The sequence below is a fragment of the Cyprinus carpio genome, chromosome B13 (genome assembly GCF_018340385.1).
Source record: "Cyprinus carpio isolate SPL01 chromosome B13, ASM1834038v1, whole genome shotgun sequence".
Taxonomy (NCBI): Eukaryota; Metazoa; Chordata; class Actinopteri; order Cypriniformes; family Cyprinidae; genus Cyprinus; species Cyprinus carpio.
In genome coordinates this window covers 27122905-27184085 of record NC_056609.1, presented here as the reverse complement: position 1 = coordinate 27184085, position 61181 = coordinate 27122905, and the positions used below count along the sequence as shown (strand labels likewise).

The 61181-nt window shown below is 35.2% G+C and overlaps 2 protein-coding genes across 5 annotated transcripts; both read right to left on the bottom strand.

Moving 5' to 3' along the window:
* Positions 1-8320: 8320 nt before the first annotated feature.
* LOC109098417 (S100P-binding protein) lies at positions 8321-14841 on the bottom strand. Its single transcript, XM_042737508.1, has 5 exons — positions 14681-14841; positions 13462-14301; positions 11875-12016; positions 10758-10857; positions 8321-9217 (listed from the first exon to the last, which is right to left on the bottom strand). The coding sequence occupies exons 2-5, from the start codon at positions 14191-14193 to the stop codon at positions 9091-9093; spliced, it is 1101 nt and encodes a 366-aa protein (XP_042593442.1). The 5' UTR covers positions 14194-14301; positions 14681-14841; the 3' UTR covers positions 8321-9090.
* A 1157-nt stretch (positions 14842-15998) lies between these two features.
* On the bottom strand, positions 15999-60506 carry LOC109098248 (low density lipoprotein receptor adapter protein 1-B-like). 4 transcript variants are annotated; one of them, XM_042737505.1, is made up of 10 exons: positions 60226-60506; positions 36949-37091; positions 35228-35340; positions 27980-28094; positions 27735-27807; positions 25266-25361; positions 23247-23359; positions 22114-22148; positions 18601-18632; positions 15999-16782 (listed from the first exon to the last, which is right to left on the bottom strand). In XM_042737505.1, exons 1-10 carry the CDS (start codon positions 60308-60310, stop codon positions 16736-16738), a joined length of 852 nt encoding a protein of 283 aa, XP_042593439.1. In that variant the 5' UTR covers positions 60311-60506; the 3' UTR covers positions 15999-16735. The 4 variants fall into 4 exon arrangements, with proteins under 4 accessions (XP_042593439.1, XP_042593438.1, XP_042593440.1 ...); XM_042737504.1 differs by lacking the exon at positions 18601-18632 and having other exon boundaries at positions 60226-60505; XM_042737506.1 differs by lacking the exons at positions 18601-18632; positions 60226-60506 and adding an exon at positions 38221-38329.
* Positions 60507-61181: the final 675 nt, after the last annotated feature.

Here is a 61181-nt window from a genome sequence, read left to right as displayed (position 1 = left end):
CAGTAATGAGCTAAATTTTCAGAAGGTGCAATGATGCATGCCATCAGTGCATCAAACCACATTGGAAATCCTAAAAAAAAAAAAAATCTAATTATTAGGTTACTTTCAGAGGTCGCAGCCAGATGTTACCAAGAGAATGTCATTTATCAGATTAGACTAGTTTAAACGGATTTTCACACCATTGACCTGCAGTCATGTGAACCTCTTCTTTGACGGGTTTGTGCCCAGGAAACAACAAAAATTATCAGAAAGAGAGTGAGAGTGAGGCACACTTTCCTTACCGCTCAGCAAACAGCAGCCTTACTCATATGATGTTATATAGGCTACGTTCACACTGTCAGTTTTTGAGATTGACAACCGCATTTTCTTTACTGGTATGAGTCTTGAAATGTTGCGTTTACACAGCAACTTAGCTTCTCGGCCTGTATAAACGTGCATCGGGTGTCAAGTCTGTATTGCTTACCAGTAACCATAGCAACAGTGACCAAAGTAAAATCAAAAAATGGCGACGTCCATAAAACTGAAACTCTTATCACCGTCTGACACAACTGTCCAATCGAGCAGCGAGTTCATCCTTCAAATCTTCATTAACCAACAGCAGCTTTTATATTTGGTAGACAGCAAAGCATGAATCACGTGCAGAACACAAAACTAACAGGAGCGGCACTGGTGGAAAACTGACCCACTCCTTATTTTTAAATCCCCATTAAATCAAATCAGTCTCACTAGGCCTGTCGTTTTGATTCTCTAAGCAACGTGACATCAAATTGCATTGCAAACTGCATTGCTATGGTTTCTGACCTCAGTGGTTGTACACTGTCCTCCATTTTCTCCCCGCTCAAGCAGCTGTAACGTCAACAATGTCTTGTAAGCAATCACAGTGCTCTTTGTTTGGATATAAGACTGAAGAATCTTCACTTTCTCCCAACATCTGAGCCACTGAGGACGCAGCAGATTACTTCTATTTTTGAAGGTAATGCGCCTAAAAATCTACCGAAATACGTCTATCTGCACAAGTCATTTCAGTCCAGATTCCTTTGTGAATGTCATGTCGTTATAGTGCTTAGTGTTTTAACCATATTTGTGTGTGTTACAGGTCTGCAAGCACGTCGGGTCCCAACATGCTGAGTCCATTGGGGCCGGGCTCAGGCCATTTTTTTTTTACAGATCGGGTTTGGGTCAGACTCTGGCTAATTTAGCTTCACTCCTTTTATTATGCACATATACATGCAGAGCACACATAGGCTACTGTATTAAATATTGTTTTATTGATTAATACAATTATACAATGATTATACAATGAAATGTTGTATTATAAATAATTTTCATCGCTTGCACATAAAATCCATAAATTACGCTGAGCTCCCTCACTGTCTGGTCAGCTCTTCAAACTTGCTGCAGCGGTGCAAAGGTTTGAATATCAATTGAAATTGTGGGCATATTGTGGGAACTATGATTTAAAAGTAACTAAGTAGAATATTTTGCTTAATTTGTACTTAAGTACAAGTAAAAGTACAGCTTAAAATATACTCAAAGTACCCGAAAAATCTACTTAATTACAGTAACGTGAGTAGTTGTAATTCGTTACCTCGACCACTGCGTATTTTAAGTTGTTTCCAATGCAAGTGATCGCACTGGGGCCTCCATGACCTGCAAAGCGCGCTTTAGCTCCTCTCCGCACAAACGATTGGATATACGTCTAACAGTGCACATTTATATATGTTAAACATTTAAACTAGCATCGTGATTATATCTAGCTAGCAGCTGTTTTATATCTATAGATTTTATTTTAGGCAAGTCGTGATGATTTGAGAAGGCTAAATTGATCCAGTAAGCTATGATCAACTTACTGTCTGCCGCTGACCGCTTGGTCGTTATTTTAATAAACAAAAACTTACATTTAACAAAAAAAAAAAAATTGCTCCAAATGTTTTTCTTACTAACGAAATATAATCACCGTTACATACAAAACGGAACTATTTTAATAACTGAAACAGTAGTAAGCTGTTTTGGGAGAAGGGAAAAATAGACAGGCTCAGGTCTGACTCGGGCCAAGAAATCTGAAGAGCTGTCGGACAGCTGTCTCAGGCCAGGGCTGGGCTAGGGCCTATATTTGAGGCCCGTGCAGGGCTCTAGTGTGTGTACGTTTTCGAAATATTTTAATTGTTCAGCACCGCAGGTAAGATTAATTCGCTGTGTAACATTGCACTGTTTCATCCCACTTTCAGTCCATTTGGTTTCCCATATGTTCGGCTGAACACCGGTTCTCATGTTCTCAGTCATGTTGCTGTTTATTGCTGTATGGAAAGCAGAGATGTATATGCTATGCCCTCTTCTGGAGACAGGGCGGGAATATGCAGCTCAACTGCATTTAAAGTGATACACACCGAGACAGGCATGTCTTATTTAGACATGCCTCAAAAATGATATTGTCCTGAAGTTATAATAAATGATCTGGGTATTTTGTGCTAAAACTTTACAGACACATTCTGGGGACACCCAAGACCAATATTAAATCTTGTAAAAACAAGAGTGTTTCCCACAGACTGAAGGTCCTTGCACACCGAGTGAAATTTTTTCACATTTAAAAATAAATATGACCTCACATTGTGTCAATCACGTTTGCACTGCCTCAGAAACTTTCGTCTGTTATAAACAAATTTGGATCAGGTTCGATTTTCTGTTTTTACATCTGTTGCAAGCATTTTGATAGGAAATGATGACGAATACGAAAAAACACATACGAAAATTTTGGACTCTTTGGACTTGAAGTCTAAATATTTAAGTATTGTGTGCTGTGATGAACACCACTGCGAATACAAAAATCTAAATGGCTGTTTGAAACATTTAAATCCTGAAACAAAACATGCTTTGTTTACGGGGTTACAGGGTGTTGTGCATTTTACTCAGTTGATGGGAAATGTATTTCTAAAATGCATTCAAAAAATCAGAATAATTTGTAATACATAATTATACACAGTTTTTTGAAGTTCCAACAATATTGTGCATATTCATGATCATGATATATTGCATTACCAAATACCAGCACATGTCTTATGTACAGTCATGTTGTTAACATATTATTGTAGCACAGTTTGTGCTGAATACAGTGTAATCAGACTTTAGCCATTAATATGTTTTTAAGATACTGAAAAAAAAAAATGTCAAGCCATGTCAAAAGTTTTCCAGGGCCCCAAAACCCCCTCAGACTCCAGAGGGTTATTTATTATTGTTTCGGGTTAGGGGTGAAGGGGGAATAACATTTTCTTGTACATATATCCTGTTATTGTAAAAGTTGAATAAACAAATTAAGCAAAAAACAACAACAAAAATACTCAGTAAGAAAAGCATTTTTGCAACGTGAATGAATGAATGAATGAATGAATGAGGTATTTAAACTACATTTCTGCTTTAAAAAGACCAAAAGAGACTCTGGGTTTACCGAAGAAGAGCTGCTCCCAACCAGGATAGGTTCACAGAATAAGTTACCATGGTAACTGACTCTTAGTATACATTACTTCTCTATCAGTAAGAGGTGTGACCTACCCTGCTTTCTTGGGTTTGATATACCTCCTATTCTGAAACAGAAAAAGCAGAGTTTTCACTTTACCTCCTTTCTGAAATGGGCCTCTGGTCTCTGTGAATACAAGCACATTCAGAAAGGTGATTCACAAACGTTCACAAAATATAAAGTGAGGACTTCGTTGGACCTTTAACAATTGAGCATCAATAATAACTGGGCAGCAAATCAGCATACTTTAATGATTTCTAAAGGATCATGTGACACTGAAGACTAGAGTAATGATCCAGAACACAGAAGTAAATAACATTTTAAAATAATAATAATAATAATAATAATAATAATAATAATAATAATTCCTTACATTTATATATCATTTTTCTGGGCTCTCAAAGCGATTTACATAGAAGGGGGGAATCTCCTCAACCACCACCAGTGTGCAGCATCCACCTGGATGACTGCCTGTCTCCTGGAATCTCCTCCATGCTCTTGAGACTGTGCTAGGAGACACAGCAAACCGTCTGGCAATGGCACGTACTGATGTGCTATCCTGGAGGAGTTGGACTGCCTGTGCAACCTCTGTAGGGTCCAGGTATCACCTCATGTTACCAGTCATGACACTGACCCTAGCCAAATGCAAAACTAGAGAAAAACAGGCCAAAAAAATGAGTAGTGGCCTCCACCTGTAAAACCATTCCTGTTTTGGGTGTCGTCTCATCGTTAGTGCACCTGTTCTTATTTTCATTGACACCAAAGCAGCTGAAACTGATTAACAACCCCCTCTGCTACTTAACTGGCTAGATCAATATCGCAGGAGTTTAATTAACTTGATGCTATACTCTGATTAAAAAGTGTTCCTTTAATTAATTTTGAGCAGTGTATATTCAAACAGAAAACAGATCTTTTAAACTGCAATAATATTTCGCAATATTTCTGTTTCTGTATTTCTATCAAAAATAACATGGATAATTCCTTCATTTGTGCATCTTCAACACAGTACACAGTACATGTTGTATTTTACATAATAATTAAATGAATAGTTCACCCAAAACTTAAAATTTGCTGTTATTTACTCCTTTGCATAGTCTTTAACATCCTTTGCATAAAGGCTGGATTTACATAGCAGATTAATCTGACCAAGAACTACCCACATAGACAGGACTAACGTGTAAAGAGACCACTGTTCATTGTATTTTGTGTGTGTGTGTGTGTGTGTGTGTGTGTGTGTGTGTGTGTGTGCATGCGTGCGTGCGTGTGTGTTGTTTAGGGCCATTCTGATTGGAAATAAATTACAGCAATTGTTATAATAGACAGACGTATGAAATTATGCAGTAACATGATTAAAAGCTCAAGGACTGATAAAAAAAAGCTGCAAATCACGTTTATCACAATCTTCTGACAAAAGTGAAGCTTCGTTTTAAAGTGATTAGAAGTGTCCACATGTAAACAACACACTCAATTTGGTACTCCCAACTTCACTTCTTTTTTTCTGGCCCCACACACGTTCTCAGGAATTTCCAGACATGAAAATTAGGCTTGTGATAGTTTACAGCTGTTAAACTGTCTGCTGCCTTTTCCAAAGAGATCAGGGAGGTCCATGCCACAATTATTTCTCGATACAACAAAGCCAAGATTCTTGCAAAACATGAGTGGTGCAGTTCCCAGTGGGACAAATTTCCCTTTTTAACTTAATGCTTTATTATGGCTCATCACAAAATTTCATCACATATACGTTTTTAAGTCCCCTTGTATTGTGAGGCTGTCAGCTATCACGCAGTTTAGTAAAATAGAGAAGGACTCTAAAGGTACATTATGTAACATTGACAGCTAGTGGCTGAAATGGGTGCTGTAGTCGAAGTTTGCAATACTGGAGAGAGTTGTTTCTCCCGCCACCTCCTCAGAAGCTCACGCGTTGCAAAATTGAAAACAGGCAACAGGAATGAACGCAACTGACCATGAAAGGCAACGAGCCTTACAACTGTAATTTGATGAGGTGAAATATCCACTCTTTGATATGTTTCTAGTCATAGTCCAAAGCTTTTTAGTTCTCTGACCCAGATCGTTTTGCTAGCCTCCACGGCTGCAGTATGCTGTTTCCAGCCAACTGGCAACCTGGTGTTAATAAAGGTGCAAATTGATTCAGTTCATGCTTGTTTATTGCATTCTTAATCGAAGCAAGGCGATTAAGAATAGCTACTTAAGAAGCATATTTGATTTCTGGTCTGTGGTGAGACCAGAGTAGGATGAATGTTGATTACGGAGTCAAAGTCTGAATTTCTGGAATGAGAAATGTGATTTCTATGAGATTAAGGTGTCCAGGTATGTGGCTGCTCTGAGGAGGAATTGTTGTTGAGCGGAGATTAAGTGAGCCTGCACATGAATTGCATAATAACTGCCGAACATGCTCTCCCTTGTTTATAATTTGGACTACTGCTGCATAGTCCGTGTAGATGAGTATTGATTTGTACCATTTGTACCCCCAAAAGATAGCTGCTATGACTATGGGATATATTTTGTAATGCGTTGGAGACTGCGCTTGACTGTGGATTGAGGGAACTGAACTCCAGAGGCCGTTCAGGGGCAACCCAGCGCCCACCGTAATAACCGCTGAAGCATATTGAGGGTGCTACATCAGTTGGATGTAGCTGGGTTGAGTGATTTAGTCATTATGGAAAAGGAAATGCCGTTCCATTATGAGAGGTGTTGTTGCCGGAAGCACATTTTCATTGCATGCTTATCTAACGTGACTCTGTCGTGGAGAGAAGGGATGGTTGCTGCTTTCAACAGAATATCTGACATGAAGGATTTCCCTTGAGGAATTATTCGGATGGCATAGTTGAGGCAGCCTAGAAGTCCTTGTAGCTGACGCTTTGTACATCTATCTAACTCAGGGGGAGTACGAGGCCCTGGGGTTTCTGCTCTGATAATGGAACACAGAGTTCAGTGAAAACATCGATTAGTGTGAAGTCCTGATCATGGTGGTACAGATGAAGGTGCAATGATTGGAAGTCGTCGAGGAGGTGAAGGATGTAAAGGAGTCTGTGGGGTGTTGGTAAGAATCCAGCGTAGCTTCAGAAAGAGAGTCGAATATCCTAGGGCCACATCGCCTGGTGGATGAAAAGTTATTGGGGACTGGCTACAAATTGTATGTAGACAACTTCGACACCAGCTTCTCTTCATTCAGTGGAAGGGCACAAGAGAGGTATTGATGTGCTCCTCATTCCATTCAGTGAATGAAGGTCAGACTGTCCAGAGGAGGGTGAAGAAGGGAGATGGAGAATGGACCATAGTGACCATTCCAATTCCTTCAGTAGTTTCAGACTATAACAAGTGAATAGAATTTTTTTTTTCAGTGGGTCATGCAGAAATTGTGCAGATGTATTTGTTTTTTTTGTATTAACTGTTTGCTCTCTACACAGGAACATGGGAAGAGTTGATATGTCAGATGCCCTCATTGGGTACTACTCTGTGCTGAGAAAAACAAGAAAGTGGCTCCGCTCCCTTTTCTTCCACTTTGTAGACATTGCAGTGGTCAGTGCTTTCATTATCCACCAGCAATTCCAAATAACATCTTATTTAGACTTCATGCTGTAAGGGTAAAACCTCCTTTGGATTATATTTTTCCATAAAAGAATATATATTATAGTCCTTTTTAATTATAATAAATTGAAATTGCTATAACTTTTTTTTTTTTACTTTTTCAACTCCAGACAGTTGCATCATAAACATCCAAGTGTTTTCTTAAAACCAAGACCATAATTAAGCTTATATGTAAAGGCATTCTATAATTACAACTATTTGAAGATGGATATCAACTTTTCAAGTCTGAACTCAAAAAGGGGGGTGACAGTTAAGGGGTTAAATTTCCCACTGACAAATAATGTGTATAACACTGCTTATTGACACAATTAATATAATGGCTCGTTATCTCCTCACTTCTTTGCTTGCCAACTTAAATGTTATTTTTCTGCGGCCACGAACCGTCTCGCTGTGATACTGTGAGTGAGTTGTGGGGGATGATCAGATCAGGTTCGATTTTCAGTGTTTTCGCATCCATATAGTAAGCATTTTGATAGGAAAGGGTGACAAATACGGAAAAAAAAAGTAGGAAAAAAAAATGCATACAAAAATCTCGAACTCTGTGTGCAAGGACATTTAGGAAACAACAAAGATCCCTTTCAAGGATGTCTGCAAACTTCGCATTTAAATCACATATTTGGGAACCTTCTAACATCACTGTTAAAATCCAAGTATCACTGTACCTTAACAGTAGGTTTTCTTGTTTTAAATGTTACTTGCAAAATGTTAATAAAAACAAACAAACAAACCAAACTTCTATCTAATGGCTGGTGCAGTGACACAATGACTTTATCAATCAGTGATTGAGCTTTCATTTAGAAGAGGGACATATTCCGCCATGTTGCACGTTGCAGTTTCTCCCAATCATTTTTTTCCCGAGCCAGGATAATCCAGATGACAAAATTAGACATTTCTGCAGAGACGGGGGACAGTCTAAAAACTCCCCCCTTTATTTTTGACTCGTCATGAAAGTTCATCATATCTATGTGCTTTTGTGTGGTCAAGAAAAAGAGGCCCAGGCTGTGCAAAAATGTGCACTTTGGTTCAGATGTTATCTGGCCAAAACATAAGATGAACTTCTGATCGTAATGTAAACCATTGGAAACTTTATAACATAATAACAGACTTTGCATACATATATACACACACACACAATACTTGGATTTATAAAATAACCAGCGGCTATGGAAAAAATAAATAACATGACCAGAGAGAGACAAATACAGTAAATTGTTTAATTTAAATGTATAAAGTTTATAAAACTGCTTTAAGTAAGCAAATGTAACAAATGAACAAAACCAATCAAAAGGACACAACATACATGCTCTTCCTGAGAGTAACAATGATGTTCAACAGAATATTTTTCTACTCACAAAATATAAAATCTGTTACCAATGTCCCTTTATATGCATTTAATGCTAAAAATGTAACTGTAATTAGTTTACAAAATAGCTAAAGAAACACTGCAACGTTTGTCCTCAACAAAGCAAACTGTACTATGTAACAATGTATAACTAAGAAAGAAAATGACTAACAAATCAAATATACAGTAAATTGGGCAAATTTGTCTGGCGATTGAAACAAACTATACAGCAGCTGTAAAGGTGAATAAGTGCTGGTTGGGGTAAAGGACTAAACTCTACTGAGAATATTAATCATGCAAAATTACACACAAATAAATATCAAACCACACATCTATTTACATCTTTAAATTCTACAAGCACCAAAAGGCAAATATACTATACATCGTCTATTTATATATAGATCTCTTTTTACATCACACCCAACACCACTAGGATGAAACATGCAGTACAAACACACACGGTGAAATCAAAAAAAAAAAAAAAAAAACACACACAAACCAGATTAGATTTCTCAGCGAGCAACTAACCAGCAGCACGAATCAATGATCCTCACCTTTATACCGATGACAGAGAAAAGATATGAAACGACAAACATACAGAACAATGAAAGTAAAAATAATAAATAAATCAGAGCACTGGGCTCCTGTGGAAAATATCTGGCACTTTAGCAAAGCGTCGATAGGAAAGATGGTATCTTTTTTGCCACTCGTCAAGGGAGACTAACTGACATCTGGGATGGGACTGAAGATAATTCCTACAAACACAAGGAGAACAGGAAGAAACAAAAATGACTGAAGGAAGACTGCGGAACTGGGAAATCATCACTCAACAGAAAACCCACTTTCAAAGTTAATGATACATCACTTCCAATAAACTAATAAAAAATCACAACCCAAACAAAAAGATACAATTACAACCACAACAAAAATTACACAATTTAGCTATTTGGCTATTTTCAGATGTTATCTATTTGGCCAAAAAGAAAGATGCAATTTTGATAGCTTGTAATGTAAATCATTGGGATTTTTATAACATTATAACAGACTACTTACAAAAAGTACATGTAAATTGCAAAATGCACTTTATATCTCCAAATAATGTCTAAGTTGATATTTAAATGCTTAGTGTTATGACCAAAGCTCTGTACTTTCAAAAACAATGCAATGCAACGACGATTGAGAGATGAATAAATAAATATTCTTCAAAAGCCTAATGATCATATTTGATACTCACATTTAAACATGGTTTAAAAAAAAAAAAAAAAAAAAAAAAAAAAGTATATATGGATAATCAAGTACACCTAATTTCGTTCAGTCCAGTAAGTGTTCATCTTGAAACATTAAAATATAAATTACGTTTATAAAAATAATTATAGATTTCACAGCATGAAGACATGTGGTTACAACCTGAAGGGGGACATTTTACACAAATTATACTAACAGACCTCTAATGTGCTAAAAAGGTTAAACTATCAATTAGACGACAGAAGCATGCAGTAGATTGTGTACAACAGGTAGACTATTCACAGTTATGAGCATCTGGTCTCCTTGATGGGATCTTACAGTGTTACACATCTTTAGCGGAGTCCGAAGGCTCCCTCTAGAGGAGGGACTCCATTAATAGACATAAATCAGGTCACTTTTACATTTACAGTACTGGTCAAAAGTTTGGAATCATAAGGATTTTTAAAAATGTTTTTGAAAGAAGTCTCTTATTTTACCAAGGCCTCATTTATTTGACCAAAACACAATAAAACAGTAATATAATTTATTCCTGTAGTGCAGATGAATTTTCAGCATCATTGCTATAGTTTTCAGTGCCACATGATCCTTCAGAAATCATTCTAATATGCTGATTTGCTGCTCAAGAAACATTTTTAATAAGTTTAATATGTTTCACGTATTACATAAATGGTTCAGTTACTGGAGATCAGTTTGCAGGTATGATGGTTAGAGAGCCAGACTTAATAATATGAAACGATGACCAACATAAAACTAAATCAAGAAGCTAAACAATACTACTTTAAGATTTTATGTTAAAATACTACTCAAACCAAGTCACATAACAGTCAATTTTCATGTGACTTCAAATCTATATTGGGTAATTACCTGCTTATATTATTTACCCCCTCATAAAACATCCAGACACATTATGATAACGATAACTGGGTGAAAAAAATTGCCATACAAATAATGTCACAGTGCAAACGATTCTTAATGAGTCTAAAAACAGGCTTCATTTTCTTAGCATTTTTTCTTTAAATTGGGGGTTAAATGTGTTCTTGATGAGTTTACCTCCGTGTGAGGTCTGAGGGGTGTTGCCAGTGGGGCCCGGTCCTTCCAGTTTGATGACTGGCCACGGTGTTCATCAAAGTATGGAGCTCAGTGATGACACCTGCCAACACAGACATCACATCAACCAACAATTTCCCGCATGTCACACTCATGCAAAATTTCCTAACTGATGCTATAATGTTTGTCGAAACACCAAGATGTAGATGGGCTTAGTTTGTTTCTTCACGGGAACAATAGCATTGCATCACTTGCTCACCAGTGGATGCTCTGCAGTGAATGGGTGCCGTCAGAATAAGAGTAAAAACAGCTGATAAAAACATCACAATAATCCACACGTGACTCCAGTCCATCATTTAACATCTTGTGTAGCAAGAAGCGGTGTGTTTATAAGAAACAAATCCATCAGGACGTTTTAACGACTCACATTAAAATCTAAACATTTGTTTTAGACTGCTTTGGTTGTAAACAGTGCTTGATCTGAATCAGGTATTTCTCTCCTGTTTCAGACAAAATGTACTTTTTCACTGGAGAAAGCAATACTGTGGACAGAGGACTCATATTAGCTGGATTCAATGGTTTGAAATTAAAACGCCTTGATGGATTTGTCTCTAACAAACACACAGCTTTGCAATCCACTAGACATTAACTGATGGACTGGAGTAATGTGTGGATTATTGTGATGTTTTTATGAGCTGTTTGGACTCTCATTCTGACGGCACCCATTCACTTCAGAGGATCCACTGGTGAGCAAGTGATGGAATGATAAATTTCTCCAAATCTGTTCTTGATGAAGAAACAAACTCGTCTACATCTTAGATGACCTGAGGATGAGTCAATGTTCAGCAAATTCACATTTTTAGGTGAACTATTCCTTTAAAATGTAGACTAAACTATAAGTGGTCATTGGTAGATTTACTTGAAGCATGAACACTATGACTACCTAAACGTGATCTGCTTAGGCATCATGGCCAGTTCGGCAACATGGAATCAACCAATCACAAGAGTTATTTTTCCCCAACCAGTGGCAGACAGAGGGAATCTTCTTTTTACAGGTTTGGCACAAACAAAATACACACCTTGAACGAAACCGAAATCAGTGTTTTGTAAAGTGCAGTACCGTTCGCTGCTCCTTTCTCTTTCATATGTCTTTTTACGGACTCGACATACGTCTTCTTCCGTCTCTCCCACTCCTTTTCACAAAACACCGCAGGTTTGCTGGTGGTCTTGGTGTTGTCTGGAACAACCACCTTGGACTTCACCTGCTCAGTGGGCAAAGAGTGACCAAATGCACACGCTGAATGTGTTACAACAAGCTACAGGGAGTCTTTACCAGGTCAAGAAAATATGATCATATTAGCCCAATCCTACAGTCTCTGCACTGGCTACCTATTAAGTTCTGTATCAGTTACAAAATATTATTACTTACAAGGCCCCTAATGGGTTAGCTCCTGCGTACCTAAATTAGTCTTCAACCACGCTACAATCCATCACGCTCCCTAAGGTCACAAAACTCTGGACTTTTGATAGTACCTAGGATAGCAAAGTCCACTAAAGGAGGTAGAGCTTTTTCGCATTTGGCTCCCAAACTCTGGAATAGCCTTCCTGATAATGTTCGGGGTTCAGACACACTCTCTCTGTTTAAATCTAGATTAAAAACACACACCTTTTGGCCCAAGTATTCAAATAATGCATCTCATAATTTCGGACTGCAGTTATATCTGATCAAATGCGCATTATTAGTCTTTAGCTTGGGTTAAACTAATTAATTTTACTTGGCTGGAACAGCAGCTACGCTAATTATGTCTCTATTTGTTTCTCTGTTTAAGCTCCAGTCTGGATCCAGAAATCCTGAGAAGAGATGCCAACCCAGAGACAACATACAGAACTACCACATTTTGCTATAAGTTTGATTGCATAATTGCTGTTAATAGTGTTAATCGTTTGTTTGTTTACGTCTTTTATTGATTTTTCTGAACATTTCTGCCGTATGCACATAAACTGACAGTCACCACTGATAAGCTACTACTAAATATTGTAGAAACTTAATTTTCTGTAAAGTTGCTTTGCAATGATTTGTATCATAAAAAGCACTATACAAATAAATAAACTTGAATTACATTAGGGCCAGATGCAGAAATCATGGAGAGAATCATGGAATCCAGTAATAAAAAGGTAATTTGCAGCATAACAAAATGGTATACTACACCATTTAATTTGATAAAAACAATCTGTCATTTGTCAAACACGTTAATATCTAAGAACAACTATTTTTCTATGATGGTTTTTGCAATTAACTGAGCTTTATGAACACATCTTTATGAATTAAATACATTCACCAGAAGTAAAAAACTAAAGGTAGGCTAAACAAAATAAAATGTTAACTTGTTTCCAGGTTTTGGCCTACAAAAATACGTCACCTGCAGCACTCTTTACCAGTTTAAATTTGGTCTGTTTCCCACATGAGGACATCGTATGGCTTTATAAGAATATAGAATATATATATTTATTTTTTGTTTCCCCACCATATTGGACCTTGAAAGATGTTGCCAATATGAATGGGCACTGAAAAAGCTTCAAGTGTCCTGCTTTTGAATTCCATCATGGACAAAATACCGATGAACAGATATAAAACAACATCAGGAAGAGTAAATGATTAGAGAAACTAGTAAAAATATCACATGTACATAAAAGATGGAGCTCAAACCTGGACCTGGAGCGGCAGTGTGCTCTCAAAGCTCTCTGCGGTGGTTTCTTCATTTCCCAGAGTCACCTCAGGCTCCGCCTGTTGACTGACAGACACTCCTTTTTCCTCTTTCACTGGGACAACAGTTTCTGGGGGCGCGATGTGGGATTTTGATTCACGGATTGGGATAAGCTCATGTGGGACCTCCTTGACTTCACCTTTCACAGGTCCCTGAGAGCCAACTAAAGAAACAGAACTGCACAAATCAAAGTTTAGAGATGAGCGCAATGATATTTTAGCCACGGGAACCTCTCCGTCCCATTTTAGAACCGGTATCGGGGAGGGAAGGCCCTCCCGGTCTTGATCTATCCAGTTCTGTTTGCAGTTGGACAGAGGGGTGGACACGACTGGGGTCACAGGCTGATTGACCTTTGACCGAGGCGGCGTGACATCTTTAGAGATTATTAATGGCTGTATAGGTGTCGCTCCCTGGACTCTGCTTAGAAAGTCCACAGAGAAGTATCCCTGATCCGGGGAAAATGTTCTTGTGATGCATTGTCTTTTAAGGGGGGTCTCATAGCTCTCATCGAAACATGAATCTTCCAGCCGTCTTTTATGTGCTCTGGCTTCTTTATTGGAAATGTGTACCTGAATGTTGTAAACCGGTCTGTTGGCACTGTACTGCTGCCGAGAGCTCACCATGTGTGAGTATACTGATAGGGGTTTTAAATGAAGAGATGAATCATCAGACATTGTTATTCAAACTGGAGTCAGTCAGGACTGGAAGAGGAAAAAGGAGTGTCTGGTCAGTTTTATCCAAGCAGGACACAAAAACTGAGGTCTTGGCCAAAGTGCATGAACCTGAGAAAGAATATTGTTTATCAGTAGATTAGACAAATGTCCATTGTAATTGCATGGGGTCATTCATTCAAATTTACCGCTCAAAAAACATATTTGATGCATATTTAATAATTAACGTAGCGTTACTTCTGGTGGAAACAAAGAAATACATCAGGTCAAACCGATGCTCTTGTTATTGACGCCAGCCTAAACTAATTAGTTCAGGTGAATAGTGTCACGAGTGACTCACAAACAATCGATCGTCGTTTTAAACAACATAAAAGTGGGTTTTGGTGAAATGTGAGACGTGCGCGTGCTATGAGGTTGTAAAAACAGTCAAATATATTTTCTAAATTGGCAATTATGGTAATGGAAGAATTAAATGTCGATGAAAAATTACCTGTCGGATACAATAAGAGGTTCCCTTTCGAAGAGCTACTTAATCTTTCATAAACTTCAGTTTTTCACATCCATCCTCGACTTTGATATTAATGCGGATTACACCTGATATCTATAACTTCTCAACCACACTTCGTCTCCTGATTGGCTGGAAACCAGAACATGTGATTTTTTAAAAAAATTAAACTTAAACTTTATTCACATTATTTAAAATAGTTCTAGAAACAGGCAAGGGAAGATAACTGACCTTATAATATAAAAATATAGGCATTTTTGAAACCCGCTGGTGAAAACGTGGACCTCATGAATATTAATTACGTAATGCGAAGGTCTGTCAGTTCTCCTAACTGATTGGCTAGAAGGCAGACGTTCGTAAATTGGTCGCTTAACAAGAATTAAAGGTATTTTGTGACATTTTTTTATGTTAAAATGCGGGATATCCCATGTGCAGAGACGACTACGACTAAAATTATGTATAAAATGACTGAGTTACGTGACTCCATAAAATACAAATACCCCCTAAGCACATTCCTTTTTTAAGTACTGAAAAAGTAACATGTTACTGTTACATGGCACATATTATTATGAATATTAATAAATGACACGTTTAAAGTACGTGACAGTGCCGCCTATTCATTAACACCTGAATAATGACTTGTATAGCCACTGAAATGAAACCACGCAAAGAAAATCAAAATATAAAAAAAATATTATTTGGACTCAAACTAATTCCAGTACTAACCTTATTTTCGTCACAGAACAAATGACCATAATCATAATGGCACTGCAATAGTTTGACAGCTAGAGGGAGTCATGTCAACTCAAAACAGTCATCAACACAGAGCATTTTCATTAGTTTTAATTTATGAACATGAAATGAATAATGCAAACAGAAACTGACACTGAGGTGTCATAAATTGTACTGTAATAAAACCTAAATACAGAACGTCAGTGTAAACCACAAAATAACTGCCTGCATTACACATATATATATATATATATATATATGCACGCTACTCTTAAAGTCAACCTGAAATTTATTTAGATATATTTTTGGGCAAAGGAATACATGTAATATTAAAAAAAAATAGATTTTTATAAAAACATACCACGGACATCCATGGTAATACAATGTTTTTGCTTTTTAAACACTTACATATAGTACCATGATATCATGAAGTCCCTAATACCATCTGATACTGGGACCATCCATAGTGCTTTATTGTGAGTATAGTAACCTGATGAAGAATGAACACTAAGCATGGCATAAGCAGAAAGATCCTGAAATGAAACCACAAGCTTTAGAAAGAGACACAGAGAGAAGTGTAAAAATACAATTTAATAGAAAAAAAAATAAAAATAAGATTGTCTGATTTAAATACCCTGCCTTCTCTTTTTGTCTATTATTATATGCTTTATGTCTGCTTATCCATTCGTTTTCATACACCGGAGGGCAGACAACTCACATTTACAACCACTAAAAAAAACCACCACAATCCAACTCCACACAAACTTCAAACATCATGTAATTTAGGAAGCAATACCCCGAGATCTAATATAAATCGCACTATATATTCAGAAATTCGACTGCATAGAATTGCAAAGCTAGCCTCAGCAATTAAGCCCATTAGTAATAACTGAGCAAAAAGTTATTGTTATACACATACATTTTATATTCATACACATTAAAAAAAAGAAATGGGAAAAAAAGAAAAGCAACTTATGTGAAGTAACAGAAAACTTTAAATGTTAATACACTTAAACGTAATTCGAAAAAAAAATTAAATAAAAAGGTATTGCTTTGGTTTGTGATTTTGTTGAAGTCTTCTCGTTGGGTTTGCCAACTCGAAGCCGGCCGCGGCATCAGCTACTTCCGCCAGATGGCGCCGCTGAGACGCGCAGCGAGCTCGAGTCCCTTTAGTGTCGCTCGATCAGACCGTTCCTCCGCGAGCCGCCGATCAGAATCCGAACGCGTCCTCGGCGTCGGCCGCCTCAGCATCGGCTTTATCCCAGTTGCTAGGCGACAAGCACTCTTCAGGGTTGTAGTCCTGAGGGTTTACCCCAATGTCCAGCATCTGGGGGTTAGTGCGAGACTCAGCGAGTCTTGGGAGAAACACACACACACAGAGAACGAGTTAAACCGAAAAACACGGGACAGCAAGCATCTTCACAACATCAGCAGCGGTTCAGATCATAGAGAGCAGGGAATACTGTACATAAGTAAAACACCAGAAACAACAATTTAAATATGCGTATTTATCATCTCGCTGATCTGGAGCTCTTCGTTACATTTTAAAGACATGATAAAATATTATATTATATTATAATATATGCATATTTTATATATACATAGCCTACATATAAATAAATAAAAAGTAAAATAGGCCTATATTAAATTATATATAAAAACGTATTTATACATTCAATTTAATGTTTATATACACACTTAAAATAATTTTCAAAATCTTAAAATAATTTCAGATATAATATATATAATATAAAAATAAAATATATATATATATATATGAATATATAATATATATATATATATATATACACACATATCTATCCCATCCATCCAGCCATATATATATATATATATATATATATATATATATATATATATATATATATATATATATGAGAAAATCTGAATTAATAAAATAGCATATGAATAATAGTAAAAGAATATACAGAATGCTTTATATGTAGGATTGGGAATCACAAAGAGGTTATTTTTGTTATTTTTATTATTATTAAATTTAATATGATGAGAAATGAAGGCTGGACAGTGTGAAATAATACAAAGAAAAGAAAGAATTACACACAGAGTGATCAGTCTGATTTGTGAACTGATGTCTTTTTAATGAATCCTTCTAAAAGAATCAAACATCATTGATGTTTTGAGTCATCAGTTTAAATTAGTCTAACTTGTGGTTAAAGATTCACAAATTCACAACAGAGTTCTGCTAGTTCTTCAATATTTATTCTTTTAGAACAGCAGCTTCCTCTCAATGTCCTCGTATTAAAAACGTTTACTGAATCATAAAGTGGAACTGGAGTCGTTACATTCCTCATGATTCCCATTCCTAGACAGAAGACTATGAGCTGCACAAAATATGCACGAACCAGTGAGTAGTGCTCTATATTCAGTGACACAGCTCTAAAAATGCTGTGGGAAAATTACAAAAAACAGGAACATCTCTGGGAATATCACTACAGTAACACTGCCACACAGCCTCAATGCACTTTAGCCACGGTAGACGCCATATGTTTCTGAAAAAGAACTGTAAAAAAATAAAAATAATAATAATAATAAAAATTTTTTCAAAACCTCAAACTTTTAAAAGATAGTGTAAGTTGTGTTCCACTGATAAATAACAAAATGAAGGTGATAAATAATGTCATTAAGTTGATGACAGCCATAGACTTCCATAATATTTTTTCTACAGTATGGAAGTCAATGGCTACTGTTAAGTGTTTTGTGAACATTCTTCAAAATATCTTCTTTTGTGCTCAACATAAGAAAGAAACTTATACAGGTTTGGTACAACTTGTTACACTACAACTAAAAACAAGATAACAGCGTCTACCCAGAATAAGGTTCATAGTAACGGACTTTGTGGCAGGAAACCGACAACTGATCACAAGATAAACCGGGAAAATATGAAGATGAATCCAAGTGATGTTTCTACAACTCTGGGCAAAGAACCCTGCCATGAAGTCCTCAAAATCCTATGGAACAGGTGTGAGAAGCGGACAGGGTTTTGAGCCGTGAGGAGGAGCATGCGTGACCTGCTACAGATGGAGAACTGGACTACAGTCGTAGATGATCATGGTGTTGTGACGGAGTGAATTATGACGGATGAGGACTATAGCACAGGCACATGTCACTACAGCTCAGGTGAACGACATCTTTACCTGTGTTGGACTCAAAACTATCCAGACTGCGGCTGAAGGAAGTAAACAATATCAGCATGAGAAAACAGAAGCAGCAAACGGCAACAGTGACTCAGTTTAAGCTGCATCTTTAGTCAGCACGTCTTGGTTTGCTGTTGCTATAATAGAACTTCCACATTGAGATATTTTTATCAGCTATTTTAAAATGTCCTGATGGGGTTTATTGAGCTGCCAGTGAAGTCAAAGGTTACCGCTGGGCTAATGTTGAGGAAATGAGGTCAGAGTTACAGCTAACTAAAGTTAACCTCTTGCCTGTAAAGACTAAACCACTGCAAGATCCATTTCTTTGTAAGACTAAAGGCATTACATTTACATTTAGTCATTTAGCAGACGCCTTTATCCAAAGCGACTTACAAATGAGGACAATGGAAGCAATCAAAATCAACAAAAGAGCAATGATATACAAATAAAGCATTAAGAATTATTATTGTTGTTTGCTAAGGTAAGCATGACTACTACACACTTGAAAGATTAGAATAAATTCCTAAGTATTAAACTTTGACAAATTTAAACAACCAGTGTTGTTAATGGTAAAATAAAATAAAATAAAATAAAATAAAAAATATAATATAAAAAATAAAATAAAATAAAATAAATATTAGATGAAAAACCTCAACTTAAATGAAAACGAGAGATGTTGGCTTAGCAACTAATTAAATAAATTTTAGTTCATTTAAAAAATGGTGTAAGATTTATATAGGACAATTTTTCTCAAGCAAATTTTTGCAGTGATGAAGTATTAAAATTACTAAAAAAAATACTACAAAAATAATATTAAAATAACACTGCATATAAGTTAAACGCTTGTGCTATGAACACACAGTAAATGACACTTACTTACAATGCAAAAAAAAAAAAAGGTAAGAGCAGCAGGATACAGTATGTTTTCTTTTTTGAATACATATAGTAACTAAATAATACCATAAGCACTATATACTCTGAAAATAATGTACAATTTAAAGGATCTTTTTTTTATATATTGAGTCAAGAGGTCAATCTGACAGTTAGATCTTTTACTGGATAAACTTGAAGTTTGGTGCAACCAGCCATTTCATTTTATTTGTGAATCCTTCTCACAATAATGTACAGAAATGACCATAATATCTCTCAACCCACTGTGTTTTTGAGGATACACCATCTCAAATGCTAAACCGCTTCAGTTTGCGATGGAAAGCCCTTCAATGGTCTTTAATCAGAGATTTAGTCAATCCCAATTCATCCTTGATTGGAAAAAGTTCTTGCATGTCAGAGATCTAGAGCGTCTCTCCTCACACTTACAAAGTGAAAGCATGTTAAATGGAGATTAACAAAGTACTGCGTTTGATTAAAAGCCAACGCTTTTAATTACTGCACACGACAAATAATCAGTGTGAAGCGGAGATGGACTGAACCCCCGCTGCTGTAAAACAGCTCATCTCATGTCTGCTAATCTCTCGGGAACGGCACTCCGTGTGTCTGGATGAATAATGACCATCATCACAAATCTTTAAACAGCTGTTGTTTGGTTTGCAGAATAAAACGGCTGTTAATTAGTGCCATTACCATGCCATAGTATGCAAATAATAGTCATTTAAAACATGACCTAATCATTTGGCATCACAATTATTTGATTTCTGGGTGTATAGGCAAGCAGGGACGTGCATATTATCCCAATAAAAATATTCTCTTAAAGAGCTCGAATTATGAGGGGTCCAACTTTCCTTAATATTTTTAAATTAATGCTAAAGTGTGTAATTTTTAAATGTTAAAATATATTGTCTTGTCTGTCTTAATGTGTAGAGACAAACGACTTGTATTCTATGGTGTTATCAAAGCATATGTCAATTTCAATGGTCCATAAAATATTATTGGTATACTGAAAATTGTTCAAACTTTGAGTGTTGTTAGAGGCCTAGACTGTATATCATTTGAAATTATCATATTTAATGCACCCTTAAAACATAGCTGAGGAAGTCCACCCTGAACTGGGCAGAAAGTGCAATATGACGTCTCATTCTATATTGTGCTATATGTAAAATTCAATGGTCCATAAAAAAGTTTGTTAAAGTAAAAAAAAAATTTTTAAACTTTGGATATTGTCCGCGCATAAGACTATTTATCAAGACTCATTATCAGAGCTAATGCAGCCTTGAAAGTAGCAGAGAAACACCGCTACAAATTTGGCAGGGGGTGTAATATGACGGCTCATTCTGTACTGTCTCATATGTTACATTCAAGAATTCATAAAAAAAAAAAAAGTTTAAAATAAAAATAAAAATTTGGATTTCTTAACAGTCTGAGACTGTTTTTCACTGTTAACTGACGAATTTCATGCAACACTGAAGATGGCTGAGAAATGCCTCCCGAATTGGGCAGAGGGTGCAATATAATATCTCATTCTGCATTATCCCAATGTGAAGTTCAAGGGTTCATAAATAAAGACTGATACAGTAAAAATGTTCTAAATTTGGAATTAGTTTGAGCCTTGGGTTATTTATCACACCACATTGTCAGATCTAATGCAGTCTTGAAAGCGTCAGTGAAACACTGTTACAAATCAGGCAGAGGGTGCAGTATGATGGCTCATTCTGTATTGTGCCATATGTAAAGTTTAAGGGTCCATAAAAAAAAAGACTGATACTGTAAAAATGTTCTAAATTCAGATTTCATTACAGTCTTAGACTGTCTTTCAATATTAATTGTCAAATTTGATGAAGCTGTGAATACGGCTGAGGAAGGCCTCCCCGTATTGGGCAGAAGGTGTAAAACAGTATCTCATTCTGCATTATCCCTGGCAAGGTTAGGTGTCTATAAATAAACATTGGTAAATTAAAAATAAATAAATAAATAAAATAAATCACTATTTGGATTGCATTACAGTCATAGACTGTTTATCATTCTTAATTCTCGAATTTGTTGCAACCTTGAATGGCAGAGGGTGCAATATTGTATCTCATTCTGCTTTATCTTACATCAAGGTCAAGGGTCCAGAAAGAAAGATTGAAACAACATGTTGCAAATAACCTCAGCAAAGTGCTGTTGTTAATTTCTCCCCAAAAATTCTGAAACTCGAGCCTTTAAATGTGGCATTTTAGTTTTCAAGAGCAGAACTTTGGCAGCATTCAGACACCAACCAGTGAAAGCCTGTCAGGAAACAGTTTGACTTTGTTACACAGTTTCAACAGTTTGAAATTGTACCACAGATTTCTCTGTCTGCTCCAGAGGTCTTTTTCTTTTCTATGAAACAGAAACTGTGAGTGGGGTGCAAAAATAGACAGAATTATGTAATTATATGAGACCAACCAAAGAGTTTATTCTAAGAGCCGAATATGTCCATCACAAATACCGCTGTGGTCACATAATGGAGCGCCAGGAATAGTCGTGCCCTATACTCCACATCTGCGCTGAAGTTATAGCATGACCTGTTAAAGTTCACTGCGCAGGGTGTTATAGTGCAAAAGGGCCAGATATAACTCCAAATATAATTTTACTAACCTTGAGAAAGCCTCATCTACACCATCCTCAAGTTCCTGCAAAAGACACCGCAGAGATTACAGTAAGTTAAAATAAGCATCTTCATTTGGAGTCCATAGGCTTCTCAGCAGTAACTAATGTGCTTTTAAACTCTTATTTAAAAGTTACATTTTAATATAAAATAATTAAAAAATACAAATGTAAAACACTGCATGTAGACTGAGTTAAATAAACATTGCTGTCATTTTAATAATTAAAATAACAATAAGAATAGTGAGTCTTCCTCAGTTTCCTCAGAATTGCTGACATAAACAGCATTACTGAAAAATTCTTTTAATTAACTCCGATTAGTATTAAAGGGATACTCCAACCCAAAATGAAAATTTTGTCATTAATCACTTACCCCCATGTCGTTCCAAACCCGTAAAAGCACTGTCCGTCTTCGGAACACAATTAAAATTATTTTGGATGCGCTGTTTCTACGTGTATTTAGCTTTGATTTAAGATGTAATAATGACAGAAATAATGACTTTGTTCAACAATTCCTTTGTCAGCACGGTCTCCTCTGTGTCTCTCCATATTATGCTGCATATGCTCTTCTGTATCATCCGCGCCACAAGGATGCGCTGTTTTCTTTCAAATCAAAGCTAAATACACGTAGAAACAGCGCATCCTTGTGGCGCGGATGATACAGAAGAGCATATGCAGCATACGGTGATATGGAGAGACACAGAGGAGACCGCTGACAAAGGAATTGTTGAACAAAGTCATTATTTTTGTTATCTTTGCTTACAAAAAGTGTTTCCGTCGCTTCATATAACCCAGATTGCACTTCTGATGGCAGATGGAGTATTCTGACGTCGACTTTCATTACTTTTATGGATCTTCACACTGTTATTTACTTGGCAGTCTATGGGACAGTCACAGGCCTCCCGGTTTTCATCCAAAATATCTTAAATTGTGTTCCGAAGATGAACCAAGCTTTTACGCGTTTGGAACGACATGGGGGTAAGTGATTAATGACAAAATTTTCATTTTGGGGTGGAGTATCCCTTTAAGTAATTATTCAGATCAACTGGTGACTTGACTTTAGATATTTTAGAACATGTCTAAAGCATTCGTGTGTGTGTGTGTGTGTGTGTGTGTGTTCTTACCCAGACAGTGTTGTTGTTCTCTGTGCTGACGTTCTGTGCTGGGTGTGTGGCGTCTTGTCCTGAGTGATCTTTTACTCCAGTTTCGAGGTCCAGTAGATCCCCAGTGGCCACCTCTACGCACACAAATTTAAATAAATAAATACAAATAAATAAATAAAATAAGTATGAATATATAATTAAATTAATATATGAATAATTAAAATACATTAATAAATAATAAAGTAATTAAATACATAATAATATGTAAGAAAATAAGTAAAAAATAAAATGCAAAAAATAAAAGCAAAAATTAGAATATTTTTAAATAAATGAAACATTAAATAAATAAATGCAAAAATGTAAAAAAAAAATAAACAAACACACAAATGAATAAATCAATTCACCAACTATGATCAAAAGCAGGTGTCATGTTCTTTATCTAAATTCTATTTTCCGTCTTTTAATGTTAAGTGGAAAAAAGGTGTGATTTTATTTGAAAGTCTATAAAATAGCTAGTTCTGATTCCCAACTCTGATTGGATGAGCCACGTTTTAAGATGTTGACAAATTACTCTGTTTCTTGGAAACCATCACCAGCAGTTAGGCTAATGAACTATATAACATGCAGATTTACTTATAAATTTACATTACAGGTTCAGGCCTCCTGGATCAACATGAGTCGATCACAGACACATAAATCAACCTTAAACAAAATATTTGCACATCTCCACACCTGCAGTGATCATACAGATCTGTGCATGTAGGGAATGAATCAACATCAAGCCGCGACATGCTCACAGACTCCAGTCAAACAAAAGCACCATCACATCTTTCTCTGATCCTGAGCCGTTAAACCTGTCCATCTCTGTCCTGGACTCATATTTCACGAGCCGAGATCAGCCGCTAAAAAGACTCATGTTTCTGATATCTGATGGGATTTAGGAACACACAGAGCTTTATTCATGCACACACACGTCTGACTCATGGCACACGGATCACTGGTCCTCAAGGGTTCATTCGTTCACTAAACTCCGCCGTCCAGGTTTATTTCTGTAACCTGAGATTCATCCAGGGCACACTTACAAAAAAGTAGCATGGTCCAGTGATGGTATCAGATGATCTTTAAGTGGTACTGTAAGGCACTTTGAAGCATACCACGGTATTATCATTGCCATTGCTGGATGGGTCAAAGAAGATTAGGCGAGATTGTGACCAAAAAAACCCATGCAAACTTAATTAATGCCTGGAAGCAACAAAGAATCTTAAAACTGACATAAATGTATTGTGTTTTTCGTATCTCATCAATACACTTCTCAGTCAAAAGTTCGGGTCAGCAAGATTTTTTTTTCTCTCTTATGTGCACCAAAGCTGCATTTATTGATCAAAAATGCAGTAGAAATTGTGAGTAGAAATTCTGATATATTATTAAGATTTAAAATAACTGTCTTATATTTGAATACATATTAAAATGTAATTTATGTCTGTGATGCAAAGCTGCATTTTCAGCATCATTACTTCAGTCTTGAGTTTTACATGATCATCAGAAATCATTCTAATATTCTGATCTGCTGCTCAAGAAACATGCATGATTGTTATCAATGTTGAAAACAGCTGTGCTGCTTCATATTTTTGTGAAAACCATATTTTTGATTAACACACAACCACTTCCAATAAGAACAAGTTTGATATTTAATATACACTTGTGTGGAGTGGGATGTTGTGTGTGTGTGTGTGTGTGTGTGTGTGTGTGTGTGTGTGTGTGTGTGTGTGTGTGTGTGTGTGTGTGTGTGTGTGTGTGTGTGTGTGTGTGTGGTCCAGGTCAAACCTACTTTGAGGAAACCAAATGTCCGCACAAGGATTGTAATAGCTGAAATTTTCTGACCTTGTGTAAACATTTTAGGCCCCCATGAGGAAAGCAGCTCATAAATCATCATGCAGAAAGTCTTCTGTGATGGCTAGGTTTAGGATCGAACATATTGTACAGTATAAAAGTCATTATGTCTACAGAAAGTCCCGACAAAGCTTAAAAACGTGTGTTCACCTCCTCCTTTGGTGCTGCCCAGACTGGCTGAACTCTCAGACTGAGAGCTGCTGGCCGCCTCTCCATCAGATCCACACTTCACCTGCTTCTCTTTCTCTGAAAACAAAGGTTTAAAAGCAGAAATATAAAGCTTCTATTGTTGTTAGCATGCTTACATTAAACAGTCACTAAAAAGTGCTTTATTTGAGCTGTGAAGTCTAATAATTCCTTCATCATTCTTTTTGAGGTGGAAATACTTTTATTTGAAAGTGTATTATTTATTTATTTATTTATTGAGCAAAATAATCATGATTACCACTTTAATCATAAAAACTCACAAATCAAATTAATTGTTTTATGTACTTTTTTCAACATTTTAGGTTAAAATATACATGGATGTAAAAAAAAATCACTTTTTAAAAATAGTTTTATAACTTTTTACTCGACAATTATACACGTATATAAAACAAACAAGAGAAAAAAATGTCATTTTCATCATCTTTGACATCCTTATTGGCCACTGACCTCTAAACAAATATTATATATTATCACCACATCATATTCATCTCAAAACTTTAATACATATTCTTTTATATATATTCATATTTATAAATATGAATTCATTAATGTTTTTATAAAGATTGAGGGCAGTGAGTATAAATGTGCACCAGGGCAAAGAGAAACCAGCCTTAAATGTAGATTTGAATATTTAACACATTTAAAACAGTGCCGTGGCCTTGATCTCTGCCTGAATTAATAAAAATGGAAATGAAACACCCTAAAACATTATCAAAGCCCTGGACGCACAAACAGCCTCCTTCATGAGGAAGTGTATATATACCGCACTCACATACTGTGTAGTGCTCTATGACTAAAGAGGGAAGTTAGGAGGGTGTGAAGTGCTCAGATCTGGTTCCTGCAAGATCATAATGGTGTTTCTGGTTTTTCTCTTTGAGGTTACCACAGTGATAAACCATTACAATAAATGTGTTTAAAGAAACAGTTCTCACAAAAATTATAATTTGATAAATATTTACACAATTTATTTCTTCATGGGAACAGATTTGGAAATATTTAGCATTCCATCCCTTGCTCACCAATGGATCGTCTGCAGTGAAAGGGTGCCGTCAGAATGAGAGTCCAAACAGCTGATAAAAACATCACGATAATCCACAAGTAATTGACACATGCCTCCAGTGCATCAGTTAATGTCTAGTGAAGTGAAAAGCTGTTTTTGTAAGAAACATTTTTGTTCATTCTTGGGTGAACTATTTCTTTATTTCACGATGGAAATGTCATTTGTTTATATATTAGACCCTGCAGTAAAACACAATGAAATGGAGAAAAGAGTCTGAGTTCTTCCAGATGATCAGTTCCTGCAGGAACTGCCAGGTGCAGAGAGATGAAATGAGTAAATCTCTACAGGCCTCAGGACACACACACACACACACACAGGCATGTTGGCACACACACACACACAAAAACACACACACACACACACACAGGCATGTTCAAACATGCAGTAAATTACATGTATGTTCTGCTGATCTAAATGACTGGAGCTGCTCTACTTTCTCTGCACTAAAACCTCTTTCTTGTCCTCTACCCCTTTATGAAATAAAGAAAATATATAGTCCCTTAAAAATTCATAGGTCTACAAGACAATGCCTTCTTTAAAGACATAAATACACAGTGACAGGCTTGGGCAATATATATATATTTTAAATTCCAAAAGTCCAAAAAAATACTTGGTCTAAAACCACTTTAAAAGAGTGTTTTTTGTTGTTGTTCAAAATTTATAATACAACATATTAAAAATCTAGTCCAAAACTAACAAAGGTGCATTTTCCAAATTAATCAAATAAAATTATATAATATAAATACAATAAATTTATAATCAAAAAAAAATCAAATATATAAACAATAATAAATCAATACAGAAACAATACTAAATCATTTTAAAATGCTTTTTTTTTTTTTACTTGACATATGTGACATATGTGACAATAATGACATAATTGACTTTTTTCAATGTATATTGTGGGTTAAATATATATATGAATGCAAATGGTCCACGGTTATTATAGTTAATTTTTTTTTTACTTGATATAAACTGATATAAACAAACTTAGCCATAAAAAAACTAAACTTACTTTATTTCAGTTAGTTGCACTGATTCTTATTTTTATTTAGTTTTATTTAGTTAACCCTCATTTTTATGTACAAAAACTAATATTTAATTAACAAAAAGTACTTAGACATACTGCAAAACTAATTAAAAAATTAAATAGAGTAAGTTTGGGGCGGGGCTACTAGTATAAACGACCAATTGCAAAATTGGTCCAGAAATGACCAATTGCAAGAAGCATTTGAGAAACCTGTTTGAAAACAATCACATACTCCAGCTTTAAGTAGGACACGCGTGAATTTGTGCTTCACAGCCCATAACAAAGACAGCAAGAATCAGAAAGAAAGATAAACAAGAGATACCTTCTTTAGCAGCCTGCCAAAACTCAAACGCCACACGGAAAGCCTGAGCCACCGTTAACGTCACCGCCTGAGCCTGAGACAGATGGGGAAAAGGGAAGAGAGGTGTCAACGCCACATTTCTTGTCATGGATAGAAAGACAGTGCATTGCTTTCTGTCTCTCTCAGAGGAAGTGTGGTCTTAACGTATAACGCTTTTTATAGACTGAAGGAAACACAGGGAGTGTCTCATATGAACACACACTCACCACTTTCCTCTTGGTGCAGAGGTACGCGTGACACTCCAGCGTTTCGTTGCGCTGACTCTGAGCGATGTAGGCAAACACTTTATCATGCATCTTATCAGCCGTGCAGTATGATATCCTACAGACAACAAACAACATATGAGCAAAGTCAATCTAAAGAATACAACCTATGTAAAGGTACAGTAAATAGCTCCTGTATAATATACTTTCTTAGACTACCATTCAAAAGAGTCGATACAATTTTTTAAAAAGAAATGAACACTTTTATTCCACAAAGATGTATTAAACAGCTAAAAACAATTGATAATGCTACAAAAGACCATATTTCAAATAAATGCTGCTCTTTGGGACTTATTCATCTAAGCAACCTGGAAATAAAATGTACCATGGTTTCCACAAACACATTTATAAAAAAAAAAAAAAAAAAAAAATTAAAATTAAAATTAAAAAATGCCATCCCAAAACTTTCTGAACGTTTGAACCTTTTTAGGATACATAAGTTGTTTCAAATATTTGAGACCACTAGTAAAGATGCAGTTTTTAATTACAAATGTTATTAGCATATTGAGTTTTTTTTTATTTTTAATGACAGCAGCACATGATCATAACCTGCTGATCATGTTCTCCACCATGATCTAAGATGTTTTAACCTTGAGCTTCATCAGAAGCATGAGCTGTAAATAAAATAGTTCACAAGATCAATAACACATATTACCTTTCATTTGGTCAATGATCTAAATCCTAAAACTCTCTGTTTATCTCCTCCAGTTTAAATGAATCTAGGGGAAATCATTCCAGATGGTCTCAGATTGGTCTCTATCCAGCAAAACACACCCACTGTCCATTATCCACCACTAAATGACTTGCACAGACACTTGTATATAGCAGACCATCACGTCACCTCCTCTGAGACTTAAAAACGTGTACAAGCAGTGCTGAGCTCTCAATGTTCAACACTCCATCAGCACTTTGACAGAAAGCTGACCCACCAAACCATAACACACACCCACACACACAGGATAGTTGGTCTGATACTGCATCGTCTCTGGTTTCCTGTTGACATCTCTTTGTAATGTGCAGTAAACTCATGAACTCCTCCAGTGCTGATTTCTCCCCTCGGCCCTGAGTGACAGCTGGCTCAGCCTGTCACAGGGCGGCCCCACAGCAGCAGGGGCGGGACTAATGATGGACGACTGCCATCTGTCCTTTTTCACATTTCAAATTTCACACACATACTGTACTTACAGACACTTACAAAACCTTTCTCTGTCTCACACATAAATATATATATACTGTGAAATAATACTGCAATTTAAAATAACTCTTTTATATTTGAATATATGGTAAAGTGTAATTATGTCATTTATTTCTGAGATGCAAAACTGAATTTTAATATACTTATTTGCTGTGCAAGAAATATTTCTTTGTATTATCAATGTAGAAAACTGGTGCTGTGTGTGTGTGTGTGTGTGTGTGTGTGTGTGTGTGTGTGTGTGTGTGTGTGTGTGTGTGTGTGTGTGTGACGATAATTAAATATACTATAGTATTAGTGCTGTCAAACGATTAATCGTGATTAATCATATCCGAAATAAACAATTTTGTTTACATAATATATGTATGTGTACTGTGCATATTTATTATGTATACTGTATATAAATACACACACATTCAGTAATTATTTTGAAAATATTTACATGTATATACATTCATATATTTATATTTTTATATTTTATATTAACACAATGCATAACATATTTTTCTTAAATGTATACATGCATGTTTCTTGTATTTATATATATACATAATAAATATACACAGTATACAGCACATATATTATGTAAACAAAAAACTTTTACTTTTGAATTTATATATATATGTTGATATATAAATATAAATATATATATTATATAACTATATTATAAATATAGATATATATATATCTAATATATATAACAGCTCCTTTGAATCTCATTCAGTTACTATTACCTGCCTTCTTAAAATCCATTTTGTAGTTGTTTATCAACCCCCAGGACCACTAGGTAACTTCTTGGATGAATTAGATGTGCTGCTCTCAACCTTTCCTGAGGATGTTACTCCCCTAGTTATTCTTGGAGACTTCAGTATCCACCTAGATAAACCTCTGTCTGCAGACTTCCACACTCTGCTTGCCTCTTTTGATCTCAACCGAGCGTCAACTACTGCTACTCACAAATCAGGCAACCAACTGGACCTTATTTACACACGAAACTGCTCCACTGATCATGTACTGGTTACTTCACTGCACACCTCGGATCACTTCCTCCTCACTCTTAACCTCAACATGGTTCCTAACACAACACATACCCCTTCACATAACCTACGCTCACTCTCACCCTCCCGGCTATCTGCTATGGTTTCATCTTTGCTTCCTTCCCCTAAACTAAATCTTTTGATGCTAACAGTGCTACTGACACTTTCTGCTCCACTCTTACATCTTGTTTAGACACTGTTTGCCCCTTGTCTTCCAGGCCAGCTCGTACCACCCCTTCTGCCCCTTGGTTATCTGATGTTCTCCGCGAACATTATTCTAAGCTTAGAGCTGCTGAAAGGGTGTGGCGCAAATCCAAAAATCCTACTGTCCTTAATGTGTATCAGTCACTCCTCTCTTCCTTCTCTGCTTATATCTCCACTGCTAAAAGGACATACTACCATAACAAAATTAACAATTCGTCTAACTCTCGCATGCTTTTTAAAACATTTTCCTCGCTCCTTTTGTCCTCCTCTTCCCCTCCTGCATCAACTCTAAAAGCTGATGACTTTGCCATGTTTTTCATTAATACAATTAAAAACATCAGTGCACAATTTTCCACACCACAATCCGTCAAGCACATCTTACCAGCAAACATACACTCTTTCACATCCTTCTCTTCACTCTCTGAGGCAGAAGTCTCCAAATTCATCCTTTCTAATCATCCTATTACTTGTCTGCTTGATCTTATTCCATCTTATCTCCTTCAAGCCATTTCTCCTGCAGTTGTACCTGCACTCACTCACATCATTAAAATATCCCTTCACACTGGTGTTTTCCCTTCATCATTTAGACAGGCTCGTATAACTCCACTACTTAAGAAACTCACCCTTAACTCATCTATTTTAGATAACTACAGACCAGTTTCCCTTCTTCCTTTCATTGCAAAATCACTTGAACAAGCTGTGTTGAACCAAGTCTCTGCCTTTCTCACACAGAACAACCTCCTTGACAGCAACAGTCTGGTTTCAAAAGTTGACATTCAACCAAGACTGCCTTGCTCTCAGTTGTTGAAGCCGTAAGACTGGCAAGAGCGGATTCCAAATCTTCAATACTTAACTTGCTGGATCTCTCTGCGGCTTTTGACACTGTTAACCACCAGATCCTCCTGTCAACCCTACTGGCAAAGGGCATCTCAGGACAGTTCACTCCAGTGGTTTGAGTCTTATCTATCAGAAAGTATCTTGTCCTTCAAAGTATCTTGGAGTGGTGAAGTGTCCAAGTCGCAACATCTAACTACCGGGGTGCCTCAGGGCTCAGTTCTTGGACCACTTCTCTTCTCTGTCTACATGGCATCATGAGGTTCTTTCATTCAGAAACATGGCTTTTCTTATCACTGCTGTGCTGATGACACTCGACTCTACCTCTCATTCCATCCTGATGATCCGATGATAGCTGCTCGCATCTCAGCTTGTCTAAAAGACATTTGTTGCTGGATGAAGGACCATCACCTTCAACTCAACCTTGCCAAGACAAAACTGCTTGTGGTTCCATCAAACCCATCCAGTTAGGCATATCAACCATAACTCCTTCATAACACTCTTGTTCAAGCTCTTGTTCTGTCCAGGCTGGACTATTGCAATGCTCTCTTGGCAGGTCTTCCAGCCAGTTCTATCAAACCTTTACAAAAAATCCAGAATGCGGCAGCAAGATTAATTTTTAATGAGCCGAAAAGAATGCATGTCACACCTCTGTTTATCAATTTGCATAAATAGCTACCAAATGGCTACTAATAGTTGCTCGCATCATATTCAAGGCATTGATGTTTACCTACAAAACCACCACTGGCTCTGCACCCCTTTACCTAAATTCATTATTTCAGACCTATGTGCCCTCTCGAAGCTTGCGTTCTGCAAGTGAACGTCACTTGATTGTGTCATCCCAAAGAGGCACAAAATCACTTTTATGGACTTTTAAATTAAATATTCCCTCCTGGTGGAATGACCTGCCCAACTCAATCCGAGCAGCTGAGTCCTTAGCCATCTTCAAGAATCGGCTAAAAAACATATCTCTTCCATCTTTATTTGACCCTCTAACTCTAGCACTCTCTATTCTAATTCTATTCTTTAAAAAAAAAAAACTAACACTAGCTTTCTAATCTATTTGTATTCTATCTGTTTTCTATTAATTTATTATACAATTAACAAAAGCAAAAAGACCTCTAACACTATCATAAAATATACTGCTAAATAACTAAATGTAAATGTATACACACACACACACACACACACACACACACACACAATTAATTTTTATTTTATTTAATTTTTTTTGCTGATATTTATAAATATATTTGTGGATCTGGGAAACCATTCAAAACTTAAATGTAATATTAAAAATATATATGTATATATTCAGTCATTTAGTAGATGCTTTCTATCCAAAGCGACTTACAAATGAGAACAATAGAAGCAAATCAAAACCAACAAAAGAATATATATTGAAATTTTCAGAAAATTGTAACATTAACATAGAATTTAACTTTAAATAAAAAACATGTCTTGCACTCATTACATTAGAATTTAAGAAACAATGTGCATATTTGTCATGAAAATAATGTCACAATGCAAACCATCTTAATGGATCTAAATGTAGGCTTCATTTTCTTTTCTTCATTTTCAGAACATAATTTTTGTTTTTAGGGTGAATTGAAACCTGGACATATTTTCATGAAAATTAGCCACATGATTGGAGTAGCGCTGGTGTAATTAGAGTGGAGAGAGCGGCTGGGCGACACCTCTCTCATGTTTATTCATTACACACACCACAGCCGGCATCTGAGCACACTGAGCGTGTGCGAGCTTCTAATAATAGCTGCGGTCCCAGGTGAGGGTCAGAGAGTGTCTGTCTGAGCCTCAGAGACACTAAAACAGATCGATAGAGGACCCTGACACAAACATCTCTCTCTTTCTGTCTGTATGAAAACACAGCAGTCTTGAGGTCACACTGCCCTAAATGATGGATGACAGGATTTCAGCAAGCAACAACAAATCCTTTCTTCTTTTATTGCAATAGAGAGATGGGGTAAACCATATATATGCAATTCTTTGAACATCATAAATATCACAATGATTTTGATCATTTAAAAAACCTTGGATAAAAGCACCTGCTAAATGACTAAATGTAAATGTAATGTGTGTGTGTGTGTGTGTATATTATATATACAGTCGTGGCCAAAAGTTTTGAGAATTACATAAATATTAGTTTTCAAAAAGTTTGCTGCTAAACTGCTTTTAGATCTTTGTTTCAGTTGTTTTCTGTGATGTACTGAAATTATAATGACCAAGCACTTCATACGTTTCAAAGGCTTTTATCGACAATTACATGACATTTATGCAAAGAGTCGGTATTTGCAGTGTTGGCCCTCTTTTTCAGGACCTCTGCAATTCGACTGGGCATGCTCTCAATCAACTTCTGGGCCAAATCCTGACTGATAGCAACCCATTCTTTCATAATAACTTCTTGGAGTTTTTCAGAATTAGTGGGTTTTGTGTTTGTCCACCGGCATCTTGAGGATTGACCACAAGTTCTCAATGGGATTAAGATCTGGGGAGTTTCCAGGCCATGGACCCAAAATTTCAACATTCTGGTCCCCGAGCCACTTAGTTATCACTTTTGCCTTATGGCACGGGTGCTCCATCGTGCTGGAAAATGCATTGTTCTTCACCAAACTGTTGTTGGGATTGTTGGAAGAAGTTGCTGTTGGAGGGTGTTTTGGTACCATTCTTTATTCATGCTGTGTTTTTGGGCAGAATTGTGAGTGAGCCCACTCCCTTGGATGAGAAGCAACCCCACACATGAATGGTGTCAGGATGCTTTACTGTTGGCATGACACAGGACTGATGGTAGCGCTCACCTTTTCTTCTCCGGCCAGATGCCCCAAACAATTGGAAAGGGGCTTCATCGGAGAATATGACTTTGCCCCAGTCCTCAGCAGTCCCATTCACTATACTTTCTGCAGAAGATCAATCTGTCCCTGATGTTTTTTTTGGAGAGAAGTGGCTTCTTTGCTGCCCTTCTTGACACCAGGCCATCTTCAAAAAGTCTTCGCCTCACTGTGCATGCAGATGCGCTCACACCTGCCTGCTGCCATTCCTGAGCAAGCTCTGCACTGGTGGCACTCCGATCCCGTGGCTGAATCCTCTTTAGGAGACGATCCTGGGCGATTGCTGGACTTTCTTGGACGCCCTGAAGCCTTCTTTGCCAGAATTGAACCTCTTTCCTTGAAGTTCTTGATGAACCTATAAATTGTTGATTTAGGTGCAATCTTAGTAGCCACAATATCCTTGCCTGTGAAGCCATTTTTAGGCAATGCAATGATGGCTGCACGCGTTTCTTTGCAGGTCACCATGGTTAACAATGGAAGAACAATGATTTCAAGCATCACCCTCCTTTTAACATGTCAAGTCTGCCATTCTAACCCAATCAGCCTGACATAATGATCTCCAGCCTTGTGCTCGTCAACATTCTCACCTGAGTTAACAAGATGAGTTACTGAAATGATCTCAGCAGGTCCTTTAATGACAGCAATGAAATGCAGTGGAAAGGTTTTTTTTTGGAATTAAAGTAAATTTTTCATGGCAAAAAAGGACTATGCAAATTCATCTGATCACTCTTCATAACATTCTGGAGTATATGCAAATTGCTATTATAAAAACTTAAGCAGCAACTTTTCCATTTTCCAATATTTATGTAATTCTCAAAACTTTTGGCCACGACGTGTGTATCTGTATATATATCTATATATATATATATATATATAATATAATATATAACCATTCTATGACATTGAAACCTGAAGCAGAATCTCCAATTAGGGGCCCTAGTTGTTAAGGGAACCATTATATGACATTTGAAACCTGAAGCAGAATCACTACATTCCTGACGATTTTCATCCCTAGAGACAGACAGCACAGACTCAGTGTCAGACAGGGCAACATGACAAACGGCCGCAGGTTACTCACCTGTATATGGACACATTCTCTATTAGCTGGTTTGATACACTGTCATAGAGAATAATCCCTCGAGGAGAAACCTTCAGCGTCACCTTCTGAAGCTTCTTCCCACCAGCTTTAGCCTGTGAAAAGAGAGACAGAAAACACAGCTTTATCAAGCAGCTGTCCTGCTGAACCTATCAAATGATTTTCATTTATCAGAGATTTTCCATTTTCCATCAGATTTTGGAAGTTTTAGAAATTAGTTTTTTGTATTTTCAGCATCTTGGACAATGAGCATATTATTGTTATTCTTTACTAAATATATTTAAAAAGCGTTCTTTAACTAAAATAAGGCTGATATAAAATAAAATATAAAACATTTAAAACAACTAAAACATTAGTTGTTTCCGAAATAAACAAACTAAAATAAAAAATGCTTAAGTAATAAAATTACTAAAACTCAAATAATAATTTAAAGCAAAATATAAATGTAACAAAAAATAATAAAAATTACAAAAGCACAATCTCAATTACTAAAAATTTTAATTAATATGAAAACTGAAAATGTCAAAAATAAAAGCCAATTAAAAAAAATGTATACATACTATAACAGTATATAGGTAATACTAAAATAAAACTGCATATAAGATGTTAAGTTTAAAAAAAAAAAAAGTTAACACAATTTACTATATTAACATGATAAAATTAAAGCCTTGATTATATAAAATATGGAATGCATTAAAAACAATCATATTTTAAATCTTTAATAACTAAAAAAAAAAAAAAAATTATTATTAAAAAAAAAAAAAAAAAAAAAATAAAAATCAAAATTCTCAACTAACACCTAAAGTTAATAAATAAAATCAGAAAGTCATACCCTGATAAGTCACAATTATTGATAACTGTACACTGAAGAACACAGCATCATTTATCCTTCACAATTTGGCTGCTAGGAGGCTTCGCTGTTGAAAGTCAAACTGCTAAACTAAAGGTAGCACTGTCATTTTTTTTCTAGTACATCATCTTCAGTAAGACAAACAATCAATCACATTATAGTAAAAAGTAAAGAGTTATCAAGTAGGAATATTCAACATCTAGTTTCGAGTGCACTGACTCACACACAGGCTTGCACAGTCCATTTGGTATGCAACTGATTTTTACTGCTGAATTGCAACAATGTGGAGTGTTTAATAACCTCAAAACAACATTATGTCATCTAGCCTGTTGAAACACACAGAACCACACCCAGAAATCTCCTGAGACACACACACTCACACACACACACACACACACACACATTAGCACCAATAAAAAATAATAAAAAAAACAAAACATCTTATTATACTAAAAAAAACCACACTTTTGCCACACTTTTGTTGCTTTTTCCTCTTACACTGATAGTTCCATGAAGAACCTTTAAAAATTCATGGAACCTTTCAATTGCACAAAAGGGTTTTATAGTGGAAAAGGGTTCTTTAGAGAATTAAAATGTTCTTCACACTAAGAAAACTGGTTCTTTTAAGAACTGTTCACTTTTTTGTCCTTTTAGAACCTTTATTTTTCAGCGTGTATGGTAGTCTGGTTAAGATGACAGAAAGTGAAACTCCAGGATCATCCTACTTGAGGACAATAAAGCATATTTCAGGCCTCAGAAGAAAGCATAATGACTACATTTAAAAAGTGTACATGACCTATGCCCTGTAATCCATTTCAGTCTTTCATTGGCTGGTGATGTATGTTTGTCTTACTGTGGCAACGATTCTCTTGACAGCAGCGGCTGAGAGCTCTTCTCCTTTGGGTTCCTCCACCAGCGTCATGCCCAGATACTTCAGCTGAAAGACCATCCCCTCCAGCAGCGTCTCCCGCGTGTCTGTCCAGTTCTCTGGCAGCTCTGCACAAAGACACACATGGGATTAACATGTAGGCATATAAAATGAATAAAAAATCATAAAAAATCACATTCAAACAGATAAATTTGTTCAGATAATGACCGTGTTTTCTTTCCTGTATCAACTATTACAATAACACTCTCCAGATGTGTGTGTGTGTGTGCGCTTAGTGTGTTTCTGTCCTGTATCAACTATGTCAAGAACATGCTTTAGAGATAAGTAATTAATGCAAAAAGCATGACAAATTAAATAAAATTTAACATACAGAAAATATATTTTTATAAAAATAAATGTAAATAATACATTTGCTTTAATATAATATAATATAATATAAAAAATGAATAAATTTACTGCAACACTTTCCGATTCATTTATATCTATTTGAGTAAACTATAGTGAAAATGAGATAGATTAATAACACTTTGTTATATTGGTGTATTGACCAGTATTTATTACTTTATTACTTATTATTTATTATACAATACTTACATATTAAAAAAAACATGCATATTTTAAATGTAAACAACCATGTTTACAGGTAAATTAAGATATTTGAACATATGTTGCTGTTTTGCATAAACTACTCAACTCTCAAACATGATAAACACATAAAATACTAAAGCAACTTCTTTCATCCACTGCTCTTTGACCAGCACCTGCACAGGACAGGAACTCATTGATGTTCATCTCAGTGAATAAGAGGTGCACAGGACAGGAACTCATTGATGTTCATGTTTACATGTAGCCTTATAATGCCTTTCATCCACTGCTCTTTGACCAGCACCTGCACAGGACAGGAACTCATTGATGTTCATGTTTACATGTAGCCTTATAATGCCATTATGGCAGTACTGTGATTAAGTTAGAACTCATGTCAACACAAAACTGTGTTTATGTCCATAATAACAGTAACTATTTATATCACTGTGCCTTACGTGCGCATGTGCTAATGTTGCATGCATTGGTTAAAAAACATGGCAGAACAGAAAATCACTTGGGCCTGCTTTCACAAACAGGGTTTAGATTAAGACAGGATTATGCCTTAGTTAAATTAAAGTAGTTTTTTAAGGAAATGTCAGTGCAAGTTGCTTTAAGTTTAAAAAAAATTGACGCACGGCCAAGTATGCTTACAGCTTTATGCAACACAGACATCATGCACATTATTGATCGGATTGGTCAGGAACACTGGAAAGGAGACATTGTAGACACTTCTGACAAAGAGAAAACTAGTTGCAGGACAAAAAAAAGCTGTAGAAACAAACAGACCTGCTGCATTTAACAAGAGCATTTTGTGTTGTAGTTTAACAAACAAGTGACAAAACGACAGTAAAAAAGAATCACATTTCTTAGCAAATAATCAAAATAGTGGCAAATGGAATGTGAATGGGACAGAAGAGAGCATATTGTAACAATTAGCTCAATACTGTTATTCACAATAATCAGACTACTGGTGTAAATGTCACTGAACCCTCACATAAACCCCCATACTGCCCTGTTCTCAGACAAAGCAATGTATAAAAGTGTGTTTAACCCCAGATCAGCGCTGGCCTGTGACAGAGGTCAAGGGTAGGGGTCAAGGATGCACATCTAATAGACAGTTATCTGCTTCTCTCCACCCCGAATCCATTATATTACAACCTTGCTTAATCCATCTCAGCATGACAGAGAGCCAGCCAAAAAGAAAGAAAGGAGAAAATCAAGAAAGAAAGATAGCAGGAAACTGATCAAATAAAATAAAAAACAATGAAAGAACTAAAAAAAAGACAAACAAATGAACAGAAAACAAAGAATGAATTAAACAAACCAACAAAAACAAGCAAATCAAGAAAATGAACGAAAGAAAGAAACAAAGAATAAGCAAACAAATAAATGAAGGCGAAAACAAAATATGACATGTTAGTTCAGTCTGCGTGAAAACTCGGTCCGTGTACTTTTGCGTCCATAAACCATGACGACAAAACGACGAAAAATGACACGGTTATTGTATTTTAAATGCTATGCTTGAAAACCAAAATTGAAATTAGAACCGTACACACAAAATGCGTGCCCGAAAACGTAAAAGAAGAAAATGATTTTTTTTGCACTTTTAAAACATTTGAAAATGCACAAATTAATATAGAACAAAAAGTCGATTTTAACAAGTTTTCTTGGGCCAAATTTAGTATGATGCTTCTCCCGCACATTCAGTTGAGAACAAACAATGCCAAAAGACTTGATACAGCGAAAAATAGACATGCAGAATATGACCTCTATCATCATAAAATTAGGTAAACAGCAAAGATACGCTTTTTGAAAACACAAAAGAAAGTGAAACTAAACTGGCTGTCGCTGAAGGGACTGCATGTTTTTGTTGTTGTTGTTGTTGTGTTCCACAAGAATACCAACATGTTCTTCTCTGGTTTTATGAAAGCTTTTATTTATTTTAAACAAATTGATTTGCGTCTTTTTTTTCCGAGCGTTGCTTCGCACCTTCGCGCTCGTGCTGATGCGCAAGTATAAACCATCCCAGTCACCTGAAAGCGCCTGTTGATCAAAATCTGACTCCTGCTACAGTATGGAGCAGATAAAGACCAGGCACTAGCACAAATGCGACCACGTCAAATCTAAAACTCGCACATTCGCAAAAATTGTGAAAATGCGACCATTTTGGTTGCAGTCTATATGCAGATGTTTTGCAGCGTGCAGCTGTCACTAGTTCCAACAGCATCATGAAAAACTAAAGTCATCTGCGCTCCCTATAAACTACATTTCAGTTAGCTCAAAAGAATAAAGAAACAAAAGCTATGGGTTTAGAAGAGACTGCAAAATGAAGAACAAAAGAAAATAAGAAAACGAAATGGGTGGACAAATAGGGACCTTAGGCATAACTCGGGGCAGACTTTACATTTACATTTATGCCATTTAGCTACAATTTATCCAAAGCGGGGCGTCTCTACAGTGCATTCAGGCTATACGGTTTTCATCAACCAGAACAATCATAAAAATATTGACGCTAAAAGTGAAATAAAAGAACGTTATGGTAGCTACCGTCAGTAGACGGGAGCTAGCGTTTGTGTATAAAAGACAGTAAAAATGGTAGAAATTAAATTTAGCATTTATTATACATTGAAAAACAATACAAAAAATTTTTTTATGAAATACGACAAATGAAATTATTCTATTCAAAGTCAAAGAAACAAAAACCGACATGAATGAAAAAACGAAAAAAACCCAGCACACGGAAAACAGTTTTTGTGAACAAAAGGAAGAACAAAAGAAACGGCAATAAAAATGAAAGAACAAACAATTGAACAATTAAAACCAAAAGAAAAAAGCAATAATCATGGCTGTGCATAAGTTAATTCAACAAAAAAAGTGTGAAAAACGACAAAAAAATTGACAAAAAAAATTAACAAAGTCAAGAAACAGACAATGAATGAAACAAACCAGCAAAAACAAACAAAAATAAACAAACCAAAAAAAAAAAACAATCCCATCAAAAACAAAACAAAAGGAAGAAAATGCTTGCATTGCGAATAATGTTGTGAGTGTTATTCATTCAATCAACAAAGTAAACGCTAAAAGAAAATAAATAAAATTCAAACAACAACAACAAATTAAATCATTGCATTGCGAATATGTTAGTCAAGGGTTTAAGTGTGCGTGAAATGAAAATGGATATTTACATGGATTTGATTTTGATTTCCATGAAACCCCATGGGTCTTTGGCTGAAGGGGGTTCTCTGAAACCCCCCTCAGAGATCAAATGACAGCGTCACCCCTACAAGAGTTCATTTTACTCCCCAAGACCTTCATAATCGCTCTTCCCCACTGTGACAGATCAATGATCAAAACAGCACGGTTATAACCAAGTCTCATCAGAGCGCTGCTGTTCATGGGCTATAAGCTGGGGTTTGTAACAGAGTAAAAGAAAACGACGCCCCTGATGAAGCTCATTAAGAGTGTCTGTGTAAGCATGAGTGCCATCCGTCTCCATCACAGACACAGACTGACGCTCTCATTGTGTGACAGACGCTTACTTTAACCCTCAATTAACCTTCATTATTTCAAATATTGAAGGACATGCATTCTGTTGATGGTATTTCATGCCTCACTGAGAACTGAATGGGTTCATTTCAGTCTGTTCCCTGACACTGTAAAGTATTTTGTACACAAAAATGGCATGAGATGGCTGGAATTGCCAGTCACAGTCTGAATGACTGACATATAATATCTGATTTATATTTATATATATATATATTTTTTTTTAAATCAGTCAAGGTGTGTTTACAGGTTGCCGAGTGCTTATGATAATAAAATAATCACTGGCTTTGTCAGTATTGGTGAGGTTAGTGGCATCAAATCTCTGAAAGATATTCAGAGATTTATTTTAAAAATGCATAGTTTAGTTTAACAAAATTTTCTAAAATTTTTATGAGTATACACAGTAAAAAAAAACGTAAATACACTGTAAAAATTGACAGTGAATTTAACTGTAAAAGACTGTAAAAAATGCTACAGTAAAAACCTGTTAAATGGTTAACAGTAAATTCCCCATACTATATACGGTGAATAAACGCAAATTGACATTCCCAGAATTCCCTGCATTACATTTCAAATTTGATGTTTTTTTGTTGAAATAAGTTACTCTTAGTTTTTTCTTATCAGTTTGGTATATTAGGGTTGTTAAATGAATGTTGTTAAATTAATGTTTATTGCATTATTTCAGTGTCATGTGTTACCATGATGGTGTTTAATGTTTGTGTGAATAACACTGTGCACCTTCTTTATATGTTATTATTTAAAAACTGCTTGTGATGGGTTTTGGTTCATCATGTGACTTTCTCATCACCACCTGCATTTGGTGGTTATCAGTGTACCTTTTGTAAAAGTACAAAACAGATTTCAGGACTTCAATAGGTTGGTATATTAACATTATATCAGTTAATGAATTTACGGTATTTAACTGTAAATTTAAGTTAAAACCGTAAAACCTAAAATGCTGCTACCGTATTTTTAATGGTAAAATTCCAGCAACCACAGCTGCCGTTTTTTTTACTGTAAATTTTATGGATTTTTTTTTTTACAATGCAAGTTCGTTCTTCAAGAGAATAGTTTTTCGGTCTTTATACTTTTTTACTAAATTTCAAGTTTAATTCAATGCGTTATTTGCCATTTGTATAATTATTTGTGAAATTTACTACCAATTCCTGAGCGAAAATTTCTTCAAGCTTATTCTTGTAGTTCTGCTTTATTTTTGATTGTTGAGCCACTTTTGCGAAAGACAAAAAAAAAAAAACATTTAATCATTTCTATCTATTATTGTGGTATAATTAATTTACGATAAATCTGCTTCTATAGACAGTGTGTCAAAACAAAACAAACTTGATGCACTTCACACGCTAATCAGACAATCTCATCCTGTCGTAGATGTTTTAAGCCAAAATAGGGACCATACTAGAATAAGCAAGTAGTAAAAAGCCTGACTAAGCCAAAGAAGTCCTAAAAGACAATTAATATTCAGTAATATTATTGATTAAACTGTGCTGACACTATTGTATTACATTTGGACCCTTTTAACAGACTGTGATTATGCATTTCCACAGTTATTAATACCATAAATCCACCAAAGTCTTTTATATTTAATTTTTTTTTTTTTTTTTTGATGTACAATTACACTTTATTTTGTTTTCTTATACTTAACATTAAATTACATAAAATTAGTTGGCACTGCTGCGTGACTGTTTCTAATGCAAAGGCTAAGAGAGTGATGGCAAATTTGACACTGGTCTCTCTTTTGACCAACATAATCAATCTCTTCATATATATCCATATTCATAATTGATGAACTGCAACATTTACACTGCTATTTTTCTGTCTTGTACAAAGTCCTGTATGTAAAAGTGACTTGGCTTAACTTGACTAAGCGAGACCTACTTCGGTCCTGTTTTGAATGCTGTCCACTCAACCCTTGCTGTAGTCCTCTTTGACGACTTTAGTGGTATAAGCAAGTGGGGCAACGGTCAGAAACTTATAAAAGCACACATTTTAGACAGAGTTTAAGTCTAACTGGATAGCTGAATTATTCTGCATCACACAGTGCAGAGTCACACACACAGTGAACAGTGATCCACCAGCCCTGTGTGTAAAGAATTGCGGCCTGTAGCATGCTGGGATGCCTGCTGGAGGACACAGGGATGTTGTGATTGGTGAGGATCGTCCTGCTCCACTGAACTTCAAAGAGTGGAAGGAAACAGAATATATCTCACACAGAAACAGACACACCCAGCAGAAAACCGCAAGTGTGTGTGTGTGTGTGTGTGTGTGTGTGTATGTGTGTGTGTGTGTGTGTGTGTGTGTGTGTGTGTGTGTGTGTGTGTGTGTGAGAGAGAGGCACAGAGCTGCTGGGGGTCATTGACATGGACTAGAGACACAAACATACACGATTCCCACTGACCAGATCCACACACATGCCGCGGCCTGTTGGAACAATTCCATATCAATAACTGTGTTTCAAGAACAGCATCCAGACAAAATGAGATCGCAATCTCACTGAACCTGACAGAAACAAGTCCAAAACTTAAAGAAAAAAGTCCAAACTATATCTTACATAAACAATATAAAGTCAACTTTAGAACCATTAAAAAAAAATAAAAAAAATTTTTGCTCTGTGACTTTTCAAACAATGTATATGTGAAAATATATACATATATGCATACACATATATTTGTATATATATTTAAAGTTACAATTGATTAAAATTACAATTAGATTAAATTAAATATATTTTTCTATTTTAATTTATAGAATATTAATTAAATTTATATCTGTTTTATTTATATATATTCTTAAATGTTTTAAATTTGATAAAAAAATTATATGCAATTTTATAAATATCAAAGGTTAATTATATATGGCAATTTTAAATATATATAATTAATTATATATATATAATTTTATAAATATCAAAGGTTAATTGTTATATATAATTAATTATATATATATATATATATATATATATATATATATATATATATATATATATATATATATATATATATTTTATTTTTAATATATATATATTATTTTTTTATTTTTTTTTTTTTTTTTTTTATCAATACTTATTAAATCATCAGACTGACAGAGCTTTAAATAAAACTAACCAGTGCTGTGATATCCACAGCAGCACAGGACGGCAGTGATATGACATAATTAAAGAAAATGAACAGCAGAAACCCACAAACTGTTGATAGGAAAGAGGAGAGCGAGGAACAAGAGATGAATTGGAGAAAGAGAGAAACTTGACAGGTGGAGTAGAGAGGAAACAGAAGTGAGATTAAAGAAATCAAGCCTGCCATGTTTACAGCTCCAATCATAAACAACCTTCAAAGGGAATATCTGCCCAAGATCTGCTGCATGTTTGTGTTTGGATGCATCTGCGAGAGTAACTGACTAATATTTCATAAAGCATCATCTCAAATATTCCCTCATACCCAACACGATCATTAATACACAGCGGTCGGATGAACCGCAAACACATCAGAGGAAGGCGTGAGAAATGTTTCACATCAACACTACAACAGGGGTATCTTGGGTAATATTTACAATGATTTAAAAAGCACTTTTCATTTGGCCTTTTGAGCATTCCATCAATAGCAAAAACATTATTAGATGTCATACGTTTTTCAGAAACCATTTAATTTTTGTGATTCATCTAAAACCGTTCAGTGAATAAATTCAAATCTCAAACTTAAATAAATTAAAATGTGCTATTTAATTGTAATATTAAATAAATAAATATGCGTTTTTTAATATTTAAAAAAAAACAGTATGTACTTTATTTTTTAAATGTAATATACTTTGTAATTTTTACTTTTTTTTTATAAATAAAAATATATTGCCCCTCATTTTGGTGTAATTAGCTATTTCTTCAGTTTAGTGAACTACTACTCAAACGAGTAGCCTGACTGTAGTTTATATTGTAAATAATGCAGTTTGTAGCCTGCAATGCTACGGTTTCAAAGAAGAGCTCTGAAACAGCTGAAAAAAAGCATGTCAGATGTAGTTACTGTATCTGTGCAGGGTGTAAATACTGGTGGAAATGTGGGTCAGTACTAGATAACATCTACACAAGAATTTCACTCCCATCCTCAAACCAGCAGCTGAAGTTAGACACAAACACTGAAAGCTTGACCGTGCTCAAGTTACGTTATCTTTATCACAAAATAAACCAAGACCTCTGCACAAAACAGGTCAGATCATGTGACTTTATTCTAGAATTAATTATATACTATTAGTTTAAAATTTAATTTTTAAAACAACTATTTTCTAATATAAGTACAGATAAAAGTTTGAAAAAAATATTTCATGTTTTTGAAAGAAGACTGCATTATTTGATCAAATATACTTAAATATTATAAAATATTATTTCAATTCAAAATAACAGTTCTCTATTTGAATTGAGCTGAATTTTCAGCATCATTACTCCAGTCTTCAGTGTCACATGATCCTTCAGAAATCATTCTAATAGGCTGATCTGCTGCACAAGAAACATTTCTGATTATTATCATTGTTAAAAACAGTTGATGTTTAATATTTTTATGGAAATCAAGAAACACTACAACTTGAAAGTATGTAGAATTAAAAAATAAATACATGAAGAATCATAATTATTTTAAAGTTTCGGCCGCCAATGCAGTTTTTATTAAGTTATTCGTTTCTAGTTTATTTGGTATTTACTTCAACTAAAAATGAACAAAAATAAAAATGTTGCCTTAAATAAATATTAGTTTTTTTTTTGTTTTTTTTTTTTGTTATGCTTATTTTATTTCAACTAATGACCATGTTTTTATGTTTGTTTGTTTTGTTTTTTTTAATAATAACCCTGCTTCAAAAGACTTGAGCAAACAAAATCAAAATTCTCTTAAAAAAGAAAAAAACTGTATATAGTAAAAATATTCCTAATATATTGGAATATAATTCAATTCAAGAACACCTGAGAAAGATTTAGTGCCAGATTTACTAACAGCTTGCGTTATTGCAAACCATCTTTTGGCGTTAAAATAGTACTGTCAGGATTTTAAAATGAATCATGCAACGCAATTTACTAATGTTTGCTTTTGTCAAATTACTGGTATTATTTAACTCCCCAAAAAGCATGTCTTAAAGCAGGCAGTAATTTGCGCTGCTCTTGGTAGATTGCGCTGGTCATTATGGATATGATCTGTGTTCTTTAAGGTGTGTATTTGTTAGTAAATCACCTGCAGAATTTTCTGCTTTAATGGAATTGCGCTCTTATGCTAATTTGCCCTGTTTAGTAAATCTGTCCCTTAGCCGGAAGATTTAGGAGCAGATATCTCGGATTTTGGTAGGATGAGATGCAATGACACAAACTTACTACATAGGCCTAGGCTTCACCATCTAAACGAAAGCCAGGCTGCGATCAACATGGACAAATGGCTGCTTGGCTGGCACACCTGCTGGAAGTGTCCTAACATTTCTAATTACTGCCTCCCAATTTATCAGTTATTGTCAGGCGTCTCAGGAAGGCCATTAAACTCTGATCCAGTTGGCAGCTATCTCTGGTGTTAATGTAGTGCTATCAAATAATCAATACGATATGACTGCATCTCTTACATTCTTGGCACGAAGAGTGCTGTTGCTTAACTGGAAGTCAAAAGAAAAAGAAGACACCCACTTTTTATGCATCTGTCAGTTATATCATTATGTGCCAAAACCAAATACAGAAGGTTTAAAAAAAAATCCCATCTGAAATATGTCTGCACTAGCCCTTTTCTGTTTGTTTTATAGTTGGCAGAATGAAGCCGCTCATAAGCATGTGCAGGTACATCACAAGCGAGTCCACGTTCAGCAGGAACTAGCTGATGAAACCAGCAGAAAGCCCAGCGATCAGAGGCTTTTCCCCCAGCTGTCAGTCACAGAGACCCCGGAGAAACCCCAGAGCTATTCCACATCTCTCTAGGAAAACTCCTCTTGCCCTGTTCACTAGATTGGATTTGGGCCTCTAAATGAGGGGTTTGGTGGAGATGTTGTTAGCGGGAGCGTCTCAGGCGCCGTGTGGGACACCCAATAGACAATTCAAATCAGGTTGCACAAGGAAAGCAGTGTCTGATTCGTGAACAAATTGTTCAGGGCTGCATTTCCCAAAAGCATTTTAAGACTAGATTTTATTAGAGTAATTTTAGTATTATTTTATATAGTATTATTTTATATTATTGATTAATTTTAAATTGGTCATTTTGTTATTTTTATTGTTTTCTGTGGTTTTATTAAATTTCTATTTAGCTTTATTTTTATTTAGTACTATATTAGTACTTCAACCTAAACCTTATTGTATTTCAGATAAATTATATATATATTAATATATATATTTTAATCTAATATTTATATTTTATTTCAGCTTTATTTTAAATTTTTAATCAATTTTTAATAAATTTAAATTTTTGTTAAAGTTTCAGTCCATTCCTCACACACTTTTAGACATAAATTATTATTATTATTACTTTGGGAAGTACATTCTATTGTACAATAGTAATATATTTCTGTATAACATTTTTTTTTGATGGGTTGTTGTGAAGACCTTTGCGTTTCTGTATGTATTTTGGCCAGAAGAAGGCATCTTAGAGGGAACAGCCTTTGTCTACAATGCCTTAAAATGCTCCCTACATAGGCAGCTCACTAGGTTATGAAACAGAGCCATTATGTTCTCCTCTTCCACACTTCAAACATTAAATTCCGATCCAATTTCCTGGATCTCATTTCCAGGGTCAGGCTGTTTCTTGAATGCACAGACAAGTCATTTCATTCAAGGCCGGTGTTTACATAAAGCTCTGAGTCAGTTTCCTGTGAGTGTCTCAGATGACACTGTAATCACTGACCTGTAATCATGTTCCCTACGGTCTGCACCGACCCATCCATAAAGCGCCACCAGCGGCTTCTTGAGGATACGGCCTCAATGTCAGTCACAGAGCTGCTGAATCAACATGCTGACTGTCTGAGGTTTGCTCTGATTACAGCTCTCGCCGCGTGAGCTCAGGTTTTCCAAACGTGGATCCGCCGTCTGCTGACCAACAGCTGAAAATAGCACTTAGATGGAGACACACTCCAGACTGTAAAAAGAGATTTATACACCCACAAGGATTGTTTGGGAAAACCATGTGTGAAAATTCACCAGTTATTAAATATACAATGTGATGCTTGGTGCAAAAATGACACGCTTATACGCAAATCTGACTACTAAAATACTAAAGATGATTTTTCAAAGGTGCAAATAAAACTAAGATTAGCGGAGTACATAATACTAGTTTAGGCTTTTTCACATTTAACTGAATGTGTTACATGCAGTTTCACAGTTTCTGAAAAATAATTGTTTTAAAGTTAATTTGACACCTTTTTTTCAGTTTAGTCGTGCTTTAAGCGAGTAAAAAGGAATATTTTTGGGTTCAATTCAAAAGTCAATATGCAGCATAATGTTGATTACCATGGTAAATTATTTAGATTCATCCCTCATTTTCTTTAAAAGAAAATTAAAATAAATATTTGAGGTTACAGTGAGACACTAACAATGTAAGTAAATGTGGTCAATATGGGGAGGATTTAAAGGCAAAAAATGAAAAGCTTTTAATTTAATAAAAACACTTATTTACTTATATATTATACATTTATTCTAGAGGTCGACCAATAGTGGATTTTACTGATACCGATAGCTAGGTTGGTCCACACTGGCCGAGAACTTTTTAGATTTTTTGCGGGAGTACTGGACACAAAAATCACGGGAGTGTGCGATATTGGTCAGAAATTCAGCGGGAGAGGGATTAAGAAAACTGTCCCTCGTAGGGCTCAATGAATGTCGACTGTAGAATGCTAAAGCCGAATCCCAGACATTTTGGGCGATTTAGAAATCCCGGCCGGATGCATTTTTTTAGGTCCAAAAAGAGGACATGTCCGGAGAAGAAAGGACATATGGTCACCCTACAATATAACATTGAAACATTCTAGTTCTCTGTCAGCATCGTCCATTATAAAACTCATATTACTTGACCAATTATTACGCAAATAAGCATCAAAGAGTTCCTAAAATGTAATTATAATTTTATGATGATAGAGAAACTTCTGAAAGCAAGAATTTTGAAAGCAAATGATGTGTGATACTACAGCAACCGCAGAGAATAGAGTTATTGTCTATGAGCCCAACTAAAACAATCTCCCACTCACTGTATGCAAACACAAAGAATGTTCAACTCTACACTTACACTCACTCACACACACTCACACACACACACACACACATCACACCATGTTAAACACAATGCTGCTGTTCATCGAAACAACTGACACAAACAATAAAACCAAAAAGCTACAATCCAAACCCACCAGAATCAGAAGATTAACCCTTCAAATCACCAACACCAGTCAGAGTGTCCTGCTTTTACAAAACCTGCCAAGAAAATGTCCAGGTCATATTTCAGTAAGTGTGATAACGACCCAAGCAGTCACAAGGAGGATCACTAACAAAGCTGGGGTCCAAAGGGTTATTTATTTAAGCAGGTGTGCAAAATATGCAAATAAATAGGTATAAGAGCTTAAAACAAAGATTGTAATAAAAACAGTCTAAAACTAGAACTGCAAGTACTAAAAACAGTACCAACTCCCCTCTACAACATCGAGGCTGGAGTTTCGCTTGCTACACAGCACCACAATCATGCCCAAGCTCTCTCTCTGTTCACCCCCAACTTCTAGTGGCGGCCATCTTAAATACACCTTTTTTCCCGCTCTTCCCAAATTGGAACATACCATTTTATAAATAAAAATCTCTTGCCTTTCAACTCTCATTATATGCATGATTTAGAGACAAGTTTAAGTAAATACATAAATACAATTAAAAAGAGAACGAATAAACCAACACATTTGCACTAACATTACCAGTGAAACTCGTGATGGTAGATATTTTCAAAGTCTCTCCATCACAGTAAGTAAGTAAGTGTAAGTAAGTGTAAGTAAGAAAGAAAGAAAAAAATGTTGCAATTCCATTTAGGGAAAATGAGCATGGGCCTTTTTGATTTTTTTTATTATTACTGACATTTTCTTCAAAAAAATTAATAATCAAATTCAAAATAAAAATATATAAATCAAAATAAATATAAAAAAAAAAAAAAAAAATATAAAAAAAAATAACAATATTATTATTTAAATAATATTTAGAAATCAAAATAAAGAAAATATCAAATGTGATTTAGTGCAGTATTTTTTAGAACCACTAAGATATTTATTATTATTGTGACAATATTTTCAGAACAATTCTCTCTACAAATGCAAATTTAACCATATTAACTATATATAAATAACATACAATTCTACATTAATAATATAAAATAACAGTAATGTTTAGATAAAAAAATAAAATGTTATTTATTGCAAATTATGTATTTTGAGATATTTATTATTTATTTATTAAGTATTAAGATTATTATTATTGTGACATTATTTTTATAAAAATTAAGTAATTTTTTATTAAAATGCAGTTTTTTTACAAATCATAATTACACATCATAAATAGTAAACTTTATAATTTTACAGTAAATTATGGCAAAAAAAATTAAGAGTAAAAATACAAAAATAAATTATAATATTAAATCTAATAACCAAACAATAAAAATTTGAGGAAACATGCTTAATTGTCAAAAAAAATAAATTGTAATAGTCCAATGAAAAAGCATAACTTTCTTTCTAATTTCTAAATTTATTCTGTTGATTTGAGGCCGGATATTTTCTCGACGAGTGTCACCCTCTCACACAGATTGATGTGTATTGACCCAGTATTAGATTCACATTAGTGCTGATCACTGCTCAGTCCAGACCCGTCAACATCACATGACCACTGTATTTATCAGCAGAAACAGCCAAGAGAGATTTCTGTAGTACTGCACAACTCAAGAAGCTTACTGCTTTTACAAAACAACAATGCAAAAAAAGACAATTTGATAAGCTTCGGCAATTAAACACGTTAACAAAAACACACAGACTTGTGGATTCTACAGTATCAACACATGACCTCATGCAAGGTTGTTTTGTTAAAATCCATTTCTCTGTAGCGAAAATGAATGGGACTGGAGCGTTACGCTCTACTGAGAAACACAGAGGCTGCTGGGACAGATCTGTGTGAACTCAAGTAGCACAGATCATGCCGTCTGGGACGGGGACGGGAGAGAGATGGGAATGGCAGAATAGGAGGCATTGTTCAGTCAGGAGATAAAACAAGAGATGACAGAGCTGCAGAGGAGGAGGAGGAGAAGAGAGATCTCAGCCTCACACACACACAGATGTGTATTTATGTTGAAGAACTTTCTTTGAGTCCATAAGAATAACTTTGATTATGTATATGCAAATTCAACTTTTTGAATAAGGATGAATCCAAGAGGATCAGCGGAGACACGGTGTGTGTGTGTGTGTGTGTGTGTGTGTGTGTGTGTGTGTGTGTGTGTGTGTGTGTGTGTGTGTGTCATGAGACCCCATAAATAACACCAAGCTTTAAAGAGATTTGAAGGGCTCGGCGCTGCTGTATTTAGCCTCAGGTTACACACACACACACACACACACACACACACACACATCTACAGGTTGCAAAAGGACACAATCAACAGGCTCTCTGAGGATTGTGAAAGACCTGCTGCGTCTTCATTTTATGAACTTCACATTGGCAAATACACTTGTGGCTTTTACAAGACGCTGACAAATCATTACTCACACAGAGGACTGAACAATATCTAAAAACATTATATTGCAGTATTTTTCAGCATTCTGACAATTTTCAATCTCAATATTTACGTATTTGCTCTGAAAAGGTCATTATTTTCCATCAAAGAAACAATCATTTTGACCAAATGGGCAATGTTAAAAATGATCAAATGTATTTTTTACATTATGAAGAATTATATTTAAATTAATTCATATCCACACAATATATCAATACATACATGTTAAACAGTAATAAGAAGTATCTTATGTTCACCAAGACTGCATTTATTTAAAAAAACAAACATATTATTACAATTTAAAATAGCTGTTTTCTATTTGAATATATTTAAAATTTATGTCTGTGATTTTCAGCATCATTACTCCAGTTTCGGTGTCACATGATCCTTCAGAAATCATTCTAATATGATTTGCTGCTCAAGAAACATTTCTGATTATTATCAATGTTGAAAATAGTTGTGCCTTCTGTTTTTGTGGAAATTGTGATATATAATTTTTTTCAGGATTCAAAAGAATGGCATTTATTTGAAACAGAAATCTTTTTTTTAACATTATAAATATTTTGATCAATTGAATGCATCCTTGCTGAATAAAAATATTAATTTCAATCAAAAAATAAAGCTTAATGACCCCAAACGGTAGCCTATTCTACATATATTTTATTCTACAACTAAATTATATGAAAAATGCAACAAGTGCTATTAACATCTTTGTGTGTCATTCTGCAAATGAATCACTGAATCAGAGTGAATCAGAATTAATTCACTGAAACTGACAATTTGAACAGATTCACAGAAACGATCAAAACAGACGTATAGTCATGAGACAAAGAAATGTTCATGAAACTTCTCCAATGACCCAATTAAAAGCACATTAAAATCATTAGGAGGATATTCACATCACCACCAAAATAATCACAGATATATAATTAATGCTCAATACATCACCCAGCCATAGACACAGTCCTCTCATAACATCACTTAATCATGAGAAGTTTAAATGCCCATCAATTTCAAACTGCTTCCTTACAAAATCACTTTCTTAATCTCTTACTGACCCTGATCTGCTTCCAATCTCCGGCCACATAAGCGTGAATGTGTGTGTGTGTGTGTGTGAGCACTGAGATACTAAAGATGTCTGAGGTGGTAAATCTTGAAAAAAAAAAAAAAAAAAAAAAATAGGAGCTCTATTTGAAAGCCGCTGAGTTTCCTGATAACATCAAATTAAATGTTGTAAATATACAGATTTCCGGTTGTCTGGTTTCATTAAATATTCAATTTCAGTTTTCATATTAGACATCCAATAATTTTGCAGCCAATATAAACTACTCAAAATACTTTAATATGAGTATAGTACTCATTTTAAATACTAAAAAAAAAACATTAACATTATGTAAAAATATTTAGTATTTACACACCATAAAAAAGAATAAGTGCTGTTCTATAGTAAAAAGCAATCAGATGCAATGCAAGTGCTGTTCTGCAGTAAAGTATTGTCCAAATATCCAAAATGTGCTGCTTAGTTGTCAAAATTATTTAAATAATCCAATAAAAAATAAAAAATAAATAAATAAATGGCCTTACAAATAGGCCTTATTTACTTTCCAATGTCTTAAATGATTCTGTTGATTTTAGGGTGAAATATGAACCATATTAGAATCAATTCAATTACTAACAGCTTTGGTTAAAGTGTTCTCACAAGTAATTACTTTTATTAAAGTGAACTGACAACTTATGGTCTTCTTTAGAAGTATAAAAAGAATCATTAGTGAACCAGAAATCAAAATAGTCATTAAATTCCCTGCGATTTCCATTTCTTACAACCAGCCTCATGTTGGCATATAATATCTAAATAGGTAGGATCTGCAACTGGCCTACAAGCAAATTTAAAACTGGCTTAAAAGTGATATTTCATATTAGCAAATCCCTACACTGCTTCACGATGCCATAGAGGAACCTTTTTGTCTAAATGGTTCCATTAAGAACTTTTAACATCTGAAGAACCTTTCTGTTTCACAAAAGGTTCTTTGTGGAGAAAGAAGGTTCTTCAGATTATAAAAAGGTAAGAAAGACATGTTTCTTTAAAAAACCTTTGACTAAATGGTTCTTTGTGGAACCAAAATGGTTCTTCTATGGCATCGCTGTGAAGAACCTTTTAAGCACCTTTATTTTTAATAGTTAGCTGTAAGTACTGGAACTTCCACTAAACTCCGTCTGGCTTGTCACAAGAGAATAATGACTGAGTTTCACGTGCCCTTTCAAGTTCATGTGCAGACGTTCAGCCGACCACAAGAGGAAATTCTGCAATTCAAATCTGCCTGTCTTGAGATGATCAGAGCCACAGACAGCTCTGTGGGAAGATGGTTAACGGCTCCGGAAATGACAGAGCTTTTCATTCACCCAACGATAAGCTTGCACAAGATTACTGAAACCAACTGCCTCTAGCCTGTTGAGACCCTGTCCACAGACATGAATTCTTCATAGCCTTCAAAAACTCTTCAATCTGGCCTTCCAAACATAATGCTTTATTTGACGTGACAGTTCCAGCAGGCAAAGTCAGAAGCGCTGCTCAAATGACTATAATAATTCAACGTAAATAATTGTTTTGACTCACTATTGTCTCGGATTTCTAAAAAACGTCACTGGATTCATTCCACTTGTCCAAATAAGCAGCTTTCATTAAAGTGATAGTTCAGCCACAAATGAAATTCTGTCATTTACTCAACCTCATGCCATTTCAATTCAAACTAAAAATAACAGAAACACAGACATTCACTGATAAAAGCAACTTGTTTCATCTGTTACTTAACTTTCTAATAAACAGCATGTCATTGCAAAATGAGAAATGTGTAGTTTAACAAACAGACAAAGCCCAAAACAAAGGTTGCAAAACTACTTTGCATAAATTATTGACATTGACACAATAAATGAATGCATAAAATGGTTAAATTGGTTAAAGTCGTAATAAAATAAATCGGTACATCACTTAAGTGACACTTAAAACAACAATCTACTTATGATATTGCATTTTTTGTTACTATTAAAGACGATAATGCATATTATGTTTTAATTGTTTAATAAAAAACACTTTAATAAGATAAATCAGTACTGCTGATCACTTAATCCACATTTAAACAAAACTTGCATATACATAAACATTAACGCTTATCAAGGGTCAGAATTAATTATAAATTAGTGTATGTAATAACCATGCATATTATGTTTTAACAGTTCTGCATATCGCTTAATTCACACTGAAACATTACAAAAAATTCCATAACATATACATTAATGTCTATCAAGCTCCAAAATTGTAAATTAAATTAATAACTTAATTTATACATATCACTTAATCTACAATAAAAAATACAAAAATCACAAAACAACAATTTTTGTTCTACATATCACTTAATCTACACTTAAGCATACAATAATCATCAACGATCAACGATATTGTATATTTTTTGTGACCAATAAAAAGCCTAAATAAACCAAAACCATAAATTAATGTAATTAAAAACACAAATAAATCAAAAAAAAAACAAATAAAAAAAAACAAATAATATCAAAAACAAAGATAATACAAATAAAAAATAATTTCCATAAAAATAAATATCAATCAACAAAAAAAGTCGATATTCGATACCCATAAATATTATGTGTATGTGACAAAATGTCAATCAAGCTCCATAAAAAGCATCACAAAAGTAGTCCTGTATCAAAGTATCACCACACAATTATTGATATCACAGATGTTCATAAAATACTACATTTATTAGTCATAATAATCAGAACAAATGGTTTTCTGCTAAGTAATATAGTTCATTAGCTTAGGTGTAGGCTTTTTTTTTTTTACATTTGGATCTCCTAATCAGAACTCAAAATCAGAACATTTAGTTTCAAAAAATATATTCTAGAACTTTTGATTAGAAATCCTAAATTCAAGCTCCGGGCACCAAAAGTGGCCACATAATCTCATGATACAGTACTAATCTACAGTCCACTGCTGCTATCTAGAAATGCATCATGATTGGGTGCGTTTGGGGTAAAACTGACTGTGGCTTTCAGGCGTCATGCTGTGAATCTGCTGCGGTGAGATACATTTCCTGTTAAAACAGGCTCAAAAATAACAACTACTGTCTGCTGCACCATTACTGCAGAGACTCTCACAGCTGATACGAGTAAATGTCCTCAGAGCAGGTGAGCTGGAAAAATGTGTCAGTCTTGTGCAGGATGAGGACACGGACCATTAGTAACAAACCCCAACCCAGTCCACTATAAAAGTCACCATGGATACCAAAAGAAAATCAGTCTCAGGTATGATGCTGCCTTCAGTTCATGTTGGAATGATCATGAGATAAGCACACAAAAAAGCACCCCAATGAAGAAAATAATGGGATATTTCAGATTTTTTTCTAGGACTGGACATACAGGTGCTGGTCATATAATTAGAATATCATCAAAAAGTTGATTTATATCACTAATTCCATTCAAAAAGTGAAACTTGTATATCATATTCATTCATTACACACAGACTGATATATTTCAAATATTTATTTCTTTTAATTTTGATGATTACAACTGACAACTAAGGAAAATCCCAAATTCAGTAGCTAAGAAAATTAGAATATTGTGAAAAGGTTCAATATTGAAGACACCTGGTGCCACACTTTAATCAGCTAATTAACTCAAAACACCTGCAAAGCCTTTAAATGGTCTCTCAGTCTAGTTCTGTAGGCTACACAATCATGTGGAAGACTGCTGACTTGACAGTTGTCTAAAAAGACGACCATTGACACCTTGCACAAGGAGGGCAAGACACAAAAGGTCACTGCAAAAGAGGCTGGCTGTTCACAGAGCTCTGTGTCCAAGCACATTAATAGAGAGGAGAAGGGAAGGAAAAGATGTGGTAGAAAAAAGTGTACAAGCAACAGGGATAACCGCACCCTGGAGAGGATTGTGAAACAAAACCCATTCAAAAATGTGGGGGAGATTCACAAAGAGTGGACTACAGCTGGAGTCAGTGCTTTAAGAGCCACTACGCACAGACATATGGAAGACATGGGTTTCAGCTGTCGCGTTCCTTGTGTCAAGCCACTCTTGAACAACAGACAGCATCAGAAGCGTCTCGCCTGGGCTAAAGACAAAAAGGACTGGACTGCTGCTGAGTAGTCCAAAGTTACGTCCTCTGATGAAAGTAAATTTTGCATTTCCTTTGGAAATCAGGGTCCCAGAGTCTGGAGGAAGAGAGGAGAGGCACACAATCCACGTTGCTTGAGGTCCAGTGTAAAGTTTCCGCAGTCAGTGATGGTTTGGGGTGCCATGTCATCTGCTGGTGTTGGTCCACTGTGCTTTCTGAGGTCCAAGGTCAACGCAGCCGTATCCCAGGAAGTTTTAGAGCACTTCATGCTTCCTGCTGCTGACCAACTTTATGGAGATGCAGATTTCATTTTCCAACAGGACTTGGCACCTGCACACAGTACCTGGTTTAAGGACCATGGTATCTGTGTTCTTAATTGGCCAGCAAACTCGCCTGACCTTAACCCCATAGAAAATCTATGGGTTATTGTGAAGAGGAAGATGCGATATGCCAGACTCAAGAATGCAGAAGAGCTGAAGGCCACTATCAGAGCAACCTGGGCTCTCATAACACCTGAGCAGTGCCACAGACTGATCCACTCCATGCCACGCCGCATTGCTGCAGTAATTCAGGTAAAGGAGCCCCAACTAAGTATTGAGTGCTGTACATGCTCATACTTTATGTTTACTTTTCAGTTGGCCAAGATTTCTAAAAATCCTTTTTTTTTGTATTGGTCTTAAGTAATATTCTAATTCTCTGAGATACCAAAATTAATATTAAATGTTTATATTAAATGCATTTTACAAATATTTTTCTATTTTTTTTACAATGTGTGTGTGTGTGTGTCTACATATATTTATGTGTGTGTGTATGTGTTATTATAAATGTGTGTGTGTGTGTGTGTGTGTGTGTGTGTGTGTGTGTGTGTTCAAATGTATATATATATATATATATCTATAGATAGATAGATAGTCAAATGGTTCACATTAAATATTTTATATTTTATACTAATATTTGTTTATGTATAGTATATGATATATACTATACATCAAATGGTTTCATATAATTTATACTAACATATATATATATATATAAAAAAAAAATATAATAAAATTATTACAAATGTTTATTATTTTTTTTATAATTGATTGCTTATAAATACATTTTCTATACATATATAAACTATTCATGCTTTAATATTTTATTTTTAAGTATTTCAAATATTTTACAATTGAATATTTATATACTATATTTTATATACTATAATATTATTCAGCATATTATTTAGAACTAATAAAATAAAAAAAAAATAAATATAATATACTTAATAAACTTTCATATAATTCACAATCTATAAAAATAATACATTATTTATAGAAATTTATACAAAGTTACAAATATTTTATTTATAATGTTACAATATATTTTATAGATAATATACATCACATTTCTTCAATGCGGCATAATCTATTTATTTATAGAAATGTTACAATGTTACAATATAGTCAATACACATCAATATTACAATCATCACAAATAAATAATGGAGTCAATACTGATCTATATTAGCATGGTCACCAATATATCATGCATGCCAAAACCCAAACATGACAGTGTGCTGACATCAGTCTGACAGGCAGCTTAGAGTGTTTGTGGAGGGTTTCCCCATAAAAGCAAACAAAAAGGTCACCATGCAGGCAGTTAAGCTTGTTTTTGTGAACCGCCACCGTGCAGCAGATGGACTGAACTCTGCTGTCTGTGAGACTTACACACTGCATCTGAGATCAAAGACACCTCTGGATCCAGGAGAACACGAGCAGCTGAGACCAGCAGTGCACGTGCTCAGAGATTTAAAGAAATACTTCACCCAAAAGACAAAAAGCTCTGCATTGACTCATCCTTGTATTGTTCTGAACCGCATGACCGCCTCTCTTCAGGAACCAAAAAATGCATTTTTGAAAAATTTCTTGAAATGTCTTTAAACATATTGGCTGGCCATTTTGATATAGTAAAAGTGAACGTGGACTAGTGCTTTCAGGGTTCAAAAGAAGCATTATAAAATGCGCATACATAATTTATAATATCATATCACATCTTCAAGCCATAGGAAACCTGTGTGTGAGGAACAGGCCCAAATTTGAATCTTTACTCACTTAAAAAAGCTTTACAAAATTGTATTTTGATGCCACTCTCGTGTCCAAACATCACCTTTTCAAATGATCCTGACTTAAATTTCTTTGCTTCTCGAACAATATTTTTAAAGGTTTCAGGAGAATGCAATGAAACGGTCAAAGGAACCACAGAAATATAGAGAATACCAGAGACTGGTCTCTTCCTTCACAGTCTTTCTTGCTTTTTCCCCAAATAAAGCAGGTCCATGTACATCTAAAAAGCACTGCCTAGCAACACTGGGTTGCCAGGATCAGACCCATTCCACTGCCATGTTCTCCACAGCAAGACAAAACACCAGAAGCTGATCATATACATCTGATTCATATCGATCCAGTCGAGCTGTATGTTTTCTATTGGCTTAAAAGAGTCGGTTCATAAGAATCATTTGTTCGGGAATCGTGCAACAGTGATCTCCATGTGTATTTACAACTCCCCCAGAAAACAACCGACTCATAAGAATCATTGGTTCTCGAATCGGGGTACATCGATCGCGCTGTTTGTTTTGATTCACTTTAAAGAACCAGTTCATAAGAATCATTTGGGATTCGCACGACATTGATCTCGCAATATGTTTGAGCAATGTGTGATCAAAAAACAAGGACCTGCTCATAAAAGTCTTTTGTTCGGGAATCGGGGTTTTGCTTTTGATTCACTGTAAGGAACCGGTTCAAAAGAATCGTTCGTTCGTGAATCGTGAATCGAACAAACACTGATCAACTGTAGATTCAGTGAATATCAGCGCAGGACAAACTGTCAAAAATCGAACGCCGGGAAAATCATTCGGTTTTTGTATTTAAAAACGGAATCAGAAACGGTTCTCGGTTCTCAACCCTTTTTGGACACAAATCGATATAAATCAATACAATATACACAAAGCAGTCATGACAATATGCGCAATTTCCTGAAAACTGCTTTTAAATTGTACTAACACATAGCTGACTAACAAACAGCGGAGCTTGAAAACTTGAACAGTTCGATGGTTTGTTATGAAATGTCATGTAAATGCGAGTAAATTTCTGCTTTAACACACAAGTTAAAAGCAACTTTGACTCTGAACTTCGTAACAGATATAAACAAGACCTATAGCGACCGTCTCCAAGCAAATTCATGAAGAGTGACAGGCGTAAAACTCACTTTTATGTTTACCAGAGGTCCACGACTGTTTAGCCAGACTGGGACTGCGAATGATCGCGCGCCCGGCGGATTTTAGCGCGTCCATGATGAATACAGTTTATTGTGATAATTAATAATCCTGAGAGCGCGATCCTCCGGCGGTCCTCTGCCCGATCGAGCCTGATCCTTTCCCCGCAGGAAAACTTTTCTGACAGCCTGTGATTTTCTTCCTTTTCCGCGGATGATCCCGGGTGGATGCAAGAACATGCTCGCCACGGCGGGCGGGGCTTAGTATGTAAATTAACCGGATAATGGTCCGTCATGACGCTACCGTGAGTGGGCGGGGTTCGAGTATGTAAATTAGCCAGATAACATTGACTGGGCGGAGCTTCGCGTGTGTCTTTAAACAACATGCCTTTTGACTTGTGTGATTAAAACAAATTATTAATGGATAAACATTTTATTTTATAGTATTTGGACGATTTGAAACACGCATAACATTACGGTTAGGAATAATATGGATAATGGTAAAAATGTAATAACTGAATAAAACAACATTACACGAGAATAGAGAAAAATACTGAATATTTTAAAAAAGAATATTGCAGATATAAGATGTTCTCTTTTTATTTAGATCTAGTGTTAATGTATAAACCTTATTATTATTATTTGCATAACAAATAAGTACAATTAATTTAGAATTCTAGTAGCCAATTGTATTAGATTCTGTCATGTAACAGTAAGTAAAGGGATTTTACACTAATGTTTACAGAAAAAAATGTTTTGTGTTGTTATTTTAAAAACATTAGTATTCTGATATAAGTAAATGGCACAGCTGCACTACTGAAAAATTTAGAATCAACTGAAAATTACAATTTAGCTAAAAATGTAGTAGCCAACTGTATTCGATTATATCATGCATTACTAAAAGTATATTATATTAATGTTTCCCAAAATAAAAATTCAACTGCATAATT

Coding starts and splice junctions, on each gene's coding strand:
- LOC109098417 (XM_042737508.1), bottom strand. CDS start 14,193: ATGTCTGATGATTCATCTCTTCATTTAAAACCCCTATCAGTATACTCA. Junction 10,858..11,874: donor AGAGAAAGGAGCAGCGAACG/GTACTGCACTTT, acceptor CTGTGTTGGCAG/GTGTCATCACTGAGCTCCAT. Junction 9,218..10,757: donor CCCTCAGACCTCACACGGAG/GTAAACTCATCA, acceptor TTGTGTTTGTAG/GAATTATCTTCAGTCCCATC.
- LOC109098248 (XM_042737504.1), bottom strand. CDS start 60,310: ATGGACGCGCTAAAATCCGCCGGGCGCGCGATCATTCGCAGTCCCAGT. Junction 37,092..60,225: donor GACCTCTGGTAAACATAAAA/GTGAGTTTTACG, acceptor GTCTTTGTGCAG/AGCTGCCAGAGAACTGGACA. Junction 25,362..27,734: donor TTGGCAGGCTGCTAAAGAAG/GTATCTCTTGTT, acceptor CTTTGTTTTCAG/AGAAAGAGAAGCAGGTGAAG.